Here is a 70,319-nt window from a genome sequence, read left to right on the forward strand (position 1 = left end):
TAATCCATTGGCAATTTCATGGTTAAATCCTCTTTGCGGTCGGATATAGCTTTTGCAGCCTTTTAAACGCCTTTGACTTGGTAAAATTGCAAATCCAGAATCTGTTTTTTCATTAAAACGAATTTCCTCATAAGCTGCAGGAGACTTTTCAACAAGATCTAAACAATAGCGAATAATCATTGGGGGATAACAAATTCCATGTTTTGAAGTATTTAAGTATTTTTGCTGCTCGTCCCAAAATAGCTTCATTAATGGAGTGACTGTCCTATAAGTTTTTGATATGATTGAAACCAAATCTTTGTGTAGGACATCACTGACAAGATGAGGGAATTTACTTAATTACTTTTGCATTTCTTTTAAGTTCTTTTTTAGCTATTTATTTTCTAAACGATAATTTTGTAGAGTTAATTTTACATGTTCTAGTGCAGTTTTAGAAATTGGAGCTCTAAGTTTAGCTGGAATAAGTAATTTACCACTATTTTTTTTGAAAAGATACTTTTTCTTGAGACTGAAGACATTGGCATGCCTTCCAAATTTCATCCTTAGTAATAATAATTTCGCATGAAAGAGATCGGATATGTTCTGTTTGATTTAAAGGTAAAGAATAACTATTAAATAACTCAAACTTTTTAGGTATAACATGAATAAGATATCCATAAGAACTGATTTATTTGTAATACGAGGGCATACTATATATGATAACAAAATTGAAATAAGGTTAGAAATAGTTTTATTAAAATTGATCTTTTTAAATCCAAGTATATTTCATGATTATCTGGTAGAAGCCATAAAAATATACGAATAGTAAATGAGAGGCTATCATCAATGCAGATTTCGTTCTTCGAAACAGTGAACATCTTACTCAATTTAAAAAAAGTTTCACTAGCATTTATATCCCAGTCAAGTTTTTGAAAGCTAATACGTTTAACTAATTCCTTAAAAGACTTATATGACTTACTATTAACTGCTTCATCTGATATAGAAGGAAAAGATGATCTCTTTAAGGATATAGAAGAAGCTAATGCTGATCCTCGTGCTTTGGAAATAAGCAAACATGAAGAAGGGAATTGCAATTAAAAGCTTTTAACTTTTAAAAATTTAATGTAGGTAGTGAATCTGGCTTGAAAGTAGTTTTAATTGGACTGACAATTGACATGTTAGCCTCGTAATGCTTTTTACAAATAAACAATATTTCTTTTATTTGGGTCTTTACGCTTTTGTCAATTACTCTATCTTTAGTTATAATGTGTATAAGTTTTTTTCTCCATTCTTTGTTGAAGTCATCATCGGTGGATGGTAACTTAAAAAGTAAAACACCTTTATTTCTTCGAGAAGTACCACAACCGAAAGTGAACAATTAGCACTAGGCATTTGCAAGTACCAAGGATAAATCAACAATCTTTTTGTTAATATCAATCAACAACCTTTTTGTAAATATAATTAACAACCTTTTTGTAAAATTCGTGGATTCAGGCTGGCATGAAATCTTTTGTTCCCTCTCGACAATTCCAGGTCAAGCCTCACTCTCCTCCATGGTTTTTCTCACACTGTGCTGCTGCGATTGCTAATCGAAACCGTTACTTCCATAGCTATCAGCAAAACAACTCTCTTGAAAACAGACGTCTGTTATTAATGCTAGAAACCATTGTAAAAAGGTTTTGTCTAACGCCAAAGCCCACTATTCTCAGGTTTTGAAATCTCGTATCTCATCTCAAAAATTAGGCTCTCGTTACTTCTGGAGAATCTTTAATAGTATCAATAATAAGGGCAAATCTTTAATTCCACCTCTCTTGTATGATTCAGATTTTTTCACCTCACTTAAAGTCAAAGCTGAATTGTTTGCAAAAAAATTTTCATCAATATCATTTCTTGATTTCACTAGTTGCGTTCTACCTGATATTGCCAACAAATAGGTTGATCCATTGCTTGACATTCGTATCACTCCAGCTTCTGTATCTAAAGTGATTTCCTGCCTAGACTCTTCTAAAATTTGTGGCCCGGACAACATACCTGCTATTGTCTTGCAGAAGTGTGCTTCGGAGCTGTTGTCTATACTCTCAAAACTATTCAACAAGTGCATATCAGAATCTTGTTTTCCAGCCTACTGGAAAGCGGCATTGTTATCCCTATCTTTAAAAATTCTGGAGAGCAATCTGATTCGTCTAACTACCGTCCCATTAGTCTTCTTCCTATCATAAGCAAGATTTTTGAATCTTTAATTAACAAACTCTTAATTTCTCATCTTGAATCTAATAACTTACTTTCTGACCATCAATATGGATTTCGATCTTCTCGTTCTACAGCTGATTTGCTAACAGTAATAACCGATAGGCTTTGTCGTGCATTAGATAAAGGTGGAGTGAATAATGCCATCGCTCTTGACATTTCAAAAACTTTTCATAAAGTTTGACATGATGGTCTTTTCCATAAACTTTCTTCTTATGGTGTATCTGACAACATCTTAAAGACTATTGAATCCTTCCTTTCCAATCGTAGTATAAAAGTTGTCCTCAATGGACAGCACTCTTCTTCTTATTCTGTAACTTCAGGGGTTCCTCAAGGTTCTATCCTTGGCCGTATACTCTTTTTAATTTACATTAACGATCTTCCAGATATTCTCACATCTAAGGTGGCATTGTTTGCTGATGATACTACCATTTATTCTTGTCATGATAAGAAACCAACACTCTCTGATTGCTTGGAGGGGGCATTTGAGCTAGGATTAACTCTTACTTCCAATCTTTCTTAGAAACCAAATATCAAATCAGCTGCAAAATTAGCATCTGCTAAAGTTGCATCTCTTTATTGAGCTCGTCACTTTCTTACTTCGGATTCTATTTTCTATCTCTATAAATCTCAAATCTGGCCTTGTATGGAATACTGTTGCCATATTTGGGGCGGATCTTCTAATGATGCCCTTTCTCTTTTAGACAAGGTACAAAAACGCATTGTAAACATAGTTGGACATTCTCTTGCAGCCAACCTCCAACCATTATGACATCTTCGTAATGTTACTTCTTTCAATTTTCTACAAATACTATAATGGGCACTGCTCTGAAGAGCTAGCATCCCTTGTGCCATCTTCTAAAATTCATTCTCGTGTTACTCTCCATTCAATTAAGTTTCATCTTTTTTCTGTGACTGTTCCTAAGTGCTCCAAAAACTCTTATTTGTCTAGTTTTTTTCCTCAAACATCAGTACTTTGGAACTCGCTTCCTTCATCTTGCTTTCCTGATTTATATAATCTGCAATCCTTTAAGTCGTCCGTCAATCGTTATCTTGCTCTACAATCTTCATCTTTTCTCTTCCAGTAACTTCCAACTTTAATTAGTGGTTGCTTGCAGCCTTGTTGGAAGCGAAGATGTTTAAAAAAAAATAAATAAAAAAAATAAAATATATTATTCTTAAACGAGTCTTGGTTTATAAACAGTATGCACTAGTTAGTAAACTGGGTTCTAAAAAAACGCTAATAATAAGTTAAAAAAAAGTGCTTTTCAACTGGCAAGACTATGTATTTTATGACTATGAAGAAACCAAATGTCAGTTAAAGTTTACTACTGATATAATAACGAAATGAGTTTGAAAATGAGAGTAATTTGTTTATAAAGTTTACCGCCTCTGTTTTTTAATTGTTTACGCATTCTGAATGAAATAAATTATTTTTTCAATATCGCCGAATAAGTCCCAAGTATTTCAAAAAATAATTCTCAATACCAAAAACAGTTTTTTGAATGGGGCTAAAATTTATGATTATTTATGCATAAAAGACTTTGGTATAAAAGTTAGCACTGCCATAGTTTATCTGAATCGCGACATTATTGCTAAACATACTCATTTAGGTATTGAAAATAATAGCTTCAACTTTCATTAAAAAAATGGTTTTTCATGGATAATCTTCCCAAATAATGTTTGATTATAAATGTCAAGTTACATTCATTGAAAACAAACACAAATACGTGCTTTTATGAAAAAATCAAATTCATAGACTTATCTATAGCCAAGCCCCAAGGTACTTTATGTTGAAAATTACATCTTTTCTAAATAAAACTACGCTTGACGATTTGTTATATTGTTATACATTACTTTTACCTGATTATAAATAGTGATTAAAATAATCTTTCCATACATACCAAATATGTCATACTTTCTGATAAAAAAACTTACATATATTGTAATTGGAAAAACATATATTTTTGTTCGGAAAAACGTGTACCATGCCTTAGTTTCATTGAGTTACGCTTTGTTTTTTTATAAATAAAGTTTAGCGCAAAATGTCTGTACCGATAAAAACCACTCGCAAAAAATGTTGTTATTGAATGTTTTATTAAAATTTTACTGTTATTTTTACATGGTTTTCACTTACTATGACTGTAAGTGTGAAAACACGTGCAAACAGGCAATCCGGAGACTTTTGAACAAAAATTAATGCCGTGATTACTGATACCTATTTCAAGAAGATCTTTGTGTAAATGTACTTATCTGATGTGTTATAATTATTTTGTCACTACTTTTATTTAGTGATCTAGTATTAAAAGGTCAATAACTTTTATCTAAAAATGTTTTACTTTTAGATCTTATACCTAGTAAAATTATAATTAGATCTGATGAATTCATTGGACGCTTACATACTGTCTTCCCTAAAGACTTTGCAAGCCTCAGTAATTTCTTTTTCATGTAATAAAGTTTAATGAACTGATGCATGAATTTTGAATTGGTCATTCCATGTCAAATCAACAGAAGAAGAAAATTAGCACCCCATGTTTTGGATTTTACTAATTTTTATATACGTTATAGGATTTGTGAAAACAAAAAAAACTGAATATTGGAACCACTAACTCCAGAGCGGCTGTCACGCAGTGGTTAGAGCACTAGCATTAGAATCTAAGAGATCCAGAATTCTTTGTGACAAAGAGATTCAGAATTCTTTGTGACAAAATTGTTAGGCCTTCGTGGAGGATCTAAAACAAACAAAAAAGCAACAATAACAAACAAAACGCTTTATGGTTCTTGAGATGTTCAGTTTTTAATTGTTTTGTTTATGCTGACTCTTTGCTTGCATTTTGCAGCAGGCTTTTTTGTCATTAAATAGCAAAATTTAATGAGGTATCGTTTTCAAATTTGGCACGTAAAAAATCTTTCACAAGTCGGATTTAAGTATCATATTAACTTACTAACTAATTTTCTAGCTAAAGATCATTTAATTAATGCATTAGAAGTTTATCAAACTATATTTTCAGTATACGAAATATTTTTAAACTTGCATATCTTTTTTCGAGGCAGCTTGGGGCAGCCAAAAACTTTTGCAGTTAATTAAAGACATATTGAATTTTAATTTTTTGCATAGTGGAGAGATTTTGAACAATTTTTTTTCCAGCTCTGTCAAAATTGACTTTTAATATTTTTGTAAGAATATTTTTTATTAAATGGCTGATTTTAAAGACTTTGTGAACTATTGAACGGTTTCAATGACGTTAATATAGATATGTTATTATACTTAAGGTGAGTTTCCACTCATCCGTTTTTTTAAGGTAAAAAAACAGGTAAGGAAAAATAATCAAGTGGGCATGTGTAGTATAAATTTTATTTTGTCCGAAAGAAAACTATGCATGCTAACGTGATTTATTTTCTCCCTTTCCTATCCCATTCCCGTAGAAAAACGGATGAGTAGGAAACTCACCTTAGAATAATAGCTATCGCATTATACATAAACAACTGCGTATGTAGTACATATAATTGAGATTATGATAGTGTTTTAGTCACACGTGTTGTTTTCGTTGTACTGCGAATATTCATTTGTAAAAGATAAATGTTAATTTAAAAGGTTCCAATTTATCTAAAAAGTAAACGCGTTTTTTGTGCACTTTGGTTACAAACAGTTTATGCGGTTTTCAAATTGATTGTAATTATCGCTTTTTTGTCTACTCAATTATATTTTTATTCGTCGCATGAGAATCATAGGTAGAAAAAATGTTCTACCTGTCTTTTTTATGTAATAAGAATTTAACAGTAAGTTTTAATTAGTAATTAATAATAAAAAAAAACATTTAAAAAAATGATATGAATAACAATATTTGTTTAAGAATAAAATATAAATATCATAAACGACTTATAATTTATTATTATAAAGAATAACATCAGTCACTGGTGTGTAGGAACAGGAAAGAAGGAGGGCTGAGGGGGTAATAGCCCTGCCTTCCCCCAACTTTTGGAAATTTTCTGTTTTGTTTTTATTCAAATTCTGATTCTTCTGGTTCTAATTTTTGTTTCAGCCCCCTCCCCAGAACTTTCTTGATCTTCTTACGCCACGGACAGCAGTAAAACATTTTAATAATTAAATATCGATAGTTAAGTTCTTACAACATAAAAAAACGCAGGTAGAACCCGAAAGCTCTCATGAGACGAGTTGTTCTATTAAGGTGGTTCACCAGGAAATAAAGTTGACATTTTTAAAATTTTCAGTTTAAATTGTTTTAGGACAATTAGTTACCACTGAATTCATTTCTGAAATCTGTTTTTTAGTATATTAAACACAAAAGGTTTAATTTAAGATTTAAGTAAGGTGGTCTAACATATTTCGCATAGCAACGCCCCCTAGCAACACACTTTTCTATTTTGGGCTTATTTTTGTATACTTCGGATAATTTTCATAAACTTGAATTCAAGTATGATAGGTATGATAGCCAAGTCTGTTCTATATCGTAGTTTGCAATAAGATAAGCAAACTATTTTTACTTTTAGTGTTATATAAGAAACAGATAAGTGATAGAACTTTATATGTAAATATGTCTTTATAAATGATTAAAAAATACTTTCAACCCACGTCATTTATTTTGAGGTTATCTACAAGGTTAAAATTCAATGAGTTTGGAGCAAAAGTAGATTGCCCCCGCCAATTCAGTTGATGGATAGATTTATATTTTAATAATTAAGAGTTTCAGTTTATCGTGTCTATATGAAGCTAAATTTCTGTCAAACAAAAATTACTAAACTTGTTATATATAATATTTAAGACTAATTTCAAATTTTTAAAGTTTTTATTTGTATGTTTAAATTTAATGATGAAAGAAAATATGATGAAAAATTAACAAAATATTTAACGTGAAGATTGTAGTAATTCTCTTGGGGTCACGATAACAATATCCGTTTTTGCAATGTCTAATAACATCTGTCCAACAACACCTGTAAATATAAAGATGTATAACTACATCTGTAAAGACCAGGGCTGTCCCAAGCGGGAGTGTAGGGGTGTCCCCCCGAAATGTTGTATATCCATTTGAGTTGGCACATTTAGCATTTCAGTTAGCAAGTTTTGAAGTATAGTTGGCAAATGTCAAATATGGAGGTCCTTTTTTTTGTGTGTGTATGTCTCTTGTTGGCAAAAGACACATACAAACCTCCCCCCATCCCCCATAAAAGACCTTTTCGGGACGGCCCTGGTAAAGACGCTGATGTATAATAATATCTGTCTAACAACATTTGGAATTTCATTTATATTTAAAAACATAGTTAACAACATCTATGCAGCTATATCTGGATATTTTACAGATGTAGTTACATCTGGAGGAAATAATTCCAGATGTTTTTGGACTTGTAGAAAAATTACCAGATGTAGTTACATATTCCTAAAGATGTTGTTGGGGGTCATTGAATCTCCAGATCATATTGGACAGATGTTGTTGGAGTAAAATAAAAAGCGAGCAATCTACCACTGCGCCACGGCTGCTAAAAACAAATAAATATTGCATAATTTTAGGGGGTTTTAGTTATATTTGAGCCGTTTTTAAAAATCTAAATTCTGTTCAAATGAAGTTTTCAATCAATTATTGTCGAAAAAGTTATCATCTACTTTTTAATTATTTCGAACCCTGATAACGTTTATCATTGGTCACAAACAAAAAATTATAAAAAAAAATAAAATAAAATACACCAAAAAAGTGTTGTCAAAATTATTTTTTACTTTACTAAATTTTTTTTTATTTTTACTTTTTTTAATGGACTCGTGCCGGGTACCCGGGCTCGGACCCGGTTTTTACCACCGAATACCCGGAGCCGGGGACCTAACACATACTGGTTCCGGCACATCTCTAATTCTTATAAACATAAAAAATGATATCAGCACGATGTCATTTTTACGTTTTGTATACGTCTTGCTGATGATCAGCCAGCAATCAAAAATACATATATACCTTTATATACAACTTTATTATAAGTTTTATAAAAAACAAACCATATAAGATAAAATAAAAACAAGAAAAGTTGTAGATTTGTCAATAAATGCAAATAAAAACGTCTGTAAACATATTTTTTTAAATATTAGATTTGGTTGTTAAGAATTTTTCAAAATCTTCTTTCATTTTCAGCATTTTCTTCTTTCATTTGAAGCTGTAAAAAGCTTCATCATCTAAAATGAAAGTATAAATTCTATATTTTTTATTAAGTTTTTAGCACTTGGATAATATTTGCTACCCAAGTGCTAAAAAGAAACATATATATATATATATATATATATATATATATATATATATATATATATATATATATATATATATATATATATATATATATGTTTGATAGATAGAAAGATATATATGTAGCTATGAACAAATGCAAAGTATAAAATTTTTAGACATAATTTATTTAAAATATACTTAGTTTTATGCATCCCAATGCTTTTAGATATTTTATTTTCTAACAACTTGATATGCTCTTTCCAGCTAATATGTTCATCTAGGATTAACCATGAGCGAGATCTTGTCTCATTCTCGTTTCTCGTGAGAAATGGGACTTCTCGTGAGAAACGAGAAATAGAAAACTCTCGCGAGAAGTAGAACGAGACTTAAATATTATATTATTTTCCAAATTAAAAATTATTATAATTTACAAAATGCCTAATAATTTGTTTTTTCAATTAATTAATATTTTGACTCCGTGATTTTAATTAGATTTTTTAATTAGATTTTTTTTTTAAATCCAAGTAAAAAATTTTAATTAGATTTTAAATAATTTTAATAAGATTTTAAATACAAAAACTTTTTGTATAAAATGGTGCACTTTCGACTTAATTTCATTAGTTTATCAGTGAATTCAACTTGACACATATTGTTCATATTGAAAAGAAATATTCTTGCCTCATTTCAACGATCAAAAATGTCACCAAGAAAAAACAAAGTCTGGAGATATTTTCAAAAAACAAGTGACGGTGCTGAATGCAAGGCGTGCAAAAAGTCTTTAAAAACAAAAGATGGAAACACAAGCGGACTTCATCGTCACCTCGAAAAAAAACACAGCCAAGATTACGTTGAGTATTCTGAAAAAACTGACGACTCTCAGGACAGCTACATCTCTTGGACTTTTCATGCTATTGACGAAAATTGGAGACTAAATCACTGGACACCCCATGTCCAACAGTTCTCAGGTAGACACACAGGTATCTTAATTGAAGGAAAGCTGGATTCTTTCTTAGAAGAACTAAATTTGCCTGCTTATTTGCGAATGTACTGCGTGAACGACAAGGCAAGAAACATGAAACTTGCAGTCAAATTGTCAAAGCGCCTTGACCAATACTTGTGCAACAATTATATTTTGCAATGTGCAGTTCGAGACTCATTTGGAATGACTGCTGGAACGGATGATGCGTTGCAAACATGCAAAGATTTGGCTTCTTTAACTCACCAGTCAACAGTTGCAGCTGAGATTCTTGAATCCGAATCAGACGCTCAAGGAATCAATTTTAGACAATTACGCCAATCTGTTGACACAAGATGGAATAGTGAACTGGATTGCATGGCTTCTGTCCTACATCTAAAGAGTGCAATTATCAGCTTATGTGCAAATGAAGATATTTTTTCTTCAAAGACCATCAGTGCATTACAGTGGAAATCAATCGAGGGAGCAGTAGAAATTTTGGCACCACTTAAAGAACTACAGAAACGTGGTCGGCTGAGTCTATTCCAACAATTAACACAGTCGCCGATTCTCTTTATTTAATCCATGATAAAATTGATCAATTTATTGAGACAGATGGAAAAAATGGCTACGGTGTCTTGTATGCAAAAATCTTGAAAAGCTGCATTGAGAAAAGATTTCCTCTTTGTCACACTGGAAACTTATTGAGTGTTGCAGCAAACTACTTAAATCCTGCTTTAAAGGGACTTCACTTGAAGCTCTTCAAAAAATTTCAAACAACAAAAGAATGGTTAGCCTCACAGGTTAAAGATAAGGTTGAGTGCCAACCTGGTGCCAGAGTCCTTTCAGCAGATTTGTCCCCTATTTCAAAACTGAAGAGCAAGTTAAACGTCAGACTTGAAACACAAGAGCCAACATCTGAACTGAATCCTATTTTGAGCGAAATATGCTAGTATGAATATCTCCCTGATGCCAAAAAAGACTTTCCGATTCTTGATTGGTGGAAATTGCATTCAAATACATTGCCAGAACTCTCTTCATTAGCTAGACAAATTTTAGCTATTCCAGCAAGTTTAACTAAATCAGAGAGAGTTTTTAGCTCAGGTGGAAATGTCGTCCGATCATCCAGACACAACTTACACCCAGAAAAAGTAGAACAAATCATCTTAATCAGAGAAAACATTGTCTTGTTGGAAAAGTTTGGCAAAAAAATTCTGAATTAATATTTGAAAAAGTTGTTTACATTTGACAAATGTTATTTGTTTCTATTTGTCAAAACCATGTTTACATTTTTTTTTTTACTTGGATTTTAATAAATTTATTTTCAAAAGTTGTTAAATTTCTCGTCTCGTCTCGTTCTCGGTCTCACGAGAAGTACTAACTTCTTGTCTCGGTCTTGTCTCGGTTTGAAAAAACCTAGTCTCGCTCATGGTTGTCTAGAATGATAAAATGCTCTTTTTAATTTTGTTTTGTCAACTAAAATATCTGGAAGATTTAATGGTAACGTGTCTGACTTTGATGCTTTTGTGAAAAGAATGTATTTGCTTTTTTCAATGTTCAAGGAAAGTTTGTTGGCCTTCAAGACAAAAAAAAGCTAAGGACCTAGAATAGATTCCTGGGGAACGCCGCTTTTATTCGGAAACAAGCTTTTATTGTAATATAAAGCTTGTTTCCGATTGTTTAGATAGCATCTAAACCATTTTAGATTTTTATTTTTTAAACCATATTACTAAGCTTGTATAGAAGGATCTTGTGATCCACTGTATCAAACGCCTTTGGCAAATCGATATATAATCCAAGTGTATATTAATTTTTGTCAAACCCATTCAAAATTTCGTTAACTAACTTTATTACTGCATGTTCAGTTGAATGGTCTTTTTTAAATCCGTATTGGTTATTAAAAAGGATATTGTGATTTTGAAGGAATGAAAAAAGTCTGTTGTACATTATACGCTCTAGTACTTTTGAGAAGTATAAAAAGTATGGGGATAGGCCTATAGTTTGATAAAGTAGAGTTATCACCGCTTTTGTATATCGGAATTACGCGTGCTAATTTCAAGTGTTCAGAAAAAAACTCCACTTTTTAATGAGATATTAAAGATATATAATAGGGGATATTCAATAACATTATAAACTTCTTTAACCACCTGAGAGTTAATATCATCAAGGCCCGGACTCTTTTTTGATTGTATTGTTTTAAATGCGTTTCGAAGCTCAGCAGAAGATAAGTCAAACTCGTCCATTACAAAGTCCACTTCTTTTTAATATGATTTAAATATTTTTTTACTTTGAGTTATTTTATTTACTAGTGTGTTTCCGATGTTTGTAAAATAATTGTTAAAATTTTCAGCAATCTTTTTTAGATCATTAATAACAATGTTTTTGTTATCGATATTTAAATGGTTTGGCAGGATATTACCTGGATCAATCTTTTCCTTTCCTATTACTTCTTTTATAACACCCCATGTTTTTTTATTATTATGTTATTTTTATTATTATTATTATATATATATATATATATATATATATATATATATATATATATATATATATATATATATATATATATATATATATATATTCTTTTTAATATGATTTAAATATTTTTTTACTTTGAGTTATTTTATTTACTAGTGTGTTTCCGATGTTTGTAAAATCCCATATATATCCCAGATAGCATACACACGTTGGCCCGTAGCCTATGTATTTTATATCGGCTTGAAAAGTTACGTCGGCTGAACGTGAAAAATACAATGTTTAAAACGTTCGCTAAGGTTTTCTGCGTTTTGCTTACTAAATTGTTGCGTTTTTTTCGAAAATTAACGTCCGATTACACTGATAAACAAATAAAATTTTATTGTGCATATCTTGTTAACTAGGTGGTTTTTTAAAACAAATTAAATATGCTGATTTCAAATATGCAAACCATTTTTCATAATCACGTCAAGTTGTAAAGATATTTGGGTTTAAATCTTTAGTATTTAAGGTAAAGTCCCTAATATTGTCGAAAAAAAAGTTATTCAAAAGTATGTCAACCTGGGTCTCAAAAGAAGCGTATTTTCATAGAGATTTTAGAAAAGATAAATAATTTTACTTAAAATTTATAAACAAAAAAATTATGTGAAAAAATGCTAAAGACTTTTACAAAAATTTTAACAAAATGTTTCTCAGCAATTATACAAAAACTTTTGTATAATTGACTTGCAAACCTTTTCACCAAAGCATAATTTAAGGCAATCTTTAATTTTTTTTTCTGAAAAATTTAGTATTTCAGGAAGAGCATCCCAAATATTTTTTATATGACCTTTAAAGTCATAAAGTGGCTCTATTGGACTGACCTCATAGCTATCCAGACATGAGAAAACGAGAGCATTTAACTCATTGCCAAAGCACAAAGCAGGAGCTCAGGAAACACCAGCAAAGTTTTGCTTTAGAAGTTGTTCTGATTGTTTTTGATTCTTTTCACTCCAATATTTTTATTTAGTTTGCGTACAGATATTTATGAATCAAGGTTGGAAATGCTAAGTTTTGAAAGTTAGTGATAAATATATAAATATTTTGTAATAAATAGTGTATTTATAAATATTTAAGACATATTTATGCTGTGTCTTGAAATTATAATGGAATTTAATTTCAGATTTAAAAATAGTTTAAATTTATGAAGTTTTCGTTAATTATTTAGTCTTATATTTCAGTTTTCGTTAATTATTTGATTGGACATTCTCTCCAAAAGATTGCTATTTCAAATTATTGCTTTTTCAAATGCTTTTTTTTTATCTCTTAAAAGTTCCTAATTTTTGTAGAAACTATAAAAATGTATTAAATTTAAAAATAAATAAAATTATTAAATTTAAATTAGTTGTCATGTTCCAATTTCATTCAAAATGTTGACTCCTGCTTTTAATTAACTAAAATGTAAAAAATTACAACATATTTTAAAATTATAAAATTACCGTGAAAAAATCGTTAGACATTGTGAACTACTTTCCCTTCAATATTTAGGGGAATATGCAAATCTTTAATGTCTTCTAACCTAAGATAGTTTGCATGCAATTGTGTCATTTATGCATCCAAATATGTTTAAATGAGGCGCTAATTCTTGAACATTATAACAGTTACCAGTTAGTAAAAACATTTCTCTGTCATTATAGTAAAGTTTCTTATCATAAATTGATTTAACAGTTAATATAAGTAATCCGAGTATAAAATCACAGCATGATCTGACCAGATAATCAAATTTCTTCTATATATGCTGGTTGGATTTTCTCGAATAATTTTTTGTGATCTTCGAAAATCCTTTTGCGTATTTCATGCAATGAAATTTTTCTGCCTGAAATAGATGATATGGACGTTTTTAATTTTCCAAACTTATTAATAGCAATTGTTGGGTATTTTTTTTGTTCAATCAATGTTCCTGAAATATATTTTCCAGAAGTGATATTTTAATTTAAATCCTCTTTAATATTCTTAAATGATCGTGGGATTGGTACAGAAATTTCGCTACCTATATAGAAAGATTATTTCTTGATAAAAATCTATAATTTATAAAATCCTTATCGTGACAAGTCAAATGAAACTGTGTTTGTTATTTTCAAAGTTTAATCTTTTTAATAACTTTTAATAATCACTTATACAACTATTCTAAGGTGCTTTACAGGATGTAGGAACTTTTTATTACAGATAATAATAAACGGTGGGAGGGGGTTGTTAAAAGGGTGTATTGGTATAAACCAAAATCTCCTTCTCAAAAAATTGAGATTTACTAGATTTTTTTATAGGTCGACAATTTTTATAAATTATTTGGACTGAAAGTTTTTACTTTTATCAGTGACCGATATTTTCTAATTTTAAGTTCGATTTTTACTGTTTGTTTGTTTAGTTTAGAGATTTAGTTTTTTTTATTGATAAAAAATAAAAATGAATAAACGAGGGGAAGGGTTTTTTAATAAGCTTGGGGTGGTTGGGAAAATTTTCCAAAACTTATTAAACACGGCCCCCCCCCTTCATATTAAGCACCTTAGAGTAAAAACAATACCTTACAACCCTTGCTTTAGTCCAGTACTTTAGTAGAGGATGAGCCTTGACTACAGTACTGTGTTATAAAAACTAATAGTTTTAAATTTTTTAAAGATTTAGATTTAGAAAAGTAATTACATTCTACAAATAAACAAAATATGAACATTTTAATAGTCTATTCTAGTACATTCTTGTTAAGGGAAAAAATTTCTTACACCTAATTGCAATGGAAAAACTTGAACTTGATCTGCTTTAATGTAAGTCCATAATGCATATTTGCAGCATTTGCCAAGTTGTTTACCAAAATTAATTCTTCTTCTGTTGAGAATATTTTTTTGGTTTGGTATGTCAATATAAATATTCGCAACTACTAGATTTTTTAAACTGCTTTACTATATATATATATTACTATATATATCAAAGTTGATTTTTTAATGTTGTAATGTCTTGCAGCTTCACTTAAACTCATTTTTTGTTAAAGCACAAAATTCACTGCATTAAGCATATAAGTTTCGGAAATCTTTTTGCAAAAAACACCAACCTTGCTCCTTGGCCTTTTAAAACTAAAATATATTAACAGAATTAATAAACTATTTTTATACATTTAATTCCCTATAGCTGCGCAGAAATTAGGTAATAAAAAGAACTTGACAATAATATTGCTTCAGCTGTCCAACTAACTAAATTAACAAAATTGATTATTTTAAGTGTAGTAGTGGTCCAAGAATAAATAGTGAATTGCATTGAAATTCAATGGAATTAATTCATTACCATAATACTAGAAAAAATTTTGCATTAAAAAGCAATAAAGCATAGATGCCTAATAAAGTAGATAATAAATTTTATAAACTTGCCCTCATAGAATCCGCAAACTACCGAGGAAACAGTTTTTGTCGGTCAAAGGTACAACGTCCTAATCTGGTTAAAGGTACATGAGATGGGTTGCTTTAACAATTATCGTCTTAATCCCCATTTACGGTCAGACATAGTCATCCAAACTTTTCCATACTAAAAAAATGATGTTGGGTAATGTTTATAATCTCGCAGATGAATCAAACAACAATTCATCATAGTTTTAAAATCAGAATAAAATACTTACTTTTTAAGAGTTAAATCTTATAATTACCAATTATATATATATAATTATATATATATATATATATATATATATATATATATATATATATATATATATATATATATATATATATATATATAATATATATATATATATATATATATATATATATATATATATATTATATATATATATATATATATATATATATATATATATATATATATATATATATATATATATATATATATATATATATATATATATATATATATATTTATATATATATATATGTATATATATAATGACCACGCGCTTTATTTTGTTTATTACGAATAACTTCCACCAACAGAAACCTTTTTGATTGGGCGGTCATCAAAAACCTTTTAAAACAAAATCACTAAGTGTTGCCGAACTCTTGATACTTAAGTGTTCGTCGTTGAAATAAATAATCGAACGTCGGATTTTCTACCCTTGCTTCTGAATCAAAGTATGAAAAAATAATATAATACAATATCAATGTCTTTTGGGATGTAGATAACTAGAAAAGTTGTGCTTAATAATTTAAGCCCTTATTTTTTGAAACATTCATCTTTTAGTTTAAGGACAATATGCGTCATCCACCATATTTTTGTCAATAATAATTTTTTTAACTTAGCCCAACCTTTGCTAAGTAGTATTCAGCTCAGAACAAATTTTCAAAAACAAATTTTTATTAAAAAAATTATAGAAGGTAGGACAAACTACCATAAAAATTTGGACTGGCCTTAAATTACCTGAGTAGTTTTGAAAACATGTGTTGGTTATGAAAGTTAGTGATAAAAGTATCAATGTAATTAAACCAAAACAGTTTGTATCACGAGAAGAAGTGGTTATATTAGCATTAAAACAGTTTGCATTACGAGGAGAGGTGGTTTTAATAGCATCAAAACAGTTTGTAATAACGTGAAGAAGTGGTTTTACGAGGAACGGAATAGTTTGTTTCACCCGAAGAAGTGGGGGAAAGATTAAGATTCTTAATCTTTCACCCACTTCTTCGCGTGATAATGATAATTTACCCAATTCTTCGCTTGACTTCTTAATAAAAAGTTTATGCAAAAAAATAGTAAGTTTCTTAAAATACTTTTATACACTTTACTTTATACGTATAATTACAAAATGGTTATGTAAGCCTTGTTTTAAATATTATTTGAGATTTCTAACCAATTTTCTTATGTAATTTTGTTTTTGACTCATTAACATTAATCATTTTGGTTCATTAAGTTATAATTTTTATTAATTTTTTATAAACTTAAATTAGGGCAAAAAAGGGCATTAAGAGGTATATACAGACAATATATTTTTGTAAGAAGTTAATCTCTTACAATGAAAGTACATTTCTTTATGGGTATTTTCTAAATTTAAGTTAGGGCTCTAGGGTTTCTAGTAACAGACAACATAATTATGTAAGTAATATAAATATGTTGTCTGTCGCTAGAAATCCAAATTTAAATTTAGAAAATTTTTATAAAAAAATATACCTTTAAATTAATGAATCAAAAAGAAAAATACAAAAACGTATTGGTTAGTAATTATTATTATTGGTATTGTTTTTTTTTTTTATTTTTTTATTTATTTATATATTCATTTTTATTATATAGTATTGTTTCAAAGTTTCAAAGTTTTGTTTAGATATCTTTGATGTTAAACACTTTGTTGTAAAAAAAAAGTTTCATATAGTGCCAACACTTGTGAATAGTCACAAAATGAAATAATGAACATAAAAATATAATTTAATTAAAAGTAATAAAAGTATAATTTAAGTTTACTTTTTCATTAAGGCCTAGAAAAGTTTTTTAATTTCCATTTGTTAAATTAAATACCATTACCTTTTGTAATTAAAGTGCATATGACATTGTTAAGAGCGTAAAATATACCCAGTGCCATGGATAGAGGGTAGGACTCCTCCTCCTTCAAAAATAATGTAAAAAATTAGTAGTTTATCTTTTTCACAACAATATAAAGAAATTTAGTCAATCCTCTGCTTATTGATCCTATTGCACAACTGGTCTTATTACCCTCCTCTACCCTGTATTTAATATATGATTCTTTTATTCTCCTTTCGTTATTTAATAACAATTAGTTGAATTTTAAATTTAAAATCACTTATGTTATTACTTAAGTAATATTATTACTTATAGCAATAATACAAGTTATTGTTACGTAAGTAGGAGTATAAAAAGTATAAATATTCGTATTAATAGTTAAGTTGATTTGTAAAATTTTGATAACTAATGAATTAATAAAAATTAGGTAACAACAAATATATTTAGGATGTCAACTCAAAAGAACCTTTATAAAAGTTTCAAAAAAACTTTTTTTTGTGCAATAAAATGTAAAATAATACATTTTATATATAATCATTATTCTATTATATCGAACAAATTTAGGGAGGTTCCCATTTAACTTATAAAAAATACATATTTTTAAGGACCCACCAAATATATCTTTATATTACTATTTATATTAGGCAGGTGCTATTCTAGTGAAAAAATATGGGCAGTGCACCACCTAATTGGCACGTGGCGTAAGGATATTTTTTAAAAATATACAAGTTTTGCCAAAGCAAAAGGATAATTTGCCTAAAAAACAATGTTGTTCTTAATTTCTTGATTTTAGCCGGCTCCCAAATACAGTCAGCATGTTCAAAAAGGGTCTAGAATAGCACCTCTTAGGATTTATATGTTTATACATTTATATGTAGTCATTTATATATAAACTATGTATATATATATATAGATGTCTAAATGATCATACTGGACTTGTCTGTGTGATATTGTCAAAATAGTTGCGTTGGCAATGGGCAATTACAAATATTCTGACGATTCAGATCAGGAAACTGTTATTTCTTTAGAAACTAAATTTGAGCATTGTAGTTCTGGCTCTGCAATGGCTGAAACTGCAAAAAAAAACTCTGATAACTATAGAAATGATTTTTCTGATTCGGTTAATACAATCTTTGGTGACTTGAGTGTTTATAGCAGTTCTGAAAGCAGTGAGTCTTCTCATAATCAAAGTGAGTTTGAAATAGGATGTTTACAAGAAAATCTATGACAATGGGCTCTAGAGTATGATATTATAATTGCATCTTTAACAGCCTTATTAAAGTTTTTTATGGTTGTTTCGCCATGATTTACCTTGTGATGGTAGAACAATACTGCAGACCCCAGTAACAACCATAGTTTGTGAACTTCCATCTGGTGGTCAATATTTCAACTCAGGTATTATGGAAGTTTTGCAAGACTTAATTATTGGTGGAGGCATATCAAACACACCAATGAAATTAGATTTGCACTTTAATGTAGATCTTTAAGTGCAGGAATATATCAATGTGGACAATTCTTTGTTTAGTAAAGTTTTTGCTTTTAAAGAACCCATTTGTTGTTAGTATTTATTGTGGTGTTTCGAAACCACCAAGTTTGTTGGAATATCTGGAATCTTTTATAACAGATTATAAACAGTTAAAAGAAAATTATTTTGATATAAACAATGTTCATTATACTATCGATATTCACAGTTTTGTTTGTGACGCACCTGCCCGTGCATATTTAAAAACGTAAAGGGGTGTTGTGGATATTTTGGGCTCAAAAAATGTGAACAGGAAGGTGAGTATGTAGGTAAAATGACTTTTCCTGAAATAAACTCTTAATTACGAACTGATGTTCGTTTGAAGAAATGTGTAATGAAGAGCACCATTAACAACAGTTGCATTCTCTGTTAATTGCTTTAAAATTTGGCATAGTATCATGTTTCCCACGAGACAACATGCATTGAGTTTGCTTTAGAGTAATGTGTCAATTGTTGTATTGTCGGATAGAAGGACCTCTAGTTGTGCGATTGGATAGTAAAACAGTTTTATTACTCTCAAAAAGCTTTTGCAAATGGTTTCTTGTATTCCTAAAGATTTTGTTAAAAAGCCAAGAGCATTGTATGAAATTCGCATGTGGAAAGCGACTGAATTGCGACAGTTTTTGCTCTATACCTGTTGCTTTAGAAGGGTTATTGCCCAAGGAATTGCACGATAATTCTATGTTGTTTTCTGTTGCAATTAAAATTTTGTGCAGTCCTAAATTGTGTAAGTTAATATGTGATTAAGCTAATCAATTGCTCATAACGTTTGTGCTTAATCTTAAAATTTTGTATGGTAATAGCATGTTAGTTTATAATGTGGACTCATTAACTCACTTGGCAGCAGATTTTAATAAATATGAGCCTCTTGATAACTTTTCTGCATTTCCCTTTGAAAATGCTCTAAAAAATATAAAGCGTTTAATAAGAAAGCCTCATTATCCTCTACAACAGAGAGCACGTAGGTTGAAAGAGAAACATTTTTTAAGCAGAATTGTCAAACAATCTGAAGTAGGAAGTGTTAACCTTCATAAAAGCGAATACAATGGGATTGTTTTAGACCAACGATTTAGTGGTTTTGAGCAATACGAAGCTATTACTATAAATAACATGTATTTATCTACAATTGCTACTGCTGAAAGTTGCACTCTTTTGAATGATGAAAAGCTTTATTTTATTCGTAATATACTAAATAACAAGGAAGGACCTATTCTTGTTCTTGAGCATTTACAAGATCTTTCAGACTTTTATACATATCCACTACCTTTGTCAAGCATTGGAATAATGTGTGGGAGAGGTCTAACTTCCCATTATAAAACAGTAAAAGGATCAGACAATATATCAAAGTTTGTTTGCATCCCTATTTGTTACAACGAAGATACTGAGCGGTACGTTTTAATTCCATTTTTTTATTTGAAATAAATTTGTTTAACTGAACCATTTTATTTTTAGTTTCATTTGTAAATGCAATGTTGTTTATAATAAAATGTACTACTGATATTTATTTTGAAATAGTCTTTCGTTTTTATAATAAATGTAATGACGATGCAATGTCAGGGTTGTATTGTATAATTTTTATATATTTTATAATTCATTTAATCATCAATTATTTTACATAAAGGAAAATTTTTTATACATAAATTTTATAATCATAAAATAAAAAATTTATAATCATAATCATAAAATGTATAAATTAATCTTTATTTATAAAAAATAGAAGCAATATAATCAATAAATTAAATATTAGGATTAAATATAACAATAAAAAGTCATCATCAATTACTTTATTTAATCATTATATTTTTTAATTACCTACCTCAAAATAAATTTATATTACAAGCTGATAGTTCTTTTAATATGTTGACTGATCTTTGCTGTCGTGGTTTTATTATGGAAAGTCCGAAAGTGTTGAAGCAGTGCTATTGTCATGGATTACACACACACACACACACACACACACACACACACACACACACACACACACACACACACACATATATATACTTATATATATATATTTATATAGATATATACATGTTTATATACATATATATATATATATATATATATACATATACATATATAATTACAGATATATATATATATATATATATATATATATATATATATATATATATATATATATATATACACACACATATATATATATATACAATATATATATATATAAATATATATATATATATATATATATATATATATATATATATATATATATATATATATATATATATATATATATATATATATATATATATATATATATATATATATATATATATATATATATATATATGAAGAAACATCTGATATGGCTTCATAAATATCTGATGCTAAAGGTGGAAATACTGGAAAACAAAAGCGTGTGGGCATAAATTACTTTCATAATCAGTTTGATTATGTATATCATGATCTGCAGCCAATGACAAAAGTCAAAGTTATAGAGCTAATATTGTTACAGGCTCTTCCATGCCTTTATTTTTACCCTCAAATTTACATATTGCTACTCCTATGTCTTGTCAAGGTATTAAAAACAAGCAACGTTGGTATTATTTAGTTAAATTTAAATAATAAAGGTCACTGAAATATATAGTATGGTCTATATATAAATACAATCATTCACAAATATGTTTCACATTTTTAATGATTTTTCAAAATGTTATATATATATATATATATTATGTTGTTTTCTTTTTTAGTTATTTAGGTGCCCCAGCAAGACCTAACAGACTTGTCACAGAGCACCTCGGAAGTGCATTTAACCAGGAGGTTCACGCCTCCTACCTTACCGTGACGCGAAAATATGTCCATAGTTCGTTTCCAACCTGGATCTCTTGCTTCTTGAGCAAGTGCTCTAACCGTGTGACACGGCTCCATTTGTATATAAACGTCATGGTTTTAATCAACTTACCGTAGTGTGACCTAACAAAGTCCTATGCTTTAAGAAAGTCCTAATTTAAGAAATGACAAATTTCGTATATATAAAATAAACATTTGGGGGAAAATAACTTAGGTATTTTAATTAGGTATCTTGATAGATAAAATAACCAAATTAATTTCTAATTACCTTGGTGTGACCTAACAAAGTCCTATACTTTCTCAAAGTATAGGACTTTGTTATGTCACACCAAGGTAATAAGAATTGGTTTAAAATCAAATTTATTTAAAATTTATAGACATTTCTAATTTCTATTACATAATTTAAAATTTTTGTTGTTGTTATCTTTTCCTATGCAAATTGATCAATCACTTTATTCAAATTAAGTTGGCAAGCTATTTCTTTCTTAATCGATATAGTGGCCAAAGAGCTAAAACGATGTTGTGACATGTGACAATTTTTTTTTATTGATCATAGAAACAAATCAAAGGAATTGAGGTTGAAAGCTAGGTGAAATGTTGGAGGGGTATTTTGATTGTTACCTTCTGATTCGTCCAGAATATCTTTATCAGATGACGCCACAAGAAAGGTAGGTAATAAGCACACAAAAACGTGTAAATAGTTGTCAAATAGATTCAAATCTAATGGTTAATTGATTACCCATTATGTCAATTTCTTTATAATACACCTCGACTTTGAAACATTAATACCTTTTTCCAATGAGCTCATCTACATGTTAGTTATCAAAGAATTTTTTTGAGCAACGGAATCTTTTTGGGGAAAAAGATGATTCAATATTTCACAAAACTGATAACACAATAGCATTGTTTTAAACAAACTTCCAGTTAGATTAGGAGTGATGAAAGCATTTCAACGGATTTCTCTGTAACCTCACGAGGGTCTTGCGTCATTTTCGATATATTTATGGTTTCTAGTGATTTAGTTTGTACTATTATCAAAATAACTGTTTAAATTTGTTTAAAATAGTTAATCAATTATTTAGCTTCATGTTGTTCATCATGATTTTTGCCATTTAAAAATAAATATGACAATATTTTAATTACATCAAAATAGTGAGAACGTAGGGTATCTAGGTCATGATTACGGGACAACCATGGTGTTAGACAAACTTTTCAATGTTTTTGCTAACTTGGTTTGACTCGTTTCCATTGCCCAACGCCTTACAGAACTATAAAAACCAAATTTTTTTTGCACATTTTATAAAATTGCTTGCTTTCCTGTAAATTGGTTACACTGTCGTTGATCACTAAACTCAGATTATGAAAAAAGCAGTGCACAAATCATTATCTAATTTATGCTTCTAACCCTTAGTAGCTACCACTCATATGCCCCATTGTAACCTTGACCACGTACTTTTAATAGATCGATGAAGTTTTTTTATAACTTTTAAGACTGTTTTTTCCAATCCTAGTGATGTTTGATTAGTTACCTGAGTAAATTCACAACAAGCTTCTTTTATTTGAAACTCTATTGGTTTTTAATTTTCATCTTTTTTTTTATCAAAAGATTACGAAACTTACTTAATAATTAAAATGTACTTAGCTAATTGATTTTTAATAGATCCTGCAATTTTCGAAAGCTCCTACATCTTGAGGCTTCTTATTATTGGTAATCCTATGGGCTCGAAAGGTAAGTTATTCATAGCAGATGTTATAACAGGTGTTCCTCTTAGGAATCCTAATTCGTAGTTGGATGTATCAAAAAGCCAGCGCTGTTGACAACAATAACTTTTTTTTTTCATTAAATAACACAACCATTTTTTTATACATCCATTATATTTATGGTAACATTTCTTGTTTAAACCCCATTTTTTATTGCGGTCAACTGAATCTTTAGGGAAATTGATATGGACCGTAAAAACATTTGGTTAATACGGACCAAGTTTTACAATTTTACATTTTTGTTCAGTCAGTTTTTCAGTTTCAGAAAAGTTTCATTTATTGGCAGAGTCTATTTTTACATTAATCCAACATATTTGTGGAAGAACTTTAGTTGCTGTTTAAATTGCTTCGAGTCTTAAAGCATCAGTAATATTCTCCTCTGATTTGTCTTGAGAATAATTGTCTTGATATAGTGATTTTTTTTCTGTTATAAAAAATGCTAATGTTTTACCAACTTTTCTTAATAAATTATTTTCTGCAAATTGCTTATCTATTTTTCTTTTTTTACACTGAGCTCCACTAAGTTTTTTTGACATCTCTAAGCTAACCTAAAATAAAAACATTTATTCTGCTAATTCCTGATAATCAATTGCTATCTATTACTTTAAAAATAAAGTACTTTTCTACAAATTCTGTTTTAAGCTAAATTTAGAAATTGATGTTTGTTTAAAATCATTCTAACCAAATGGGCACGGGACACAATAACGGCGTTTTTAAACTTCTTTTGAACGTTTAAAAACGTCATTTTAATTACCGTGCTCACTGAAACAGAATAATCAAAAAGTATCCTTGACTTTTACTTATTTAAAGAGGTTATTAGACAAGCTGAAGTAAAAACGAATACGAAACCGAATGTAGTTTTAAATAGTGCTACAGTGTTTTTGTTAATTATTCCAACAGTAAGTTAAGATGGCGGCTTTGCGATATGAAAACAGGAATTTTTAGCATGTGATCTGAAAGTTGCAACTTTAATAAATTACTTTCTAAAAATAGATTGGATTGATTTTGAACAACTGGTTCAATTTCCGAGAAGTAGTCACAACAAAAATCATGATTAAGGTAAAGTAATCGTTTCTTGGATACCTCGATATTAGATATAAATATCGAGGTTTTAGACAAACCCTACAATTTGAATCTTTTTTTCTCCCCGAAACTAATTAAAAACGAAAACTAGGCCGTACTATTTCATTCTAGAGAAAAGGCCCACGAGAAGATATGCAAAATTGAGCTTATTTATATTTGCAAATAGATTTTTCTAGAATGGTATTATTACGTAGGCTATATTTGCTTTGGGGTTTAATTTTGTAAAGGTTTACAAAAACATCGGGGGACATAAGTTTTTTACATTTGTACATAAAACACAAAACATCCCGTTGTGCACATCACTGTTAATTCAACGTTGACTGAGTGCTTCCGAGCAGTGTTGATTCACCGTTGAGCAACGGTGTTTTACAGTTGCTCTATCAACGATGAATCACTGTTGCTTTGTTATTGTTAATTTAACGTTGGTTGAATGCTTTTTAGAAGTGTTGATCAACCGTTGGCTGACTGCGGAGTTTTGTTAACATTTGCAACGGTGCTTTAAGGATTTTTAACTGTTGATTTCACTTCGTTAATGAAGTTCAATCGTTTATAATTAAAAATAAATACAATATAATGTAAATAAAAGTATGTAATTACTCATCGAAGTAATTATATAGTTTTAATTATTTTAAGTTTTAATTATATAATAATAATTAAGGAACAAGGAAACGTTAAGCGCATTTTTTATATTATTTAAACAAAAATATATATAGTTTTATGTATACAAATGTATACATTTGTTATACACAAGTTTTATGTTTACAAATGTATACATTTGTTTTATACTTGCAGCGTTTATTCCAACGAATAACTAAATTTTATTCGTAATTTATCTTAAAAGAATACCCTTATAATAATGTCCTCTAGATCCTCAAGGATTTTCTTATGAAAAACTTATGGATACCAAATAACTTTTTCCGTTTCTATTTATCTAGTAAATAATTAGAAACAAAAACAATATTAATTAATAAGTAAAATATTTTCTGCATTTAATATTTATTTTCAAAGAAAACGATGTTATTTTTTGTTTTATTACTTTTCTGTCGTATGGCATTTATACAGCGTGCCATGAATACGCTTTCATGCAGCCACTTTCCAATGGCGGTTGTTATATCTCTATCTTTAGCAGTTTTATCTTGTAATTTGATGGCATCAAAGAAAAAACACAATATAAACAAACAATGATGCATCAAAAAAAGTAACAACCCGAAATAAGTAAGAATCAGAATAAGTAACAATCCGAAATAAGTAACAAGTATTACAATACGGCCGGATTTATGCCAAACGTTTTCCATGTTTATAGGAGCCCTACAGCACGGCCAGCGGTGGATTATCCGTTAAGCAAAAGTAGGAAGTTACCTAAAGCTAGTATTGAACATAGGACTGTTTTAGTATAAAGTTAAAAATAAACGTTAGTTACTTCTTTACTTTACTTATTGACTTCAAAAAAAAATCTAACAATGTTAAAAGGTATAATAACACATTTTGTAATCCTAATTAGGCCCTCACATCCAAAGAAATAAAAATCCAAGAAAAAAATCTAACAATAAAAAGGTACAATAGCACATTTTGTAATCCTAATTAGGCAATCTGACTTAGGCACGAAATTACTTAATCCGCCACTGAACAGCAATTTTATGACAACCGATGAAACTTTTTAGGGTTTAAGAGGTCAAAACAATAAAGTAAAAACTCAAAGATGTACTTACCAATAATAGCAGAAAACAGTATTGGGCACTTTTCACAAAATGAGATTTTCTGATTACTGCATTTTATGCTAAAATGACATGAAGCCTTGTCGCTCATCAATTTTTTCATGACATTGTATGTCATTTCTATGGTAGAATTTCCGCCTACATTACATAATGATTCTACCAGGGAAAAAAAAGTTGTTAACTTTAAAAACGACACAAAATTCAAGGTAAAAAATAATTTAAGCCAAAAACAAAAATAATAATGTATAATTTCTCACTACATAATCATGAACCATTACATGCATCAAGTTTTGATACATGTAATGGTTCGACTAAAGATTTTAAATCATTCTGATTAAATGAGAATTTGAAGTCATAAAGTTTCTTTTTATTCATGCTATTGCTGCTAATATAATTCTTTTAAAGGCTTTACAAAAATTAAGATAAATTTAATTTAGACAATTTTAAATTACTAGCTACAACTAGGGTTATAAAATTACAGGAATAATCTAAAAATAGTTTAGAAAGAAAAAATTCATTTCATTTTGGGACATCCTAATATATATATATATATATATATATATATATATATATATATATATATATATATATATATATATATATATATATATATATATATATATATTCAAATTTATTAAAAAATTTTTTAAGCATGATTAGTATTTATAGCTAAATGTAAAGAAGTCAAATTTTTTAAGCCTATATGTTTGTTCCCCAATCGGTAAAACAAAGTTTTTAGTTCCTAATTCAAAAATGTTTTATTCATTTTTTGAGGTAAACACACTGCAGTATAAAGTTTTTTTCAAAATGTTAGTTGATACAATCATAAAAAAAGCTTATTTTTAACTACTTTCTCCAAAAAACCAAACCGTTATTTGAACCCTTTGAAGAAAAACGTAAAACTAAATCATACCTAACAGGAAAAACTTATTCAGGGGTATCATCCGTTGCTAATAATTATAGAAACAAACAAAAAAAGACAAAAACGAAAAAGTGCTACATAAAAACATAAAAAGAATTAAGTATCATTGGAATAGCTAATGTTGGATTTCAGAATAACCACTTTGAGGGTTAAAAATCTTTATTTTTTTGCCATCTTTTTTGACTTGTCTGCATCAATTTTTTGAACCATTTGTTATATATGTTATGTTTATTTATATTTATTACTCCATTATATATAGCATTAAAAGTTAATATTTTCATTAACAAATGAGTTAAGGGACATTTAGAACAAAAAAGTATAAACAAATTTAAAGACCATTTTAAATATAAAAAATTTTTAAAACTAATATAGTTCTTTAAAAGCATTTCAACAATTACAAAATAAAATATACTTGCGTTTAAAAAACTTGATTAAACAAGTAAACTCACTTAAACAACACATACACAATCATCTGATTTAAATTCATAAAAAGTTTTTCAAAAAATATTTACATATTTTAATAAAAATAATAGTCTCTATCACATATTACATATTATTATTGAGTACATTTAAGCTTAAGTCTTAAGTTTAAACTTTTAGATTATTACAAAATTGACATTAATCGAAACAAAAAAAAGAAAAAAGCAAAACAATTCTAAATTGAACCAGTATTTGTCAGGTCGTCTAAAAACAGTAAAAAAAAAAAAATTTTAAAGCATGGTGCCGTTAGGGTAGCGCAAAAAGAGTTAACTTAGTTAATTCACAAAATATTCTATAAGAAACATAAAAAAATTAAGAGTCTTTTCCTCGTTCGTGTCTCCTTTTATGATTCCAATAATGTCTTTGTTGTTTTAAAAATAAGAGCTCTAAACCTGACTTTAACTCTGAGTCTGGTAAAAGTTGATCTTCTACTAGTTCTTCATCGCATTCAAAATCAGACCAATGGTCTTCGTTGTCAGTGTAAACTGAAACGCTACCGTGTTCGCTCTCACTGTCATCATCTTTTTGATTAGGTCGGTGAGTTGACTCACTTTTTTCTATTTCAATTATCGGTTTGACATCCGGAGACAAATGTTCTTGACATACACTTTTTAGCGGTATATTACTTTCTTTAACAACAACAATACGAACTATAATTATTATCGTTATACCAAGAACTAAGCTTCCCAGGACTATTCCAATTATTACAGCAAATGGACTTGTTTTACCACTTACTGGTACCTACAAATATATAAAAGTAATTTTTTATTTGAAAAATGGGAAACCAATAAAATCCTTAATTATTTGGAATTCCTTTGAGAAAAATGAGCACCTGTGTCGCGTGAGTTGAAACTTTTTTTGTTTGATAAAGTTGAAATTTTAGCAAAGTATAATCTTACAAAAATTAAAATACAAAAAAAAAAGAATTTACTTTTGTCACAACATTTCGCTTGATTTAAGAAATTTTATTTATTTATAAAGGTAAAAAAAAAAAAAAAAGTTAAAAGAAATAACAAACAATAAAGTACCTTAATTGTTTTGATAATGGTTTTAGTTCGTTCCTTTTTTGCAGAGCTGTCCTCTTCGCCACCTGTGGCTTTTAAAAATGCTTTCATCATTTCTTCACTTTGTCGCACAGTTTCCTGATCAAGCTCTGCACTATTTCGAGAGTCTTCTTCTTCCAGATTAGCAAGAAGGGATGGTTCAGCATTGTATGAAACAACTAAAAACAATTATTGCAATATTTATATTTTACAGTATTTTTTTTTTTTGATAAATATATTTTAAATTTCAAAACGTTTTTAAAAAAATTATTTTATGTAATTAAAGAGTTTCAAAGACAACTGGTAATTTTTTTGTCTTATTTTTCTATTATCTCTGTGATTCAGCAATAAACTCAAATAAAATTTAATTATATATAAACTAAAATCTAATTATAATTAGATTATTAACTATGCTTTTAGTTGCATCCCTTACTTAGTTTAGAGGAAGTGAATGTAATGATTGTAGTGAAAATCCTAGCAACAATTAAAAATTTTACACTTATTCAATGAATAATAGATAATAAGCGTACCACGTTTACTTGGTTCATAATAACATAAAAATAACATGTGGTCTTTTTGAAACTTATGTATTCCATAAGGATAAAATCCTGACTCATAGTCTGTGTTTCCATGATCTTCATCATCAAACTTAATAAACTCACTTGTTGACTTCATGTTTAAAACCTTAAAATATAAATTTTAAATCAATATAAAATACAAATTTACAATCAATTTTTATTTAGATTGGGACAGGATGATACATGGTGCACCATAAAATAAAGTGATTATATAAGCATATAAAAGTTTTATGAAAAATTCTTCCGATGTGTAATCAGTTTCAACTAGATGTATTGTTTAACGCAAAACATGTCAACATGTGAGAGGTGCATATTCATGTTTTAATGTTGGAAAGTAAATGATTATTTTTAGGAGTTGTTGAATTTTACAGTATATTATTTAATGTGTCATTTGGTAAGGACAATTTTTTAAAGTACTTTTTACTATTCTAAGCATTATTGAACGACACACCATGAGTTCTTCAATGTAATATATAAGTTCTTCAATGTAATATATAAGTTTTTCAGTGTAATATATGAGTTCTTCAATGTAATATATAAGTTCTTCAATGTAATATATAAGTTTTTCAGTGTAATATATGAGTTCTTCAATGTAATATATAAGTTCTTCAATGTAATATATAAGTTCTTCAATGTAATATATAAGTTTTTCAGTGTAATATATAAGTTCTTCAATGTAATATATAAGTTCTTCAATGTAATATATAAGTTTTTCAGTGTAATATATGAGTTCTTCAATGTAATATATAAGTTCTTCAATGTAATATATAAGTTCTTCAATGTAATATATAAGTTTTTCAGTGTAATATATAAGTTCTTCAATGTAATATATAAGTTCTTCAATGTAATATATAAGTTTTTCAGTGTAATATATAAGTTCTTCAATGTAATATATAAGTTTTTCAATGTAATATATAAGTTTTTCAGTGTAATATATGAGTTCTTCAATGTAATATATAAGTTCTTCAATGTAATATATAAGTTTTTCAGTGTAATATATAAGTTCTTCATTGTAATATATAAGTTCTTCAATGTAATATATAAGTTCTTCAATGTAATATATAAGTTTTTCAGTGTAATATATAAGTTCTTCAATGTAATATATAAGTTTTTCAATGTAATATATAAGTTTTTCAGTGTAATATATGAGTTCTTCAATGTAATATATAAGTTCTTCAATGTAATATATAAGTTTTTCAGTGTAATATATGAGTTCTTCAATGTAATATATAAGTTCTTCAATGTAATATATAAGTTCTTCAATGTAATATATAAGTTTTTCAGTGTAATATATAAGTTCTTCAATGTAATATATAAGTTCTTCAATGTAATATATAAGTTTTTCAGTGTAATATATAAGTTCTTCAATGTAATATATAAGTTTTTCAATGTAATATATAAGTTTTTCAGTGTAATATATGAGTTCTTCAATGTAATATATAAGTTCTTCAATGTAATATATAAGTTTTTCAGTGTAATATATAAGTTCTTCAATGTAATATATAAGTTCTTCAATGTAATATATAAGTTCTTCAATGTAATATATAAGTTCTTCAATGTAATATATAAGTTCTTCAATGTAATATATAAGTTCTTCAATGTAATATATAAGTTTTTCAGTGTAATATATGAGTTCTTCAATGTAATATATAAGTTCTTCAATGTAATATATAAGTTTTTCAGTGTAATATATGAGTTCTTCAATGTAATATATAAGTTCTTCAATGTAATATATAAGTTCTTCAATGTAATATATAAGTTTTTCAGTGTAATATATAAGTTCTTCAATGTAATATATAAGTTCTTCAATGTAATATATAAGTTTTTCAGTGTAATATATAAGTTCTTCAATGTAATATATAAGTTTTTCAGTGTAATATATAAGTTCTTCAGTGTAATATATAAGTTCTTCAATGTAATATATAAGTTTTTCAGTGTAATATATAAGTTCTTCAATGTAATATATAAGTTTTTCAGTGTAATATATAAGTTCTTCAGTGTAATATATAAGTTCTTCAATGTAATATATAAGTTCTTTAGTGTAATATATGAGTTCTTCAGTGTAATATATAAGTTCTTCAATGTAATATATAAGTTCTTTAGTGTAATATATGAGTTCTTCAGTGTAATATATAAGTTCTTCAGTGTAATATATAAGTTCTTCAGTGTAATATATAAGTTCTTCAGTGTAATATATAAGTTCTTCAGTGTAATATATAAGTTCTTCAGTGTAATATATAAGTTCTTCAATGTATTATATGAGTTCTTCAATGTAATATATAAGTTCTTCAGTGTAATATATAAGTTCTTCAGTGTAATATATAAGTTCTTCAATGTAATATATAAGTTCTTTAGTGTAATATATGAGTTCTTCAATGTAATATATAAGTTCTTCAGTGTAATATATAAGTTCTTCAGTGTAATATATACGTTCTTCAGTGTAATATATAAGTTCTTGAGTGTAATATATGAGTTCTTCAATGTAATATATAAATTCTTCAGTATAATATATAAGTTCTTCAGTGTAACATATGAGCTCTTCAGTGTAATATATGAGCTCTTCAGTGTAATATATAAGTTCTTCAGTGTAATATATAAGTTCTTTAGTGTAATATATAAGTTCTTCAGTGTAATGTATGAGCTCTTCAGTATAATATATGAGGCTTTTAGAGTAATAAACATTTAATGTTATTATATTTAAAAAAGCAAAAACCACAAGAGAGGGTTGTAACCACAACTAAAGCCTCCTCAACTGTAATAGCCTTCATGGTCTTGAGGAGGTGAATTGAAATAAAAAAACAAAACAAAAAAAACAAATATACAATAGAATTTTATAAATATTTTTGGGGCGCCTTATAATTTTGTCATGCAGGGATTATTATCATATTTTATAATTATATTGTCAGGTCAGGTTATCCTGCTACTTTCAACATGTAACCCAGTATAGCCTGTTTCATGTCCTGCTGCCTTGTATGATACACTTTTTTAGGCAAAAGCTAGGGTATGCCAACTCTGACTTAACACACCCCCTGCTTTGGGGCTCTTGGTTGAGTAAAGGCTAGAGATGGTGTCTCAATACATATAAAAATACTTATTTTGGCTGATGTTGAATGCATTCTGGCTATTGTCTTTTAGAAAGCCTCCGAGGCAAAGACTTAGGGAGTAAACATATTTTACCTGTTGACTAGCTTCTCACCCCTTCCTCATCTATTAGGATGGAGTAGATGTATTTATAATACATTGTTTCCAGTTTAGGATGTTGAATGCTAGATCTTGACTCATTGTGTGGGTTTTGCTTGTGTCTCTGTTTTTATGACTAGGCAACTCATTTTACTATATCCTAATGAGGGTACAGCTCTAAAACTCAGTTCTATGGTTCTGAGGCCGGCTTGTAGTCAGGTTTCCCAAACTCTGTGGTAGCTCTCAGAGAGGCTGATTCCTTCAACAGCTGTAAAGTATCAGAGTACTAATAATGCCATGCTGCGCATGGTTGGTGTTCCTGTTTGTACTTTTGATGTGCATTGTGGAGGCCACATTTTGCCTCCACAATGCACATTTATAGAAATCTTTTATTCCTTCTAGGCGATTCCAAGTTAAGCCCCAGTCTTTTCCGTGGTTTTCATCTCATTGTGCTGCTGCAATTTCCAATGGTAACCATTGCTTCCATATCTATTACCAAAACAATTCTCCAGAAAACATAGGCCTTTTTACTACTGCTAGAAACCATTGTAAAAAGGGTTCATCTAATGCCAAAGCCTGGCATTCTCAGGTCCAAATATGTCGTTTCTCCTCTCTTGCATGGTTCAGATTTTGTTACCTCACCTAAAGACAAAGCTAAATTGTTGGCTCATCAATCTCATCTCTTGATTCCACTAATCACATTCTATCTGAAACAGCCAACAAACAGGTGGATCCATTGCTTAAATTACAAACATTGCTTGACATTCTTATTACTCCAGCTTCTGTACCTAAAGTGATCTCTTGCTTAGCCTTTTCTACAGTTTATGGTCTGGACAACATACCTGTTATAGTCTTGCAGAAGTGTTTTCTGGAACTGTCATCTATAGTTTCAAAACTATTTAACAAGTGTTTATCAGAGTCTTGTTTTCTAGCCTGCTGGAAAGTGGCATCATTATACCTATTTTCAAAAATTCTGGAGAGCAATCTTGTCTACTAGCCTCCCATTAGTCTTCTTATTATTAAGTTTTTAAATTTTAATTTTAAATAAGGTCTTAGCCAAGAATATTAAAAACATCTTAACTTATAATTGATATATATTAAGAACACTCATTTCCAATAAAAAAGATCTGGTATGATTATAACAATCTTTAAAAGTTATAAAACATGCTAGATGCTTCTGTTGCCTATAAAGAGGATCTTATTTTTTTAACATTACCCAATGCAATATTTGCAATATAAATAATTAACAAACACCTAATCTCTTGAATCTAAAAATTTACTTTCTGATCATCAATATGGATTTTAATAATCTCATTCTACTGCTGATTTAATGGTAATAACCAATAGATTGTATTGTACATTAGATAGATAAAAGTATAAAAGTAGTCCTTGATGGACAAAACTCTTCTTCATTTCCTGTAACTTCAGAGGTTCCTTGAGATTCCATCCGTGACCCTAAACTTTTTTAAATTTACAATAACAATATCTTCTTACATCTAAGGTGGCATTATTAACTAATGAAACTACCAAATGTTCTTATCTTGATAAGAAGCCAACACTCTCTGATTGTTTGAAGGGGGTATTTGTTCTTGAATAGGATCTCACTTCTGCTCAGAATTGTTAACAAGGCCAAGCCCACACGTTACAAGGCCAAGGCCAAAAGTTACAAGGCCAAGGACAAGGTCAAGGCCAACAGTTTTAAGGTCAAGGTCGAGATTAAGAATTTGAAGGCCAAGGCCTACGCAAACATTTTCAAGACCAAAGACTTCAATTTTAGCCTTACATCAAGGCCAATTATTAACAAAACTGTAAGTAGCAAGTACTGTGACAATAAAACCACATTTTTGTAAAAATAGACCAAAGGTATGTGCAGAATTCAACAAAATCAATAAGAAAATATGTATTTTTTTAAAGGCCAAGGCCAAGACCAAGACCAAGGCCAAGGCCAACAATTTCAAGACCAAAACCAAAGCCTCAATTTTTGGCCTTAAGGCTAAGCCAAGGTCAAGGACTAACAACTCTGCCTCTGCTACTCCCAACGATAAGGAAAAACCTTTTTTCTAATTTGGTTTTTTCTTAATCTAATGGCCATATGCTTCCTGCTTGCAGTCCAGACAACATTACTGTCATAGTCCTACAAAAGTGTTCTCCAGAATTCTCTTCAATTCTCTCTAAACTATTTAATAAGTGCTTGACTGAATCTTGTTTTTCTGCTTGCTGTGAAAATTGCGTCTGTGGTTCCAATTTTTAAAAACTCAGGAGAACATTCTGACTCCACTAACTATTGTCCGATCAGTCTCTTCTCTATTATTAGCAAGGTATTTAAGTCTTGATCAACAAATTTCCAATATCTTATCTTGAGTCTAATACTTTCTGCATGACATTAAATATGGTTTTCAATCTTCTTGTTTGGCTGACTTCTGTGACTGAAAAATTCTATCATGTATTAGATGGAAAAATTGTGCATTAGAATGCAAAGTTAGCATCTGCTAAGCTTGGTTCTCTTTATTGTGCTCGCCATTATTTTACTTCTGATTCCATCTTCTACATCTACAAATCTCTTATTCGTCCCTGTATAGAATACTATTATCATATTTGTACTTATTCTTTTAATGATCCAAAAGTGCTTTGTAAACATAGTTAGACCTGCTTTATAAGTCAAGCTTGAGCCTTTCTCCCATCTTCATAAAGCATCTCTTTCTCTTTTCTACAAATACTATCATGGTTGCTGCTCAAAAGAGCTATTATCTCTAGTTCCATCAACCAAAACTTATTCTTGCTTGACTTGTTGCATCCTTTTACTGCATCTGTCCCTGGATGCTCTAAAAACTTTTATTTGTCTAGTTTTTTTCCTGCAATAGTAATAGCTGTAAAACAACAATAATGTATCAATAATAATATTAATATTAATAAATTGAATGCTATAAAACTTTGCCTATCCTAGTTTTCCTGACTCATACAACCTACAACTTTTAAAGTCTTCTGTCAGCCATTTCCTTGTTCTTTAACTTTATTCTTTAGGGTTAAAGAAAAATATCCCAATTTAATAGTGGTTGTTTGCAATCTTGTTGGGAGTGAATTAATTTACAAAAAAATACAACAATATTAATATCAATAGCAATAAAACAACAATAATGCATTAATAATAATATTAATATTTATAAATAATAATATTAATAATAATAAATAATAAATGTAATAGAATATTTACTTTACTTTTAAAACGGATTCAATCTCAAAAAGAAAAAGTTTACCCTTTGACATTTGATTGATTCGTATGCAAATAGAAAAAATGGTTTTTTAGCTGGTAAAGAAATTTGAGTTTCTGTGTTTCCAGCAGTACTACAACAAAAGTATATTTTAGTATCATCTGTGTACTGTCCTTCAGGCAATGCACCACCTTTATCATTTTGGTTGTCAGTATTCTCATCATCCCAAATGACAAAACCTTCTTTAAGGTTTAAGGGGCAGGATGGTCCCCTTTTGTAAATACAATACTTCCCATTTGGCCAGCTAAAAAAAAAATTTTAAAAAATTGATAAAAAAAGGAACAAAATAACAAGATTGCATATATTTAGAAAGATATGTTGATTGGCCAAATTATGCATGCAATTGAGTCAATGTTTGTCAGTTATTTTTATAGATTGGTATTTACTAACAATTTTTAACAGAGTCTTCATAAGATTTTTACTTTCCTTTTAACCATTTTACCTGGAAATATTTAATAACAAATACTCACTTCCCCTCTCCTTCAGGTTCATCTTTAATACAAAATTCATGACTTATCCCATCTTCAGAGAAGTTAGCAGCTAAATGAAAAAAATCAGATCGTTGATTTTCTGTACCATCATCTTCTGTGTCATGATAGCGAAAGCCTGTTTTCCATTTAAAACCATAAGTATTAGGACAACCATACGTAGACTTTGGAAGTCCATAAGTTCCCTTTGGCCAAGTACTCACTAAATATAAAAAAACAACTTTAAAATCTTTTCTTCGCAAAAAATGTCATTCGTGTAAAACTTCAAGTAAAAATATATTAAAACTTTGATTTGCTATCATAATTTCATTTAAAAAATAATTATTTTATAAATTACACTCTAAAAAATTTTAAAAGTGACTCTTACAGCTACATAAGCAAAAAATAATTCTAGTTAAAAAAAACACTTCGAAACAATTTTTTTTAAACATAGGTTAAAAGTTAAATTATAAAAGTTATAAAAATAAATAAATTAAAAAAATAAAATAGTTATAAAAAAGGTAAAATTAAAATAGCTAGAATAATAATTTTATTTTACAAAATAAATTGAAAAAAATATAAAATATATTTTTTAGTGTTATTTAAATACTGAGACACAACATAAGATATGGGAAAAGTTACTTAATTTTATGAAAGTATGTAAAAAGATACCATAAATCAAAAAGTTCTGCCTTATACACCTTTATCTACATTTAAAATTAAAAAAGAAAAAAACTAAAATTATACAGAGAACACAAAGAAAAAAAATTATTTAAATATATGTTGATATAAACATATGTTTTATATGTTAACAAATTTATAAAAAATTACAGATACTATTTTATATTTTATCAATTTATGTGCACTTCCTTACAATTCTCCCTATTTTCAGATAAAGCCCATACTTTTTTTTTTTTTGCAAAAAATTGCTCTAGGGAAAGACTTAAATGAAAAAAAATCCATTTCCTTTTAAGAAAATTTATATACATATATTTTTTAATTTATTTGGTCATTATAAAAAAGAATACAATAGTGTGTTATATAAATAAAATCTTCATGACCAAAAGAAAACAAAGAAAGCTTTTTAAATTTTTTTTTTGTGCTAATCTGATTTTAAAGATTTAGGAATAAAATTCTGAAAATTACCTTCTGTTATGGGGCTATCTTCTTCCTCACCACTGGCACTACCTTCATTTATGGTTTTTTCTGTTGGTACAACATGTGAAGAAATTTTAACCAAAGACATTTCTTTTTCTTCTCTACTATTTACATTTTCTTCACTTTGGTGTGAATTTCTACCGTGAGGAGCTTTCGTTACCTCATCTTCGTCATTTTTTTTTTTTGTTAAAGTTACTCTTTGCTCAACAAATATTGTTTTAGTATAATTTTCAGGAACTTTTTCTGTTAAACTTCTAGTAGCTTTTTTACTAATACTATTCTCTAAAGATTGTGCATTTTTTATAATTTCTGCAAAACCCTTGTCAGGATCTTCTCCAAACTCATCATTACGAAAGTGAAATCCTGACTGGAGTCCGACATCAGACCTTCCTTTATCAGATGTAATTCTTTTATGCCGAACAGGAGATTTACTGTCTTGATAAGTATTTGAAAAGTAACTCAGTAATGATGTTATTACACTACCTGTAAAAATTAATGTTGAAAGTTCTTAAAATTCCATAATAACACATCCAACTAAATGTTAAAAACTTTTAACTCAACTTGTAAAATTTTAAAAATTTAGCTACACTAACTAAATATAAACTACTAAATGTGTTACTTAGCAAAAGGCTTTTTGGTGGATTTAAGTCTGTTATGGATATAAATATTTATTTTATTAATATATTCTACACATTTATATTAATACTAAAACTTGAATTTTTAAAAAGCTAGCCTTTAATCCAGACACTTTTTCAGCAAAGAAAAAAAAACTGAAGCCCTAGCACAATACTTTGCCACAAAAAAAAAAATAAAAAAAAATATGAGAGTTGTTAATACTCACCTTGAACAAGAGCACATGATAACATAAACAAAAGTATTAATTTAACCATTTTCAATGAAACACATCTTCGATTGTCTAAGAATAAAGTAAGGAATACATTTAAAGAAATGTTTTCAATCCCCAAACAGTACAAAAAAAAAAAAGAAAAGTGAATTACGTTATAATTTATATTGATGCTTACATTGACATAAACATCAAGGTGTTTTACATTGATAAACATCAAAGGTGTTATATTTTTAGAATGCTCCAGTCCAAACATTTGTTAATATATTTATTGACCAGCAGTCAAATTTTTTTTCAGTAATTTAAATGAGTTTTAAAAATTGTTATAAAATTTATACTTTTTGTTTTTAAACAAAATTTAGTTGCCTTTATTTTCCTTTGTAATTTCCATATTTGATATAAACTATGATTAATAGTTCAACTTTTTTGTTAATCTAGTTGAGCTAAATCTAAAACTTCAGAACATGGCAAGAAATGATTGAACTTGAAGTAAATTTCGTTTTGCTTGATCTGGACTGCTTATTTACTTAAAAGGAATATTTGTAACAATTTTTTAGAAACGATGTAAACAATAAACAATTGAACAAAATACATAATTAAAATTAGAAATTAAATTCCTATAAGATATAAAGAAATTTATTGGAAACAATAAAATATTATTTCTTATTTATTCTATATAATAAAATATATTGTTTAAAACCTTCAAACAAAATATATTTAAGAATTTAGCACTTAAAGTTACTTATAACTAAAAATTCTGAGTTAAAAGCTTAAAAAAACAAGAAAGAGCATGTCCAACTATGTTTACAAAGCGTTTTTGCACTTTGTTTAAAATTAAAAGGGCATCATTTGAAGATCTGCTCCAGATATGGCAACAGTATTCCATATAAGGGCGGATTAGAGATTTATAGAGATAAAGGATAGAATCTGGAGTAGGAAAGTGGTTAACAAAATAAAGAGGTGCAACCTTAGCAGATAATAATTTTGAAATGGATTTAATATATTGTTTCCAAGAAAGATTAGAATTAAGAGTTAATCCTAGAAAACGAAGGGTAGATGACTCATTGAGTCATCTACCCTTTGTTTCATTGAGACTCATGTAAATTAAAAAAAGTATAGAGCCAAGGATAGAACCTTAAGGAACCCTTGAAGAAGAGTATTTGTGATAATAAGAAGACTAATGGGACCCTAGTTAGACAAGTCGGATGGTCCTCCAGAATTCTTGAAAATAAGGATAACAGATGCTGCTTTCCAGCTGGCTGGAAAACAAGACTCTCATAAGCACTTGTTAAATAATTTTGAAAGTATAGAGGATATCTCTGAAGAACACTTACAATAAGACAATAACAGATATGTTATCTAGACCACAAGCTGTAGAAGAATCTAAGCAGGAAGAGTCTAAATAAGAAGCACCTAAATGTGGAAGCATGCTTCAAAGCTTTAGATGGGTTTCTATGATGCTGTTTTTTTACTTAAGCATGACATTATGGAAGAGTTGAAGCAATTACAAAAAAAAATAAAGAAGGAAAAGATCACTCCGGTCTGCAGTTTAACATAAGATAATAACAAAACAAAACTATTTTAAATGTAGTAACTAAATATTAGGCACAAAAAATTTAATAAAATTTAGCAGTGGCTTTGTAACATACTGAACATGTAACATATAGATATATTTTGACATTTTTTCAAAACTAGATTCTTTTCTATGTTCAACTTCTCATCATTCTCTGGTTTTGTTTAATTCTATAGTTTTTTTTCTTTATTAAAAATTATCTAATAACACCTATAAAAACTCTGATATTTCAAAATTAGTAATTCAGCTGAGAAATGTTTAAATAAAACCAGAAGTAGTTGAATGCCCTATTAACATTGATTCAGGATACAATAATGACAATTTCTAACCATTCCAGCTTATCATATTAAAATTTGAAAGTATATTTGTCCTTTTAATATAATTTTTTGTTTATTCAATTTAAATTTAATTTAGTTCATAGAATTAAACAAATGAAACAGTATAATATAGTAATAGTATACACTAGACAGTGTATATTGTAAATCATTCTGAAAAAAGGCAGGTTTTATTTAGTCTTTATTTGTCTACAATGAAACAATTTAGGACCACTCTATGCTAATTAAACCAAGTTCATCTTAAAAACTAGTAGCTCATAAGAGTTTACTTCCCTAACAATGATGAAAAGTCCAATTAAAATCATTACCTATAAAAAAAAAATCAGATATTGACAGAGCTATCAAAAAAATACAGTGAGAATGTAAAAAACCAAATTCATGCTTCTACCAAAAGAATGTGTACTCTTAAATGTAAAACATTTTCAAAAAAGGCTTTTATTAACAATTTTAAAAGAATTTCACTTAAAATTTATAAAAAATTTATTGATGTCAAATTTAGGTTTTCTAAGCTTTGTGAACTTGGACTAAAGTGGTTGTTAGAGTCCAACCCTGTTGAAGATGCTTCATGTTTCCACACAGTAGTTTGTGAGTGCTAACAAAATGCAAAACCTTAAGCATTAAAAATACCAGATGTTTCAAACTATGTAAATCTTAAGGCATTAGTCATAGTATGTGACTCAACAAATGTATTGTTTTGATAACTGACAAGATATCAAAGCGCTGAAAAAGCTACTGCTTCCTGTAAAAAAGGTTCTACTTCCTGTGAAAAAGCTACTACTTCCGCTTAAAGCTACTATTTCCGCTAAAAATGCTACTACTTCCTGAAAAAATACTTCCTGTGACTCTTGTGCATGATTTTGCCAAAAAACTTGTCAATAAATAGACTAAATAAAAAACCTCTACATATATAACAAAAAATCAGGCAGTATATTTGCAACATGTAAAAACTACCATGTAGTCATATTTTAAAATTATAATAAAAAAACTAATCAAAGATTAATCAATTTTAGTTAAAAAATGGTAATAACTTATTTTAGCTCACGTTGCAACATCAACAGGATGTTTACTATCTGATTTCTAAATTTCATGGCTAGCTTTTATATTCGTATGTTTCTTTTGCTTTAATATTTGTAAAGTTTCTTTGCATATAAAGCAATATGTGTTGTTATAAAGCTATATGTGTTGTTATATTGCCTAAAAAGGGAAATATTTTATTACTAAATGTATTAATATAAAGCTAAGTATCAATTCTGCTATATTATTACACTGAGGAATAGAAGAAGATGGGGGTGGGGGAAAGAATTGGTGAAAGAATACAATATCCTAGATGAAAATATAAAATAAACTTTGAATGGATTAAAATATCAATATTTCTTTAAAAAAAAAAGGTAATATAGAAGACCAGAAAAAGTTTGAAAACTTAAAAAAAAACATCATTTGAGGTAGCAACACTCCCTGCATCTACCTATTAAGTCAGTCAGTTATGTGCACTTTCTGCATGTTCTACCTATTTATGTCAGTTGATGTATGTACACTCTCTGCATGTTCTACCTATTAAAGTCAGTTGATGTATGTACACTGCCTGCATGTTTTACTTGTTTAAGTTGATGGGTGTACTCAGCTGCAATAACTCCTAAACAAATCATTCAATAAAACAAAAATGAAAAAACAATTAAATAAAACAATCAATAAGAACAGTTGAATATATATATATATATATATATATATATATATATATATATATATATATATATATATATATATATATATATATATATATATATATATATATATATATATATATATATATATATAATTTAAACTATTTATATTCAGATAAAACAATTTTATTTTGATAAAGATTTTTCCATAATCCTCTACCTGTTCACTGTAACTTTGATTTTCTGTTATTTAGACCCAATTTGACCTCAGTGAGGATTAGGGTGAATTACAGGAACACATCAAATTAAAGTTAAAAATGTTTCTTTAAACATTTTTTGAATGGTTCAAAATAGTATAATAAATGTAACAATAATGCTTCACTCTTGTATACTGTTAAATGTTCTAATTAATAACATTCTGAACAAAAGTAACTGAATAGAGAATATGAGTAATATACAAGTAAACTTTAGAGATTAAATCTTAAAGAAGAAAAAAATTGTCACCAAAAGCAACAGTCAATTCAATGAAAGTTTATAAAAAATGTTTTAAACCTGTCTTCTTTTAGTATTTAGTTTAAATACTAAAAAAAAAAAAGTTATAACTAAACTACCACCTCATCAAATAACTTATAAATTTTTTAAGTCGTTTTTTAAGTAACAAATTTTGTATAATCTATAATTGCTAATCAAGCATAATTTTTTAGAATAACTTTTGCTTCAATAGCATTGGTATGAGCTTATTTAACATCACAAGCAACTATTTTTCTAAAATTCAACCCGATTTGCCTAATGGTCTCCTGATTTTTTACAGGCATCTGAATTCCTTGACTTTTATCTGATAAAACAGATACCCTATTGTATTATATTATACTAACTGATGCGATAATATCTAATCAATAACATTAATCATATTTCATACATGCTTGATATTAATAATTAATAATATATAGTATTTGGCTGATCATAAATAATATTTAATTAGGTATTATCACAAACTTTATGTAAATAAGGCATCATGTAGATAAGTATTGTCACTAATTTAAGGAGCTGCCTAATAATTATGCCTCTGGTCATTAAAAATGGTCTCTGGATGTTTGACAAGTTGTTGACAAGGGGGTTATGGGAGGTAAAAATTGACTAAATTGGTAGACATAATTAATAGACAGCCCCTTATGTTAAAATTATACATATCATATTTAACTTTTAAACACCTAAAATACATTTAAGTACAAAGTTGTAAAACTTAAAAATAAATAGGATTAACTTCTGGCAAAATTATTACTCTTGCTTTGGTTCATTATTGTTGATTTTGAGCCTATGAATGTATATCGTCTTATTTTATAGAAATACCACCTTTTTGCTCTTCTGGGAATATACCACCTTATTGCTCTTCTGGGAGTTGTAGCCTATGATTATGCATAACTTACATATACTATGACATGTCACATGTCAAGTATGTGTATAATATGAATAATCATTAAAATCAACCATGTCATATGCATCATAGCATATGCGAAAAATATAAATATATACATTGGCTTCGCTACACACTCGGTGACCCGTAGACCAAACTCTTCTTTATAAAATTCTTTCTGCAACCTCTGCAACCATTAAATAAAGTCGGTGGCCCTTAATCCTATTATAGGCAAGATGGTCCTCTGGACTTAGTCTTTCCCGTGACTACCCGTATGTATTTCTTTTTTATTTTTTAAAATATTTTTTACATCTTAAGCCGTTCGCTAGTAGAATCGTGGAAATCTCAAAACATTAAATTTTAAAAATTTTGTGGCGCATTGGTTAGAGCGCTTGCTTAAGAAGCAGGAGAACGAGGTTCGAAACGAACTCTGGAATATTTTCGCGTCACGGTAAGGAAAAAGGCGTGAACTACTTGTTAAATGCACTTCCGCGGTGGTCTGTGACAAGACCGTTAGGTCTTCTTAGGGTACCCAAGTAACAAATAAAAAAAAAAAAAAAAAGGATGATGAATTAAAATTGCACCATGGATTTTCGGCGCTAATTTAATTTTTTTTACAACAAGCCTCAGTAAAAATTTCAATTAATCAATGCTTACAAAATTATTGTTAATATATATGTGCGAATTTCCATGAAAAGAAAAAAACACATAAATGCTACTGTACCACACACAGTGCCACCGAGAGGGGGGCGAAAGGAACAGTTTGTCCCAGGCAGCAGATATCCAAGGGGCGCCAAATGAAAAAAAGGTTCCTGAAAAGATGGTCCTTCATTTATAATATAACACCACAAATATTTAAAAATCATAAAGAAAGCTAATAACGGCGTTTTTAAAAAGTTCGTAGTTTAAAAAAAATATTGCTGGCTATTAAGCCATGCATTTAAAAAAAGTATGCAAGTCCGTCGTATCACTGGGCTACTAGAGACTTGCTCGTGGTTATCATTGAAAATATTTAATCTATATAATAAGATTTGATAGCAGCAAACTTAATAGTATTGTTAAACATTGTTAATGCAAAATGCATCATTGTAACTTGTAGAAGACTAGAGAGTTTATCGTCAAGTATCTTAATTTAATGGTTTATACGGTCATTATTGTTAAATAATAACGAGCGATGCACATAAATATTTAATACATATCAATAAAACAGTTTAAATAGAGTAAGAGGTTGTTTTTTTTGTTTTTTTTTGAAAGTGACAGAATTATTTATTGTTTTGATTTCTATATTTTTGGATGTTATTTTGTTATAAAGGTACGGACCCCGGTATTAAATAGAGAATCGTGAAAAATTTGTTGTTTTTATTGGTATTGTAAACTTTTTGTTTCTTTTGTGGTGTATCTGTTTGTGTTAATTTGAAAAATGTTATCTGAAAAATGTGACGGCACCAACTAATAAATCACTAACACCCCCACCTTCCTCCCCTATATTTATTAAGGATTATGATTGAGAATATTATGCTGATCATGATTTGCATATAAATATAGATTTTGAAAATCAAAGAATGTATAAATAGCCAATGTATATTATGCGTATATATTTAAAATCCTAATTTAATATGTAAAAACAGCCATAACTAATTTTTTAATTTGAAGAGTACACGGAAAAAAACGAGTCACATTTAAAAAGTTTTGAGAAAGTATATATTAATCATTTATAAAAGTTTTCATATAAAGCATAGAAGTAAATTAGAAAAAATTATTCCTTGATTAATTTATCTGAAGTTTACATTTTTAATAAAATCTTTGTAACTTTTATTAAAAATTTTTTACCTAACTTTATGCAAAGACTTTAAAGACATAAATGATTCATAAATACTTTCTGAAAAGTTTTAAAATGCCGTTTTTTCCCGTACACTCTTCTTTTTTTTAATTTTACTATATCGCAAATTTTTTATATCCGAATTTTCATAAAGATGAAATTTTAATTACTTTATGCTGCAAAAAATTAGGCGTCGTAACTAAAAAAAAAAAAAATTTGTTAAGAGTTTTAAAAAAAAAAGATGAAGCAAATAGCCTATTAGCGTTTTAAATCAAAAAATAAAATCAAGTTCTTAAGAATTCAAAATCACATTAAAGTGTTTTTCTTTTATTTTTAGGTCTATGTTTTTATGTGAGTTTTGATCAACATAAAATTCTCTATCATAATCATCAATAAAAGTAAGAGGTAAGTTAGGTAAGTAGTAGGTAAATTAGCGCTGGATTTTCAGTTCAAGTAATTGAACAACCGAGGCGCTAAAAAATCCTGAAAAACTGAGTTTATGGCTACATATTCATTAAAATGCATATCTTACATAAGAATGTATACCTTTCTTATTAATATGGCGATTAAGATGTTAAGCTTAAGATGTTGCCAAGAACCCAAACACTTGCATTCAACATCAAGTAAAATCGCATATTTACGGTCCCTTTGCATAAGATATTAACAAAATATCTGTTATTGCACGTTCGCAAAAATTAATTTGCATTGAAACCAAAACACCATTTTAAGCCCTGTAAGTTTGGCAACCGGATACAAAAGCAAAGCCCTATAAATAACAAATTTTCAACCAGAATCTTTTCAGCGACGAAGCTCACACGAGTCTTGATGATCTTGACGATAGCGTCATTTATATTCTGACAGTAATGTCAAAAAGCTGAATTGCAGAATATAGGTAGATGAAATTTTAAGGGCAACTGTCAAAATATAATAATAAAAAAAGCTATTTGCAGCTATCTTGCTTTACCCCATTAAATATGAAAATCTAAATATTACTTTTACGAAAATAGGAAAAAATGTAGTAGTAAAACCTAAGCACTTAGGAGACAAATTTTCTATATTAATTGATGCAAAGGTTAAAAAAAGTTGTTTTTTTGTCAAAATTTTGAAATTCAAAACTTTGACAAAAGTCTTTTGCGTTTGACTAAGTTTTGACGGGAAAAAAAGAGATTCTAGAGAAACTTAAAGTGGTACACGAGTTCTTAGCCAAAAAAGGAAAAGAAACCTCATTTAATAATGATATCAGTATCACTGGAATAAAGCTATGTTAGCAGATTACTGCTGGTCTCTGTGTAAGAATGCTGCAGAATTGGCTTAAAAGAGAAATCTTTTAAAATTTCACAAAGGCACCACATGATTCTCTTTTCACCAAACTAACTCCCAAGTATTCGCCTATTAATGTAGAATTATTAGCATTTAGCTAACAAAATATTTACAATGCTCTTTCTATGACATATATTATCTTTATATTTTTCTTCTTTAATGATAACTCCAAACATAACCCAGCGGGCATTTGTTTTTAAAAGTTACGTTCTAAATGTGTTTTAAATGTCTTTTAAACGTCTTCTAAACATTCTTACGTAAAGAACGTTTAAAAGACGTTTTAAAAAAGTTTAGAAGACATTTAGAACGTAACTTTTAAGATTAAATGCCCGTCGGGAAGTTAATTTAAGTAACTATTTGTGATATTTTTATTTATTAAGTTTTAATTGTGTTGCGTCAAAACATTTAAACACTAAAATTGCTATTTAAATTTAAAAAATGTGATATATAATATTAGAAGCTTATATTTATTATACAACTATAAGTTATAATGATCATTTAAAAAAAGTTTACCTTTTAAACTTTACATGAAAATAATGCGTAATTATAAAATAGTTACTACTTTTAATTTTAAGAATATTTATTATCCACCATTTTAAGTAAAGAGCCGTTTGAATTAACAAGACTGAAAGCAACAAGACTCATTTGAAGTCTACTACACACGTTCAATGAATTAAAAAACCTAGTGATTGGTTACTTAAAGGAAGCTATATTTTATTGGTTAATTATAGAAACGCATACTCTCGGTTTTAACAGGTAAATATATCGAGCGAAACGTTCTGTTTTTAGTTCATTGAGTATAAACATTGTCCACTTGCAAAAAGCTTAACACTAACTTAAATATTATGTAGTATTTATTTTTTTATTTTTCATAAATGAATTTAATATTAAACTCTTGTGATTTCACATAAAATTCGATTTTATTCCCAAAACCTTGTTTTTCTTTGTTGATAAGAAAAAATGTCCATCAAATTTAATGTACATTTGGTATCAGAATCCAATTAATTAAAGTTATTTTTTATAGAGTAGAAGCGCTCTTACTAAATTTTTAAATAAAATTTTTACAAGCTTGAATTTAACAGTCGTAAAATGTTCCCCTCATATAACTTATGTCATTTTTTCAAATTAAATCTATTCGGCGTCTAATTGCAAAAAAAATTAGTTTTAAATTATAGCTAAGTAAAAAAAAAATCTTTTACATGGATAAAAGGGTAAAATTGTAAAATAAATTACCTTAATGCTTTTTTAGGCCTCCATAATTGAGGTTTGAATGTTGCAAAAGTTTAAACACCGGCTATTAAAAATAAATAATATCAATTGCAAATTTGATCTCTGCAGATATAATACAAAAGTTGCGCAAAAAAAAATTTGTCCTACGGTTAATGCTCGATGAATCAAAGAAATTACTGAAGATCTCAACTTCTTTTTTCAACAAATTGTAATAACTGAGACATATGATAGTAACGTCATGGGTAAATGCAACGAAGCGTTACTAAAGAACGCGTTTGCTCTTCTCTGCTGTGCAAAATATATTTTATAAAATTGTTTAATGTGGAAAAGAAAATCAACATTTATTTAAGGGGTAAGAACTTTATATCGATGTTTTAAATGTTACAATTATAAAACTTAATAAACTATTATCCCTTAAAGACCTTCATTAAAATTAAATTGATTTATATATATAGGAAGATTTTTTGTGTTTAAGCTATATTTGAGTATTTGTTTACTTAAGCATTACTTTATTTGGTCTAAACTGTGATTAATGGCATAAACAATAATAAAAAAATAAAAATTAACTCAGAAGCTTTTTTAACAGAGCGTTAATGGTAACTATAGCGTGTGCTTAGTTACATTTTGTGAGAGTAGATGTTGCGTGTTGAAATAAAATTCCATGTTTCTGCTTTTCCTCACGGTTATATATTAACAGTTATATATCGGCTCTGTATTAATACACATAAGAAACTTCGATTTTCAAAAGTGAAAACAGATATTTAAGTTATGCTCAGATAAAACATCACCTTTAAACGAAATAACTTTAAACTAATTAATGGAATAATAATATTGTGAAGATATAAATACTTTGCAGCTTTAAGGATTGTAGGATATTGCTTTCGTGATCAGTGCTATTTTTATTTAGAACAATAACAGTATTAGTTCAAAAATTAAACTTTTAAATACTTTTTATTCGCAGTTTATGACAACCGCCCATAACTTTGCATGATAAGGGGGATTTTTATAAAGTTAGGAAAAGTTTTTTTTAAATCATTTTTGTATTTGTATTTTGTATTTAAAATCTTATCAGAAAATATCATTGAAACACTATAGACTTTTTTGAACTCGTAATTATTATAATGTTATACTAAAGACTTTTAATTATTTTTACTCATAATAATTACTGTAAAACCTCCTAATTATGGATGGTTCAGAATTTCATCATAACTCGCTCGTTATAAAAAAATTCGGAATAATTTTTGAAAATAAATAAACTTCGTAACAAGAGAAATCGAACAGTATAAAAAAACTTAATTTCTGTAATTCAAATCTCTATTTTATTTTATTCTTAAAAAGCATTGCTTTTATCCGGAATTAGTTGTCTACGTCTCTAATTCCATATGCGTATAAAATATAGAAAAACACACACAATTAATACTAACATTAAAATAATTAAATTAATCTATTAAAAAAATGGAATTGTTTAAATAAAAAAAAAAAATATCTTATTTTATTCACATTCGTTACAAATAAATTCCATAGTTGGGCGATAATCAACGACACACGCATGCATGACCAATTAGAACACTGCTCACATGCAAGCCATTGGTTATCTAAGCTATTTGCCCAATGACTTTTATAAGAATAAAAAAGACGATCATCAGATACTAAACGGCTATTTGAAGCTTGAGGTAAATGTGGGTCTTCTGATTGATTCTTTGTCTTTCGACCTTTTTTACCTAGTGTTTTAGCCGACTGACTTTGTTTCTTCTTCTGTTTTCTGTGAATTTTTTGCTTTTTAAGTAGCAGTGGTAATCTTTTTTTGCTTTCTAGTCAAAATCTTTGCAGCTTGTTCATTTAATTTTGGTTTTTTTGATTCTTGTTTAGCTTCATCGTAAGCTATGGCATCCGCCGAAGTCAAATTATAATTAGCTGGGCGCTTTATTCTCTCACCTTTTTGAACTCTTTTATTTAGAGTGTCAATTGATCTCGAAGTATATTTAATACCAATTTGTTTATATCTTTTTCCACTTGTTAAACAGCATTATACAAAGTAGCAGAGCTTTTAAGCAAAAATTCACGATTTGACATTCTTCACGGTGTGTTAGGTGTATTGGTAACATTTCCCAAAACTAATGGACTTGATACTATTGAAGAATCAAATAAATTTTCAATATTGTTGTTTTCGACAGTTTGAAACCCGGCACAGATTGAACTTTTTTTTTCTGGTAGCTAATTTGTTTTTAATTTTTTTCAATTAATTCAAATGGTAATTTAATTTTTTTTACAACTCAAGTTATCAGCATAAAGTTCTGCACTAAATAGTGCTTATTTTTTTAATGAAATTTATTTATGAGATCTTTTTTATATAATTTTTTTTGTTACATTGTTCAATTTTTCTGGTATAGACGTTTATTAATAAAAAAAAAGTATTTCATAAATTCGTTATATTTTAATATAACTCGCTTAAAAGCGAGCTATGAAACTTTTTACTAAAACCATCCGGAATTAGGTTACACCCGGAATTATGGGGTTTTACGGTATAATGTACATTTTTCATTTATTATTATTTGAGAGTTTTTTTTTTTTTAAAAAAGAAAAAAAAAATTGCAAGAGAATCAAAAAATATTAAATTATATGAAAATTGATGTAATTTATTGAAACTAGTTAGTTTAAATTTTGAAAAATTAACGTTTTTGATTTCATGCAAAAATATCTTTTTGTTGACAGATAATAGACGCTGCTGATTAATTAACATAACACTACTGAGATCTTGTTACATATTTGATCTGATTAACATAACACTACTGACATCTTGATCCAATGCATATGGATCAATGTTGACCAATTGTGTATAACCTCACATTGATCCAATGTATATCGATGTTCATCCAATGTTTATAACGCAACGTTAATCCAACGTTAAAGTGTATGAATCAACGTTGGATTATATACATTGAATCAACGTTGATCTATATACATTGGAATAACGTTCGATTATATACAGTGGATCAACGTTGTGTTTGCATCGAGATAAAGCAAATATACAATTATATATTTGTATAATTTTTAAGAATTATTTTTCATTCAAATATTCCAGTTGATTATGAAAATATATATGAATATATATTTTGCTAATAAATTTTTCTCTTTCTAATATAGCAAAATATCGAAATATTAATCAGATGTAATTATAGAGTCTAAACATTTGTTATAATAAGTATAAACAAGTAATGATTCATCAAAATGGATGAAAAATATATGTATAAGTACATATAATATATATATATATATATATATATATATATATATATATATATATATATATATATATATATATATATATATATATATATATATATATATACAATTATAAATACGTATTAATATATGATATGAAATGCGTATACATATATAAACTAAAAATATAAAACAAATAAATTTAAAATACAACGTTGAGCCAACGTTGTTTTTTGGTTGTTGGCGACGTTGCATTTGTAACCAAAACGATATAAAAACAAAGTTGGCGGTCGATGTTAGGTCAACGCAACGCAAAACATTGTTCTAACGTTTTATCAACGTATGTGTGCTAGTTGGGTATCTGATCTGATTAACATAACACTACTGACATCTGTGTTATACCAGCGAAGATATTATGCAAATAAGCAAATAAAAATAGCCGGAGCAAGAAAAAGGCATTTTATTTTAACGCTAAGCACCGTATTACAACTTCAGTTTTTAAAAAAATACTACATACTATGAATTAGATAGATATTTAAAAAAATATAAAGAATGAAATAAGATCATAACAATCAATAATCTCATAAATAATTTTAAGAAAATGAAAATGATTTGGATATAGCCCAGTCAAATTAGGTTTTGACCCGGAAAAAATTAGGAGCAAACTAAAAATTCTTGGAAATGTTCTGTAGGTACTCATGTTATGTTAGAAAAATCGGCTAAAAATGAAGTCGAGCTTTAACTAAAATCCAAGATGGCGTCCTAGATGACATACAAATTATAATTTTTAATATCTGAGATTGAAGATAACTTTGAGACATGATTCTCGTGTCTACTATTTCGTTTGTGATGTCAAGAAATTAATTTCCGACCTTTTAGTGTTATGAATAAACGAAGTAATTATCAAAATTCAAGATGGCAGTCAAAACAGAGTCAAAATTGAAATGTACAATATCTCAGCATGTTGATTGTAGTATAAAAATTGAAATATAATTTTTATACTACAATCAACAAATTGAAGTATAATTTTTGCGTCTAGTATTATGTTTTTCAGGTCAAGCTATTCATTTTTCACAATTATTTTTTTTTTAAACAAAACGGCTGTCAATATCCAAGATGGCTGCCCATACAGCACCCAATTTAAAATATGAAAGTTTGCCTTTCACTTAGAAAATAAATTTTTGAGTCTTGTAATTTGTTATTGAGGAAACAAAAATGTAGTATGTCGAATATGCTTTTTCAATAACTGTTTTATACATGTCGGTATACAAAGTAATTGTTTATAATAAACCCACGGGTATACTTGTCTTTGAGAAATTTGCTTGGAAGAAAATGCTATTGCATATACAAATATTAAATAAAAAAACCGGAAACTTTAAAAAATTGTATTTTGATATTGTATATTGTATATTGATCAATAGCTTAACTACACGTTTGTCAAATTGTTACAAAATTATCATAGTTATATTATCTCAAACTTTAATACATTTGATTGAAAATTGTTTATACTGGCTCTTCATCTGAACTATTGACATCTCTATTTGCTTCATCTAAACTATTGACATCGCTATTTGCGTCATTATCATAATCTTTATCTTCATCAGATGTGTCAGCATCATTTACCTTTGCAGAATTTGAGCAATCTACTCCATGGCATGACCCACACATTGATCCACACATTGATTAACACATTGATCCACACATCGATCCCCACATTGAACTAGTTTTGCAGTTTCTGCTCACAAGATGCAACAAATTTTCTGGAGATGACGGTTGATGGTTTGATTTTGGTAAGAGATTTGTTCCTATCATTTTCCAACCTCATTCCAGTGGATCCAAGTTATGACCACGTCACTGCTGTACCTAATGGTATACACGAATGAATGTTGCTTTGTTCATGAAAGTTTTGCTCTAGTGTGTGGCTTTCAGCGTGTTAAATACATCAATGACTTTACATAAAGCAACATTGTTGTGCAACAACTTGAAAGCTTTCTTTTTCACTTGACGGTTAAGAAATGATGTTGAATCACATCCAGATATTTTATGTAAAAATAACAACTGCCTAAAGCAATTGTCAAGGCCTTCTCTCAGCTTGTTTGTACTGTAAATTTTGTCTTGCTAAGTATCTTTGTCAGGCTTCATCATGAAAGTATTAGTAGTTGAATCTGTTAGAGCCACAAGTAATAATAGCAAATCTGAGTCTCCAATAATTACAACAGGTTCGTTGAACCGATGTCTTGACAAATTAATTGATGTATTAATAATTGAACCCGTCATTTCGAAAAAGGCCCAAGTCCATTTATTCAAACTTTTCAGGACCAACAAAAATAAGTTTTATAAAGAAAAAGCCTATGGTGCTAAAGAAACTAAATATATGAGTAGATAAAACAAAAGCATACATAAATTTTTAGAGTTTTATTTATTATAAAAAACCAACATATAATACATATATCTTTAATTTAAGTTTATGGACTATACCTTTTTCAAAATAACACTTTGTTGTATATAAAAATCCTAAGATTATCAAAATAGTAATGATTTATTATTACATTAAAACAATTATTGTAAGTTAATCATCACTTATTTCCTGGAATTCATTGTTTGTCAAAGTTGTTGGCCATGAAAAAAGCACTGAATAGAAATCTTTATACTCTTCTATTGAATATGGAATATATTTTTCTATTTTTTTCAAATCCGATATTTTTTTTTATTGATAGGCAATTTTACAGCATATGCAGGAGTACTACTTAATGGTAAGGTTGGTCTTGTACCCATCCTTTGCAATAGCTGGAAATCATAACTGACTAAGGAATCTATGGATTCACGCGTTATCGCTAAACCTGGTGTGGTCTTAGAGAACGTAAAACGTGACACTTTTGAAACCAAATGTTACTTTTTGTCCTTGGCTACTCCTCTTCCATAGAAATCCACAGATAATACAACTTTCTTATAATAATTTCGCCACCATTTTTTTACATCAACAATATCTTCAGTTTTAGGTCTTCTAACAGAGTATGACAATCTTATTGCCGCAGCAATAAGATTGTCATACTCTGTTGGTGTGTAAATCCGGTCATTTTTTCGAATATGTCGCTTTGTTGTTCCAAACATTCTATCGTTTGGCAAGAATGAGTGACCTCTTTTTGATATGTAATATTGTATCTCATTTATATTGTTACCTAGTTCAGCTACCAGTGATAAAAGTATGCGGACCATGGCATGATTTCTATTTTGGCCTGCACAACCATCAGAAAATAGGTGCAGTTCTTTGGCTTCGTTGACAATATTTTTTTAAGTATAATCCAGCACAAAACATACTTCGTTGGGACCTTTGTTAGCAACTCCTTCGCAATATGAATAAAATACTGATTTACCAGTTTTAAAATCGTATTTGCATAACTCATACAGCCATAGTTGACGTAGGTAAAATATTTCCTCGACAGGGATATGTGGAAGTGGTAAATTTTGCATAAAATCAAATGCAATCTCATACACATTTGGATTATTATTGCACTTAGTTTCAACTTTCAGTATTTTTTTGTAAAATTTGTTTGTTTGTCTTTCGTGGATCTCAATATTTGCTTAATAGATTCTTTTTGCATTGTTATTAACGTGTGGGTTTTTTAGTTTAATTTTTAACTCTTCACACAGTCGAAAAACATCGACTTGCTTTCCACCAAAGGATAAACTAAAATTTTCTTGGAAATATTGAAGGTAAAACTTATATTTAACAGGATGATCTGGATATTTTTATTCGTATAATGTGTGCATAATTTTCACATTGAGTTTTTCATCCAAATAATAAGATGATGCATCTTTACTATAGGAGTGCACATATTTAACAGGAAATGATTCGATATGCTCACGTACTTTTGTTAATGTACCACTAGGTAATGCGTTGCATCGTGATCCCTGGGATTTACCTCTGTGATCTCTAGGCTGCTCTTATTTTTTTAAGCAAATGCATAAACGTCTAACTTGTTTAATAGAAATTCCATGAATACTGCAAAAAGCTTTCTTGCATTTCTTTTCCTTTGTTTCTTACACCTTCAATGTTAGTGTGATAAATAAAGGAAAATTCTTCTTTCTTAGGTTCTTCAGATCTAAACTGTCTTCTCTCTATTTCCTTCTTTTCAATCAATGACTGCAAGTAGGTATCTTGGGCATTTTTACTATCAAATTTATTAACAAACTGAATTGTACTTTTCATAACATCTTCAGATACAAGCTCAATACATTTTGAACTACACCTGCAAATAAAAAAAATTATTGAGGTAATATTACAATAAATAAATATCAAGATGTTTTACCATATTTTTAATCATATATTATATATTATAGAACATAAAACTAACCTGCAAGAAGCACCCGTCTGTCTTGGTGCCACATCATTTCTTTTGTGGTTTTTATAAGCTTCTCTTGCAATTTTGGCTTTTTTTATTTTTTCGTGTTTGTAATTTTCACTATTCCTTATACCAGACACTCTTTTTCTAGATGTATATGCATTTTCAGCAAGCTCACGATTTTCCATTTTTGTAACAAATAAAGTGAGATTACGTCACTTCAATTGCTCTTCGTTTCACTTGAAAAAGGCATGTCCTGAACTTGTGCCATTTTCAATCAGACTTTAATTTTCATTTTCAATTAAAGGTAACTTGTAGTATGTGAAAAAGTGTCTCCTTCAAAGTAAATATGTAAAACACTTTAATAAAAAAAATGGCATTAAAAAGTGAAATTCAAAAAAAGTGTGACTTGTGCCCTTTTCAAAATGACGGGTTTAATTAGTGTATCCGCATCTCTTTGTACCTGTTTAACACGAGTTCCAGAATTTGCAAGGATTGCAAGATTTAAAAGAAAATTTGCCAGTGTTGAACTTTCATCAATTCGTCAAAAACAACATCTGCTAAAACTGCTTTGGTTCGGCGTTACTTGTGTTTTTATTTGGTATCAGATAGACTATCAGAATCAAAAGCAAATCAACAGTTTTTCCCATAACATTTATATATATCTTTAAATGTCACTGGTATCATCCATACCATCCTTCAATGACAAATTTTGAGACAGATGTTGTTTCGTCACATGACACAATTGATTCTATCGCATCACATTTCCATATTCGCATACCAAATTTCGGATAGCAAAAATCTAGTTTTGGTATTTGAAGATATTTTTACGAGTGTTATGTTTACCAAATTTTACCTAAGTACCAATATGAGGTCGCGCTTTTTAAAAATATGAATATATTTTTTATTTTATTGCAATAGATACCTAATTTTGCTAAGCAACAACTAACTATTATTATATGTTTTATTTGCGCTATGTACACTATTTATAACTATTTTATGTAAATGTTATTTCTTTCCATCGATTTTTTAAACAACATTTTTCTCTTTATATAATTTTTTCTAATTTACATTCGCGTCTACATCAACCACAGCATTATTATATTCATTAAAACTTTAAGTGTACATAAACGATCTTAAATTGTTTTATAATATCTTTATAATGGTTTGAAACCATTAAGATATCAAAATTCTGATTGTCCAGTCACTGTGCATTAATGTCATTTTTACCTGCTCTTTAATTTTATCATTGCCCACTATATCGTTTGAAAAAGAGATCTGTTCAGTTCGGGTTGCACCAAATGGTTCCTGGTCTTTTATCCATTCAACAAAGATTTTGGAATCGCAAATGTCATGCGCTTGCCTCGATTTATGCCATTCATCGTGCTGCTCTGACGATTCAAGTGACACCGCAAAAATTTTCATACTTGTTGCAACAGTTGAACATTCGGGCATCCCAAGATAATACTGTCGGTTAAATCTTTTCCACTTTTAAGCCAACCTATTGTCTTCATTAATCTCATGAGTACCTGCTCTATGGTCATGTCAGTCCAAATGTCGGCCCAAAATTTATGTGTTTGGCGAATGTTGAAATACCCGTCATTTGTAAATATTGAGTATTTTTCTGAAGACATTCTGGACTTAAGTGACAACATCTTTTGTAAGTACAAATGTGCGGATTTCGCAAAAAGCAAGTGAGCTGATGCATAAAAATGTGGTATCATTTGACGCACACAATGCAACTGCTGCCAGTTTCCAGTTCGTTCTGTTCTAATGAACAGTCTAATTAATTGCACTTGATTAAAGTATTACACTCAAAATTTTGCATTTCAACTTGAAGCAGCAGCAGACTGCATTGCTGCGTTCATTCTGCCTAATATGTTATCAATAATCGGACATTCGTTGAGATGTTTTGCAGATGATATGCTGCACAAAATCTAGGAATATAAATTGCTGATCTTAATTTTGGTTGAGTCTTCGATTGGTTCAATTGACTTTTGCAGTATAATAGCTGCACTAATTGAGTCATGAAGTGTACTTGAAGTGCCTGGGCATATATATAACAGGCATGATCATTTAGCATGTGAACCATGATAGCCTTTGCATAAACATAAATCTCATCCAATCCGCTTCCAGACATAATTTGGTCAACTGCTCCCCTGAAGGACATTATTAAATGGAAACCCCTAAGTCAAACAACAGCCGAAGATAGATGACCATCGATACCAAAAGTTGCTACTAAATTGCATGCTTTGGAAAATAGAGGCTGACCAAAAGTAACAAAACATGTTAATTGATTAGCTTTCTTGCATTTTTCATTAGTCATTAGGAGCGAAGTGTTTATGTACTTATATCTTCTGGGGCATTATTAGTTAAAGGCATTGGTGAGGCATAAGACGATTCGTACGGATGACATTTAGCAATGGGTAGTGCCATATAGCCGTTCCAACCAGGTCTACGAGTGACATCAAGCCATGCACCAAACATTCAAAAAAAAATCAAGTTGCAATGGTGTATCAAAAAACGACGTAGTTTGTGTAACCTTACATACATCCTTTAAATTAGATCTTAAAGACCTGCACTCCTTGGCTTGTTGTTAGTAGCCAATTTTATCTTCCCAACAGATGCAATATCTTTTGAAGTAGGTAGAATCTTTTGCTTATTAACATTTATATACAAACTGATTGCGTGCGCAAGAGTAATATATCGAATTCCACTCATGCTGTGAAAAGTATTGATTCCATCTGATGTACGGATGTTAAAGTCAACATTATCAAAAACTAACTGAGTAAATACATCTGATTCTATCTTATTGTCTACGCTGGGTAATGTTACAACAGACTCAAAAAGCTTTGCTTCGTAATATGATGAACGCAATCCAAAATTTGAAAGCATTTCGATTAAAGTCATGGATTTAAAGTATTTAGACTTTCCAATTTTCTGTGCACATTCAAATTGGATAGTCTAAGTACTTGCAATTTTCTGAGCAAGTACTTAGACTATCCAATTTGATTGTTAGAAAAAAATGATCTTGTTTTTGTTGCACATATAATAGCATGCTCAAAAGTGACGTATTTAAGTTTATGGGTATTTCCTTACTCTATTTATCCTTATTAACTACGTTTTCAACGAAGATTCGTAACCTTTCTGAAACTTGTTCCTGTGAGGTAACCATCATATTCTGAAATGTATAATTTTTTTCTTATTCATAAGCACGACAACATATGTCCTCTAAAACAATCCGACGTTGCTCATAATTCCTGAAATTGAACACCGCCTCCATAAAAAAAATGAAATCCCTCTTGCACTTCCAAAACTTATTATTGGAGAATACATCGTAAAAAGAGAATGTTCAATGAAAGTTTTAGGTGTAATTCTAGATGAAAATATAAATTGGAAAGACGACATAAACATGGTTGAAAATAAAATTTCTAAAAATATCGGATTACTCTATAAAGCAAAACCACACTTAGATCAAAGTAAAAAAGGTAACAGTAAATGTAATTTTATAGAAAAATTTTAATCACAATAGTTTAAAAAGACAGTTTCATAAAATGATTTTAAATAGTTGCTGATAATTTTTACAAAAATAATAACTATATAATTTTTTGATAAAATGAAATTATTAGGCAGGACAAATTTAGGTGTATTTTATTAAAACATCTAAGTTATTGTCTCCAAAGAAAATATTATAAAAGTTCAGTTAAAAATATTTCAACAGTCAAATTATTTTTAAATATATTTCTTTTTAATAATACGGGTTGTTCATAATTTGACATAATTTATGAACGACCTCATAGGATAAAACTTGCTTCAAATTTAGTTCTATTACGTAATACGGATAGCATAGTAATTTTTGGTATATTTTTTGTTAGTGCACTTTTTTTTTGTTTTTTCTCTTTTATGAAAGCAATTTTTTATTTTTACATCTAGATTTTGTTTAACAAAAAAAGTTTATTTGGGTGAAAAACAAGATGCCATGTGTTGTCGCTCGTTAATTACTATTTTTCTTGTAAGCAAATTGGTTTCATGTTTGGAAATAGGCGAGTCAACTGGCGAACGTGTTGAATGTGACCGTAGTAAAATTGATCATAATGTGACGTTATCTGGAGGTCATCAAGCAGGTTTGTTTTTAAAAGCAAACAAGTCAATTTCAACAATGAAAACATGCATTAAACAGTGTTGCAACATGAACGGGTGTGATGTTGCTTATTTTAGCAACAATGCTTGCTATTCCGTTAAATGCCGTAGCTTAGAAGCATGTGCCCCAAAAAGCGTTGTTGAAAAAGGGATGAGTACAGAGATATCGTATGTTGCTAAACCAAAGATTTTTTTTCAAGGTTAGAAATTTTCCAAAACACTTTTTATTATTTTTAAGAATATGTTCTTTGTGATGGGAAATAATATGTTCTTTGTTACGGAAAATAGCAACAGACTTATTCAGTGATCATGATATTTTTTACTGCAAAACTCTAATTTATATGTAACCATATGTTTTAAAAAAATTAAAACTAACCAACTATTTAAAAAAAAGTTGAAAATTAAAAAAAATATATTTTTCAAGAAAGTGATGACTCAATTTCACCTATTATAAAGTAACTATTATAGTCTATTTAGTTTTAAGTTAAAAAACTTATTAACTTAAATTCATTTGTATTTGTATAGGTTCATCTTCGGACGAAACAGGTGAGCCTGCTATTGTGGAGAATCTCATTGCGGAAGTAGTTTCGGAGAGTCCGTTTCCACAAAATGAACCGACGTTTCTAAACGACGACAAAAAACTTGTTAATGTAAGAGTATATATGAAACATAAAAGCTTCTTCTCTTAGCTTTAAAATAAAAACTTGTTTTTTTATTTAACTTAACCAAATTAAAGTTTATATAAAACAATAAAATATCTTTGTTGTAGACTAACATGGATGTAGTACGCTATCATAAAGAAACTTGGAAAGAAACTAAAAACATGATTGGTGCTGTTGTTTGCGCCTTTATTGCTGTGTTAGTAGGTGTATTGGGTGTTATAACAATGACAAGAAAACTTGTTGAAGATGACGAAGAAGAAAATAAGGTTTTAAAGGAGAATTTTAACATGAAAAACACTATAGAAGAAAATATTGCGGCAGAACTTAAAGAAATACCCAAAAGTAGGAACACTTTTGTTAGAAAAGTAGATAACAACCAAATCGAACATTCTTCTAAAATAGTTAGTAAAATTCCAGTTTATAAAAACAAGCCGTTAGCAGAAAATATTATTAAAAAGTTGGATTCGACACTGCATGAACATGCACCTATTCACCCAGCTCATATTCACCCAGCGCATATGCACCCTAGCTAGTTTTATAAATAGTTAAATAATTTTTGATTTTGTACATAAATATTTTTATCAAATTTTGTGAAATTTTTTCTATTAAAAGATATAAAATAAATAAAAAATAATTTTAAACTTTTTTTTTATATAAATGCTTAAAAAATATTAAAAGTTCTTGACATAAAAAAAGTAATAAACAAATAATAAACTAAAAAACAAATAATTTAAACTTTTTGCAAAGCCTTTTTATTTGGCATGAACATAATTGAATTTATAGTTTGCATAGTGCATGAAAGCGTCTTATCTAATACATCAAAAAATCCTGGGGGTGCCCATGATGTATATATATACAATTTTTTTTTTTTTAATTTCTCAATAAATTGACCTAAAATTTAGTACGTGTGTTAAGAAGAAAAAAAAAGAATTTTTTTATCTATTTTGAATTTGTTTATTTTCGCAAGAGGGATGCTTTGCCAACGCTACTTATAATCTTAAATATCTTTTTTTTTTTAATATGAGTTCACAGAATATAAAAATGATAAACGTACTTTAATGCTATTAATTTAATTAATGATATAATTAAATATAAAATCAAAGTGAAAAAAGATTTTATTATTTATAAGATAGAGATATAGAGTTTCTAAACTACATTGATACTGTTTATAAAATTACATGCACTATTATTGTTATGTTTTATTCGCAATCAAGAAGAAGTTGTTTGAAACTAATTACTACTACTCTATTCTAATGCCAATTAAATACTCATGTTTTTGTTTATTTAGTTCTTATGTGCAAGAAATTATATGTGGATGGTGGCGTAAGCTTTCTAGTTAAATGCTTGTCCGCGGTCGTCTTTAAAAATCATAAGGTATTCGCGGAGCACCCTGGGGGAGAAAATTGCAACTTTTGTTTTTTGAGATAGCTAACTTCCAGACATGGAGCCTACTTTAGAAGGCATTAAAATGTAAACGTTTTATTTCTTTACAGTATTGTATATACTTTACTTAGCTGTATATACTTAGAGATAAAAATTGAAATGAGCAAGCTGTGCTAGTTTTGGTTATTTAGTTTCGAGAAATTATTTTGGATCGCCTTTATTTTGTATTCCAAATAAAAATGATGAATATAGCATAAAATAAAGACGTCAACAATTAATAAATGTACTTACATGACAGAGTTTGTAATGCCATTACAAACCATTACTAATGTGTATGTAATATAATAATATGTTATAGATACAAACATTTCATCAACTGTATATCTAGGTGGATGTCTAAGGGTATAAATGGTTAGTATTACATATTCAGAGTATATTTATTTGAAACAGTTTGAAGATCGGTTTATATGGATTTTGTTGAAAACGTCGTGATATTTTAATATAATTTTAGCTTCTTTATAATCTGATTTTTTATTGTTGTATTGATCTTTTTATAATTAGCTGCAGTAGTGTTTGTCGTCAATTTATTGTATTCATCTTTAGATAGCTTGGATAAGTTTGAAGTCTTATCTGCATACGTGTAGATATATTTCAATTTTTCAATAAAAGAAACGTCATTTTTATTTTGGAAGTTGCGTTAGATCTTCCTAAGCTAGAAAATTTTAATTATTTCAAATAAATCGTTTTCAAACGCACACATATCTGCTGAGGGTAATGCGGTGTGTTAATGCTATAAAATATAAAGTTTTCATTAATTTCGAAAACTGTGCTTCTATTTACAAAAAAGCTCTAACAAAGTCTGGGCATAGCAGCAATACACAATATCGCCCTTATTTAAATTTATTCAAAAATAATTATGATACTAATAGACGCAAACGTAACATCATAAGGTTTAATCCCCTTTTCAGTAAGAATGTTGTCACCAAAATAGGAAACCTTTTCTTGAATTTAATTGGCTTACATTTTCCAGTGCATCACAAACTTCACAAGTTTTTAACAAAAATACCGTCAAAATAAGTTATAGCTGCATGCCAAATAGCAGTACTATTAAAAGTCACACAAACAACACATTTTGCGCAGTAAAAATATCGATAATGTTAGAAACTGAATCTGTATAAATATAACTGCGTGTCCTTTAGAAAATCAATGCTTAACCACCTAACGTCAATCGTGCTGAGAAATCTTATATTTTTTTAAGCGAAAATTCCATCAAGATCAGGTTTGCGAACAACATAAAATCTTTGAATTTAGTCAGATATAAAAACTGAACTTTCTTAAGATACTTGGAAAGTTAAGGAAACAGGTATTATACCGATAATAAAGTGGAGTATGATTAAAAAATGCCAACCCTATAACCCATCTTCAAAAAGATGTAATCTTGGCATAAATGAGAAATAGTTAATTTCGATATAAAATCAAAAATTCTTCTTAAAAAAAAATGAAATGGTTTCGGCATGTTGAGAGAAAGAAGTTTTACCACCGCATTTCGGTTAAAATAATTCCCTTTTGACGTGAAAACTGACGTTTGATCTCGTTGCAACACAGACTTGTATTTTTATAACGGTTTTTATTTTAAAGGTTTTGTATAATATGGCTGAATGATTGCCGAGTGGCATGAAAGTTAAATTACCATAAAAAATGTAAATTAAAATTGTATTCTTTTCATTTGAATGAAGTAATTATTCTTCATATTATTGATACTTTATTATTATTATTTTGTATTATTACTATAATTATTACATATATCATTATTATTTGTTTGACAATCTTTTCTTTTTTTTCTCTCATTTACATTTGTATGTTTTTTAGGTGTCACTCCATTGGCTAGTTTGTAACTATATGAGTGGCACCTAACTTACGATCAGCATTTGTAAATTTTTATTGATATGGTTTAATAAAAAAAAAAAAGAAAAAAAAAAGTAGTTTAATATATTTTGACCTGTTTTATAAATTTCAATCACTCTTGAACCGACAAAGTATTATATCTAACACACACACACACACACACACACACACACACACACACACACACACACACACACACACACACACACACACACACACACACACACACACACACACACACACACACACACACACGCACGCACGCACGCACACACACACGCACGCACACACACACACACGCACGCACACACATATGTATATATGTATATATATATATATATATATATATATATATATATATATATGTATATATATATATGTATATATATATATATATATATATATATATATATATATATATATATATATATATAATAAAAAATTAATTACAAAAGTACTATGCAATGTCCGCTTTGATCACGTTTATTAAAAATTTGATTTTGTTTTCACGGCGACTTTTTGATACCGGCTCATTTTATTTTTTGTTTAATAGTTTCACTTTTGATGTTATTATGTGGTACTTTTCAGTTAAGCGAAGGTTGCATAATTTTCCTCCTAATCTAGAATTAACAGTAAAATCAAACTTAAAAATTGTAAATTTTTTAAATGTTACTTTAATATATAGGATTGTTTCTTTTGATCATACAGAAAACCAAGTGACCACCCATTGTACATTAAGGTTTATTTAAACCACCCTCCTAAAATTATCAAATCCATACTAACGATGTTGTCCAAACGAATTACCAAGATTTTATCAAACAAAGACATTTTTGACAAAACTGCGCCGTTTTATTATAACGCCTTGGCGTCTGATGGTTATCAAGAAAAAAAATGTTATAAACCAAATCATAAGGCAACAACATCAAAATCAAGATCACGTTATTCTTAATACATCACTCAGTATTTTAAGCTCATTTTACCATGTTATACACTATGATAATGATTATCTTTACACAATGCCATTGTCTAAAGATAATGCCATTGTGTAAAGACAATGCCATTGTGTAAAGATAATCATTATCATAGTGTATAACATGCTATTATTCGCTATTATTCGCAATAGGACTGCCAATCGATTTATTTAAAATTATTATTATTGTTCAAAAAACTTTATTAGACTATTTGTGTCATATAGAGTCATTGTTCCTACCTGGTCTCACTAGCTTTTACAAAAATAGAATTTTTAATTAGCCATGATAGTTCAAATAACAAACAAATACGGAATAAATACAAATCGATTATTATGTTTTATCAATATAATACTGTTAGTATAATTTTGATATCATCCAAGTCCTGCTTTTTAGTTGTGTTTTGGCTAAAATTGTTCTGAAAGTTGTTTAAGTAGTTTTTTCGTTTTCAAATCAAAATTTCTAATCACGATGAGGATTTTAACAAAATTTTTACCAGAAATAAATTTTTTGTTGCACTAAAATATTTACTTTTATTGCACTAAATGATTTATTGCAGTAAAACTGAAAAGATGAATTTCGATATAAATTACTTTAGAGTTTGTTCTGATATTTTTATTACAGGTTTACTTTTTTGATTTTATTTTTATTTAAGATTATTTAAAATTAATCAGTAAACTTAACAGTTTACATAATTTTACATTTACAATTGACAGAAATGAATTGGTTGAAAACACAGCTGCATTTTAAATCAATCATTGGATCAATTTTTTTCTGTTAAATGTTTTTACAGACAAGGTTATTCACAAATAGTTTAAACTAATCAAGTCAAGACCCAATAATAATAATTACAATGATAATACCTTTAGATATACATAGTTACTGTAGCAAACATGTTTTTTTAATTTTATAATACTAATTTCACTTTCAATATACTATTTTCAAAATGTATGGACTATAGTTACAAATGTGACAAAGTAAAATTGTAAAAGTGTAGTAAAGTAAAATTATAAAATGTGCTTAAAGTACAATTTGTAAAATAATGTCTATTAGATAATCTAATTACAATTTTTATACTAACATTGTATTCTATGCGTAACAATAGTACTATCTAATGTTGCGTAGTTTAACTTAATTTATAACAGAATTGTCATAGTTTAACCAATTTATGCTTAAAATATACAAAAATTATATTTTTTTGTAGTGTCCTTAAAGATAAATCTATCTTCAGACCAATTTGATTTAATGTTTTCTGATATGGTCTTAGAAGATGAGATGGTAGTGGCTCTTCCTAATCCATATGAAACTGTTGTCAAGGCTATTGGTAAAATTACACACATATGTATAACCATGCTATTTTGTTATTATATTTTTTTATATTCTATATTTTTCTTCTAAATTAAGTGAATATTTTCTTTACTTGTCTTATATTCGATATATTAATTCTATTTCATCTTTTTCAGAATCAGATCTACCATTGCAAAGAAAACCATATAAACCTACATTTATGGAAATGTTGAATTCAATTCCAATAACTTCCTTAATGTAAAAATAAAAACAGGAATATTAAAAACAGATATCTCTGATCATTTTCCCATTTTCATTATTTCACGAAAATGTAATAAAAATGATATTCAAAAAAATAAAAAAATAACAACAAGAATAATAAACGACTCCTCAGTTAAACATTTTCATAACCTTTTATCATATGTTAACTGGGATGGCCTATTCCTGAATCAAAACTCTGAGAAAGCCTACAATATATTTATATCAGAGTGTTATAAATATCATAACAAAGCATTTCCAGAAGTTTCAAAATTGGTTAAAACAAAACACGCTATTAAACCCTTGGATTACTAAGGGTATTCTTGAATCTCCTAAAAAAAACAACGACTGTAAAACAAATTTCTTAAAAAAAAGACCATTCGTAATGAAACTAATTATAAAAACTACAAACGACTCTTTGAGTCAATTGTAAAAAAATAAAAAAGATATTATTCAGATCAATTAAAAAAGCACTCGAATGATCTTCAAAGTACTCGGCGTATTATTAAGGAAGTCATTGGTAAAAATAATTCTGACAGAAATATTATTCCAAAACTACTCAAATTTAATAATAGCTACGTTTTAAAGAAACAATTAGTGACTGAAACACTCAATGAGCTTTTTGTATATGTTGGTCCTTCATCAGCATCAAAAATTGAATCGACACAAACCAGCTTTGATGCATACTTGGTTTCTAATTACACTAATATTACTAATACTATACTAATATTATGTCTAATGAAAAACTTACTGTAGAAGAATAATTAGTCACGATTTCTTTAAGCAAGCCCAAAAAAAGTATAGGAGCTGAGAATATAAGTAGTAGCATCAATATAAATTCAATAAAATTCATTACAATCCCACTCTTGTATATATTTATTTTACCTTAAAAAGAGGGAGTTTTTCCGGAAAAGTTAAAAATCGCTAGAGTTGTCCCAATTTTAAAAGTAGGTGATCCTTATGACATTACTAATAATAGACCGATCTCAATTCTTACATGTATTTCGAAAATTCTAGAATGAATTATGTATAATAGACTCTATTCTTTCTTAAGCAAAAATAATTTTTTGTGCAATAAACAATTTGGTTTTAAATCTGGTCATTCTACTGATGACGCAATCTTAATCATATAATTCTTTTATTCAAACTCGAAATCTACGGTATAAGGAATTCAAACTTGGCTCGGTTTAAAAGTTACTTATTTAACAGGAAGCAATATATTTCATACAAAGATGGAAAAACGGATAATATGACTATCACATGCGGTGTTCCCTAGGGTTCAATACTAGGACCCCTCTTAATTCTAGTTTATATTAATGATTTAAATAATTTTTCTAATATTTTAAACTCAATTTTATTTGCCGATGATACTAAGATTTTAATATTTTATTTTTAACAGTAAACAAAGAACTTGATAAACTAAGCCAATGGTTTAAACCCAATAAACTATCCCTAAACATTAATAAAAATAAACACACATTATTCCATCATGCTTCTAAAAAAAAAATGTTCGATGGAAACTACTGAATCTTTTTATTGATAATAATTTAATAAAAAAGGGAAATATTGTTAAAATCCTTGGGCGTAACTCTAGATGAAAATATTAATTGGAGAGAATATATAAATGTAGTAGAGAACAAAATTTTAAAAAATATATTCGTATACTGTATAAAGCTAAACAGTTTTTAAACCAATCTTGTTTGAAATACATATACTTTTCATTTATACATTGTAACCTAAACTACGCAAATATTGCTTGGTGCAAGTTCTTTTATTATAAAATATATTTACTACAATTATATCAAGTTATAAATACAGGTATGGTTGAATAAAAGACGAAGACAATTGCAGGGCTGGATGCAGGATTTTTTGTGGGTGTTGCCTGTTTTTTTTTGAGTTGCCAAAATATAGTCGGCGTTATTTTTTTGTAAACCCCTCCCCCGGGTTAGCGAGAGGGGGGGGGGAAGGTTGTAAAAAAATATCGCCGACTATATTTTGGCAATTCGTCATCAAAGCGACATCAGTACTTTATTATTACTTACTTGGCATCGTTCTCAATTACCCATATAAAACAAAACTAAAAAAAAATTTTGCCTTGGCTATTCTGTTCATAAATTAGACATTTTTTACTTGTCTAACCTATTTAACGAAGTGCACCAACGAGAAGGTAAGCCATAGGACTTTGCACTCCATCTGTAAACTGTCATGTGGCCTAAGGTTAGCCCTCCATTTCTGGATTCTTTCCTTTTCTTGATAGGCAGTTTATGTAAAGTATTAGTATTATTGCCTTAGGTTAGTCCTTCATTTCTGGATTCTTTTCTTTTTTTGATAGGCAGTTAGGCCACATTTTTTTTAATAGGGTTTTTCTTTTAATTTTTTATGTTGGTTTTTCTAACTTTGACTAAATATAAGATAAACTTAAATATAAAATAAAATACACGAATATAGTCAATAAACAAAAAAGAAATTAATAAATTAATATTAGGTAAAAACCAACTCTAAGCGCCGTTCCCCTAAAACAGAAAAAATATTTAAAACTCTTTCTACATCAGGAACTATTTCTTGATGAATAGACATCAGAGATAAAGAATTAAATCTTGACTCTGTCATGCGGCTTCGCATATAAGTTTTCAGTCTGCATATAACAGAAATGCTCTTCTCGCATTCACATGTAGTAATTAGAATTGTTCCTATTATTAAAAAACCTTCCCTTATGTTTGGGAAACCCCTCATATCAATAGATTTTAAAATCTCTGTAATAATGGATGGGATCACAGATTGATTGTTTCAAAATGCAAAAATTCCATAAAACCTGACTTCCAAAAACATTTTTCTATATTTTTTTTTACAACAGTTGCAGGAATACCAGATAAACCTTTGTAAACAATCATCTTACCTTCATCAAATCTATCTTCTAATTAATTAAATAATCTAGAAGAGGAGATGTGATGGAATATTTGAAATAATCTGAAGCTGTGCAGAGGGATAATTATCTCTATAAACTTGTCTGCCACAGAGCCTTGGTTTAACTTCTGAAACATCAAGAGTCTTAGCTAGGTCAAGAGCAATTCAGTACCATTCGTTATGATAGACATCAATATTTTTTTTTAAATCTAAAATTTGAGTTTTCAAACAATTTATTTCATTACACTGTTGTGATATATCAAATGCTTTAGTTTGGAGAACAACAGTGATGGCATAGAAATAGTCCATTATTTGTTTTGTTAAAACTAAGCTCACAATAAAAGAAAAAATTTGTCATAAGATTTAAAAAACATGAAGCTTTTGACGAAGTATCAATATTATAACTCTTACCTTCATTGTATGTCATTTCTTCCATTGAATAAAAAACGGATATGTAGTTATCAAAAAAAACATCCAGACCTTTAAGTTTCTGAACCCATCTAGTTCGACATGTATCAATTAATTTTGCTTGACTAGGAAAAACGAATTTATTGACACAGCTAGCACGTTTAGGTGATAAGTTAAAAAAATATGATATATCTTTGATTTGATCAAGAGCATTTCTAACACTCTGAACATTGCATGATTTACTAATAACTAAATTAAGTTTATGGCATGCATAGTGAACAAAAATAGCCTTTGAATTGATAAGTTTAATTCTAGATGAAATACCTTTTAATTTGCCAGATACTGCCCCAGCACCATCATATCCTTGACCTCTACATTTTTGGATATCAAGATCAAGATCATCAATTGCAGAAATTATGTTTTGCACAAGACTAAGACCAGTTGCACCAGATTTACATTCAATAAACCGTAGAAAGTCTTCACAAATAACATTATCACAGTCAATGTATATTATAACAAGAGATAGAGGCTTATAACTAACAGAGGCTCCATCACACAAGATAGAAAAATAACCTGACTTTTTAATTTTCTTAATTAGAACTTCTTTGATTGTTTTTCCACAGCATTCAATAAGTTCGTTTTGTGCGGTTTTAGATATATAAGTTGCATTTTTAGGAGCAGAATGAATATGGTGCTCAAGAACTTTATTACCTGCTTCAATACGAAAATTTAAAAGCTCTACAAAGTTATCGATACCAATGTTGTCTTTACATGTTTCTCCAATCTCTGGATGATACTTACTGTCATCACGATGACCTCGAAAAGCAATACCGTTGCGGCCAAGAAAAATAATTTTCTTTATAATTGGAAATAATTTATTTCGATTACTTATAATAAGCTTTTTTCTTAGATTACCAATGTCAACTTCAATCAGATTTTTTTTGAATTAGATCTAGATTGCAGCATGCTCAGACAATACATTGACATTTGATGAAGTCGACAATTATTATTGTGATCCATATAAGCATTAGTTGCAATACCCCATTTTTTAAAAGGTTTTTGAATAAAGTTGATTATTGTGATATTGTTTGGAATTCTGCTACCCAACAGTGTACATGGAAGGCAGTATGCTCGATCTTCAATTTGTGAGTAAGCTAACCAGGAATATTCAAGTAGCCATTTATGTAAAAATGATCGTTTTTTTTTTCACCAGAAACAGGAAAAACAAAAGACAAATTAGGAATAAATATTTTATTAACTAGATCTAATAACATTGAATCA

General features: G+C 28.5%; 2 protein-coding genes across 3 annotated transcripts; one reads left to right on the forward strand and one right to left on the reverse strand.

Annotated features, from left to right (window-relative positions):
• Positions 1-27,541: 27,541 nt before the first annotated feature.
• Positions 27,542-47,731, reverse strand: LOC100213236 (uncharacterized). 2 transcript variants are annotated; one of them, XM_065813553.1, is made up of 8 exons: positions 47,562-47,731; positions 38,204-38,278; positions 37,351-37,845; positions 36,208-36,427; positions 35,723-35,981; positions 29,241-29,394; positions 28,696-28,889; positions 27,542-28,408 (listed from the first exon to the last, which is right to left on the reverse strand). In XM_065813553.1, exons 2-8 carry the CDS (start codon positions 38,250-38,252, stop codon positions 27,980-27,982), a joined length of 1,800 nt encoding a protein of 599 aa, XP_065669625.1. In that variant the 5' UTR covers positions 38,253-38,278; positions 47,562-47,731; the 3' UTR covers positions 27,542-27,979. The 2 variants fall into 2 exon arrangements, with proteins under 2 accessions (XP_065669625.1, XP_065669626.1); XM_065813554.1 differs by lacking the exon at positions 47,562-47,731 and adding an exon at positions 46,842-47,010.
• A 38-nt stretch (positions 47,732-47,769) lies between these two features.
• Positions 47,770-60,559, forward strand: LOC100199026 (uncharacterized). The gene is made up of 4 exons (XM_065813555.1): positions 47,770-47,910; positions 59,057-59,463; positions 59,789-59,913; positions 60,033-60,559. The coding sequence occupies exons 2-4, from the start codon at positions 59,103-59,105 to the stop codon at positions 60,456-60,458; spliced, it is 912 nt and encodes a 303-aa protein (XP_065669627.1). The 5' UTR covers positions 47,770-47,910; positions 59,057-59,102; the 3' UTR covers positions 60,459-60,559.
• The last annotated feature ends 9,760 nt before the right edge of the window (positions 60,560-70,319 follow it).

Source organism: Hydra vulgaris, chromosome 12, assembly GCF_038396675.1.
Source record: "Hydra vulgaris chromosome 12, alternate assembly HydraT2T_AEP".
Taxonomy (NCBI): Eukaryota; Metazoa; Cnidaria; class Hydrozoa; order Anthoathecata; family Hydridae; genus Hydra; species Hydra vulgaris.

Excerpts from the sequence above, each read along its gene's own strand:
- LOC100199026 (XM_065813555.1), top strand. The coding sequence starts at position 59,103 with ATGTGTTGTCGCTCGTTAATTACTATTTTTCTTGTAAGCAAATTGGTT. Across the intron at positions 59,464-59,788 it reads ACCAAAGATTTTTTTTCAAG|GTTCATCTTCGGACGAAACA; the intron begins GTTAGAAATTTT and ends GTATTTGTATAG. Across the intron at positions 59,914-60,032 it reads ACGACAAAAAACTTGTTAAT|ACTAACATGGATGTAGTACG; the intron begins GTAAGAGTATAT and ends TCTTTGTTGTAG.
- LOC100213236 (XM_065813553.1), bottom strand. The coding sequence starts at position 38,252 with ATGGTTAAATTAATACTTTTGTTTATGTTATCATGTGCTCTTGTTCAA. Across the intron at positions 28,890-29,240 it reads TTATGAACCAAGTAAACGTG|TTGTTTCATACAATGCTGAA; the intron begins GTACGCTTATTA and ends AATTGTTTTTAG. Across the intron at positions 28,409-28,695 it reads CCATTATCAAAACAATTAAG|GTACCAGTAAGTGGTAAAAC; the intron begins GTACTTTATTGT and ends ATATATTTGTAG.